At 46.3% G+C, this 70,954-nt stretch overlaps 4 protein-coding genes across 4 annotated transcripts in view; 3 read left to right on the plus strand and 1 right to left on the minus strand.

The window, feature by feature from the left end:
* The first annotated feature begins 4,844 nt into the window (after positions 1-4,844).
* Positions 4,845-12,802, plus strand: LOC130872929 (gastrokine-3-like). Its single transcript, XM_057767372.1, has 7 exons — positions 4,845-4,912; positions 7,546-7,567; positions 8,954-9,007; positions 9,185-9,319; positions 10,595-10,702; positions 11,915-12,056; positions 12,708-12,802. Exons 1-7 carry the CDS (start codon positions 4,845-4,847, stop codon positions 12,800-12,802), a joined length of 624 nt encoding a protein of 207 aa, XP_057623355.1.
* A 3,747-nt stretch (positions 12,803-16,549) lies between these two features.
* Gkn2 (gastrokine 2) lies at positions 16,550-22,031 on the minus strand. The gene is made up of 6 exons (XM_057767504.1): positions 22,020-22,031; positions 20,437-20,490; positions 19,854-19,991; positions 18,241-18,351; positions 17,492-17,651; positions 16,550-16,629 (listed from the first exon to the last, which is right to left on the minus strand). The coding sequence occupies exons 1-6, from the start codon at positions 22,029-22,031 to the stop codon at positions 16,550-16,552; spliced, it is 555 nt and encodes a 184-aa protein (XP_057623487.1).
* A 13,351-nt stretch (positions 22,032-35,382) lies between these two features.
* Gkn1 (gastrokine 1) lies at positions 35,383-39,772 on the plus strand. The gene is made up of 6 exons (XM_057767630.1): positions 35,383-35,394; positions 36,756-36,806; positions 36,893-37,030; positions 37,791-37,899; positions 38,774-38,923; positions 39,675-39,772. Exons 1-6 carry the CDS (start codon positions 35,383-35,385, stop codon positions 39,770-39,772), a joined length of 558 nt encoding a protein of 185 aa, XP_057623613.1.
* Positions 39,773-53,926: 14,154 nt separating this feature from the next.
* The window catches only part of Antxr1 (ANTXR cell adhesion molecule 1), a 197,312-nt gene continuing 180,284 nt past the window's right edge, over positions 53,927-70,954 (plus strand). Inside the window, exon 1 of the mRNA XM_057766193.1 lies at positions 53,927-54,303. Within this exon, the coding sequence (XP_057622176.1) occupies positions 54,158-54,303 (146 nt within the window). The 5' untranslated portion in view covers positions 53,927-54,157. The remainder of the gene's footprint in view (positions 54,304-70,954) is intronic.

The following is a 70,954-nucleotide window of genomic DNA, read 5'->3' on the forward strand; positions in this document are numbered from 1 at the left end:
ACAACTAGAGTGAAGGCTCCTGCTTCTGCTGCTGGCCTGTGTCTGTCCCCACTCCTAGCCTGAGAACATCCCAGGGGATGCAGGGATGGTTGTTTGAATACTGAAGCATTCTTCCGAAGCTTTCCCTGCTAAAGACTCTGTCCAGAGTACAGACCCTGGGTGGAAGAGGCGGTCATAGAGTGCGCCTTAGAATGGGCATCTGGCATCTATCTCTGCTCCATGGTTACTGTGCAGTGAACATTTCTCCTTCGTAATTCTCCTCCGTATTCTTTCATCAGTATTCTGCCTCACACAGGCCCAGAAACGATGGAGTCATCTGACCATGAAAGAGCCAAAGTAAATCTTCTCCTCCTTTGAAGTTGTTACATCATCTATGTTATCATATCTGCGATTATCTAGCAGCCGGTGGTTTGGAAACTCCATATACACTGAAATACTAGCAAGCTCTTAGAAGGTCAGGAGTAGTCAGACAACACAAGCCATGTGAGACAAGCTCATGCCTGGGCACTTGCTTCCCGAAGGGCAGGGCTATTGAGCAACTGTGGAACTTTTAGGAATAGGGTTTAGCTGACAGAAATATGCCATCCGAGCCAGGCCTTTGAAGGATATCCCCACACCTCATTCTAGTTACCTTCTGCTCTGCTTCCTGGCCTACCATGACACAGTTTCTACCATGTTCCGCTGCCATGGACCAAGCTGCTCTACCTACCTTCTCTTCCATAATGAATTGAACTCTGAAACCTTGAGTCCAAATAAACCTAGCCTCCCTCAAGCTGCTGCAGCCAGGTCTGTGGTGACAGCAATGCAAAGGTAGCTAATACAGGAAACTGGTTCCAAGTGTGGGTTATGTAGCAACTAAACCTGATCATGTGGTCTTGGTCCTCTAGAACTAACTGGTTTGTACTGGAAAAAATGTGGAAATACAGAATATAGAGGCTCTAGAGTGTTGGAACCAGAGCTTCATGTGTGCTCCTGGTAGAGTTTAGAAGATGCCGAGGCCACGAGAAATATAAACAGTGAAGGCCAGGCTCATGAGGCTTCAGATGGGAGCAAGGACTCTATTAAGAACTAAGCCAGCCGGGCGGTGGTGGTGCACGCCTTTAATCCCAGCCTCCAGAGGTAGAGACAGGTGGATCTCTGTGAGTTCAAGGCCAGCCTGGTCTACAGAGCAAGTTCCACGACAGCTAGGACTGTTAAACCGAGAAACCTTATCTCAAAAAAACAAAAACCAACCCAAAACAAAAACAAACAAACAAACAAACAAAAAGAACTAAGTCAGAATCCATGAGAGGTATTTTATGACAAAGATTTTGACAATATTTCTCCTGTGTCCTGAAGCTTTGAATGAAGTTGATTGATCTGCCTGGGGAGATTTTGAGGCAGCATAGAACACAGGTGTGGTCACTGTCAATTGCTTTAACCAGGACTCCAGTGAGAAATGAGGCAAAAACAGCAGAAAGTTGTGGAAAATGTATAATTTTGTTCAGAAAAAGAATGTAAGCATGTTTAAAGTGGCAAAGGGGCTCTTTTTGCTAAGAAACTAAGCAGTTGTGACTGGGAGTAGAAAAGGTACCCCGAGGGCATTTCAGGAAATGATGAGATCTGATATAAAACTAAAAACTCACTGAAAGCCTTCCTTTCAACAGTGAGTCCCAGGGGTTTTATCCACATGGGGCCATATAAGCTGTTCTGGGTTCAATCACCACCTGGGCTGCAGTCACAGTCTCCAGGGTCCAGACAACTGCTTGAGCTGATGGCAGAACTTAGCAGCACACAGGCCATACTGGTTTTGTAGGTGTGCAGAGTGCCAGAGCTATGAAGTCATGTAAGTTTGCATCCAGACTTTAAAAGGAAGCTTGGGAACCAGGCGATAACCAGCTTGCCAAATCCCTGCAGGTGCCCTGGTTGGGTCATTCCTGAAGTCTTGAGGGTCAAGACTAAACTGCAATGTAATCCCCAGGATGCTGGAGACACCAGGAACATGGCATCTCCATGGAGGAAAACCGCAGGCCCTAATTGACAAGTTCAATTAGAGCATCTGTTATAATCCCCAATCCCGCATCAAGGAGTAAGCAGCCTGCTCAGCACAGACAGGCAGGGGACCTTGGTGCAGGTAAGGAGGGTGCCAATGCCAATGGGGAAGTCTGGCGCAAGATCCAGCTCAAGTTTCGACCTTGAGAGGTGATGGGGAAAAGCTCCCCCAGCTCCAAACGTACACCAAGCACCAAGTGACTGCCCTCCCAGATGTGGAAGGCAGGCCTGGCCTCAGGGGAGCAGGGGCTGCGACATGAAGACAGCTAGGCAGCCCCCAGCAAGTTGAACTGAGAACTTACCCTGCACAAAATCGTGACGCTGAAAACGTCAGCTCATGAACTCTCCTGGATCCCACCCAAGTCCTCCATCTGCCTCGTGTGAGACTGTGCCCTCCACCACTTCGACACGCCTCACCCCCTGCAGCGCTGCTTATGATAGAGCAGACCTCGAATTCATGCCTAGTGAAACTTCTCATTGCCCCAAGCTGGCAAGAAGCTTTCGGTGAACAGCTTCATCTCACATCCCGTGTGGTACCCAGGGCCTACGCTGGAGAAGATGCTCAAAGAATGTTTCTTCAGTGAATGAGTGCATCCATAGCTGGACACACACCAGTGAATAAGTATTCATACACGACAATCTAACACCTCATTAATAAAATGCAAATCAAAAATACCACCTCATCACGTGTATTTGAAAGGCTATAAGCTAAACCTAATAAGTGTTGGTGAGGATGTGGAGAAGCTGAAGCCCTTATGTGTTACTGGTGGTAAGTTAAAGGTGTTCAACATCATGGAAACAGGTTGGTGGTGTCTCAGGCAGATAAACAGAAAGTTACTACATGACCCAAAAATTCCACTCCTCTGTACAAACCCAAGCTAATTAAAAGCGAGGACCCTAACACACCCACACATTCATGGCAGCTCCATTCACAAAGGCCAGGCAGGAGCAATCAAATACCCATCGTCAGATGAGCAACCTGTGATGTGTGCATACAGAGGAATATTGACTGCAGACTGAAAGGAAGTACTGGTGGATGTTATCCTGGATGAACTGAAAACATACGAGGTAGGAAATACTCTAGACACAAGTTACGGAGTACAGGTCCCGGTAGTATGCAATGTCCTGAATAAGCAAGCCCTCAGAGACAGAAAGCGGACTTGTAGTTACCGGAGGCTTCCTGGTAGAGGGAGGAGGAGCTTCATGGAAACTCTTTCTTTCTGAGGGCATAGAAATAGAAGTACAAAACAATGGCATGTGAGAAAGCCAGAAACACTGTGTGTCCCTCAGTGGGGGAAGACCTGATTCAAACGGAAGCAGCTAAGCAGGGTGATGGTGGCCATGTGACAGGGCAAGGATGGAGATTTACATTCCACCCTCGATGAGGAACAGCATGGGAAAGCCTCGCTGGCGATAACACCGTGGGTTTGCAAAGGTGAAAAGACCAGCTGGTACCACTGCAGAAGGCAACGTAGAAGTCAGCACCCAGTACCACTGCAGATCAGTGTAGAAGTCAGCACCCAGTTCCACTGCAGAGGACAGTGTAGAAGTCAGCACCCAGTACCACTGAAGAAGCCAACGTAGAAGTCAGTATCCAGGCTGAATCTGAAAAATACGAAGCACAGATGAGGAAGTTTCTGGTTTGCAGCAGGTGGTTTGTGCATCAGGGAGATCAAAGTGCACTGAACAAGCACCAAGCAGGACCAGGGATCCGGCAAAGGAGTCTGGCTCCTGCCAAGACTCCAGGATGCACGATAAAGGACAAACAGCTTTGCTTATTCCTAGCTTTCTTGACCTTCCCCTTCACCTCCTACCCACAAGGCCACAGACAAAAATCTTAGAATAGCCTTAACTGAACTTTAGCTGGAGGTTACAAAGAGGGCTGTTATATTCAGGTTTTAATTGCCTTCTTTGTTCACATTGTCATAAATAATTGATTCCATTATTTGACTTAAACAAATATTTGCTTGGTTCTATTTACCAGACACTGCTAAGAGCTCTGAGGGACTTAAAGATGGTGCCTTAGAGTTTTTATTGCTGTGATAAAGCACTGTGACCCAGAGCAATGTGAGAAAGGGTTTATTTTGCTTCCTCTTCCACATTGCAGTCCATCACTGAAGGAAGCCAGAGCAGGACCTCAAACAGGACGCGAACCTGGCCGTGCAGAGGCCATGGCAGAGCATGGAAGAGTTCTGCTTCCTGACTTGCTGTCCAGCTTTTGTTCAGTCTACTTTCTTAGCCCATTCAACCTTCCCAGAAGTGGCACTGCCCACAATGGGTTGGACCCTCCTGTAGTCTCTAATAATAAAATGCTCCATGGTTTGCCTCCAGGCCAGCCTTATGAGGTGTTTTCTCAGTTGAGATACCTCTTCTTAATATCTCTAGCTTATGCCACATTAAAAACAAAACAAATCAAAACTAACCAGGTGAGATGGTTAATACATCTTACATAAAATCCATTTATTCAACCATTTAGCATATGGTTTTCCAAAGACTTCCTCTGGGGCAGGTTCTAAATATTTGATGCTGAGTTTACACCAGAAAACAAGATTCCTAAGTTTATAGAGTTGGCAGTGACATAGGTGTACCATTTAATGGCCTGGTTACACAACTACACAAACAAATAAATCTCAATGGGAACATACCCAACAAGGGTTGCACGCAGGGAATTATGTTTACAAAGAAGATATTTGCCTGGGAATGAGGGAAGGTTGGGGGAAAGGATACAGTTCAAAATTGGCTTGAAGAAGGCAGAGAAAGAAGAAATCGGTGTTTCTAGTCACACGGGCTAGCCAGGAAAGCCAGGGGTGAACATGGGGAAGACAGAGGGCCAGAAGTATTCAGTGTATGCAATTGACTCGAGAGAGGCTAGAGACAAGCGGTAAATGTGGCAGGTTTTCTTTTGGGCCTGCAACCAGCCCCCAAATTATGACACGGAGACTTCACTATTAGCTAAGAATGTTTGGCCTTAGCTTATGTTTGTCCCACTAGCTCTTATAACTCTGTCGTCCTCTACGTTTTGCCTCAGGGCTTTTTACCTTTCTTTCATTCTGTGTGTCCTGCTTTCCTGCTTCCTCTGTGTCTGGCTGCCTGGTAACTGCCTGCCAGCAGCCCAGGGCATCTCCCTCTCTTTATCCCCCATTCTCTTTGTTCTCTCCAGCCTTAGATTCCTCCTCTCTCTGCCCACCAGCTCCACCTATCCCTCTACTGCCTAGGTATTGGCTGTTCAGCTTTTTATTAGACTGATCAGGTACCTTAGGCAGGCAAAGCCACGTGTCTTTACATTGTTGAACAAATGCGGTATAAACAAATGCAACACATCTTTACATAGTCAAACAAATCCAGCATAAGCAAATGTACCACATCATTGCCTAGTTAAACAAATATCCCACAGCAGGTAAAGGCTCACAGCAGCCAGATCATTCTGAGGACTGAGAAGAGCTTGAGAAAGTCAGGAGATCGCATGTAAATTCACAAAGAGGTACTTCCTAAACTTTATCTTGGCAAACATCATTGCTCAGTAAGAGTCTGTGGTTCAAAGGATTGGCTACTCCTACTGACATGTGGCTACTGGCCTTTGCAGGGCTGAATGCGGCTACATTATCATTTAGGGATGAGCTGAAATGCCAATATTAACTAGCAGTCAGACACTCTTAAATTAATTGCATTTGTGTCCAGTATTTTATTTTGAAGACATCCCAATCTTGTTTCATCAGTCAACATCAACTCCAACCAGTTAGGGAGTGAAATCCCAGAAACATTTGAGGAGAAAGTTGAATGACTGGCAGACATGTCTCCTCCCCCATTTCTAGAGCCCTTCTCATGATGAACGCTGGAGAAGGTCAGGAGTTGCCGCCTCCGCATGGTTTTCTGATCCCGAGGCCCTTTTTCCGTGTCTCTTTATGGACTATAGTCTCCTTTTGTCTGAAGCCCTGTCTAGGTGTCCTATCAGATCTTTCTTGAATGAAACTTCAGTTGGGGTCATCTACCTGTCCTCCCTCTAGGACAAAGCTGCCTACAGTTTGGTTTCTTTGTTCTTTGCATCTGGACTTAGCATAGTGGGGGGGGGTACCTAGCTGCCCATTGAACAACTTCTGGTCCCCATTTTCAGGAAGAGAAGCTCCAACAAATCTAGTTGTTCACGCAGTAACCCTGAAAGCAGAAGACCTGGGGTGGTGTCACGGAGGCGGGACCACTGCCCTCTCCAATCTGCAGTCTGATGGAAATGAACTCCAAAGGGCCGTACAGTTGGAAAGAAACGCATACAGGTTGAGCCTTTGAAGCCCAGAGATCTGAACTCAAGCTTTAGCTGTGCAGTCGTAGATCTGGCCAGTGCAGAGGCCGGAGTTGAACTTGGTTGGCAAAGTTAATCTGTCTTCGTTTGCAAAGTGGCTAACGGTGCCGTTGCTCCTAGCCCTGCGGTCGGCAACAGGAGACTGAAGCCATGATTGGGACGCGGACTGTCAGTTCTGTAGAGCTTATGACACTGATTGTATGGCCTTTTAATCGTCTTTAATCCATTTTACTGACTCAGTGGTGGTGACTACGCTGGCTGTGCTGTGTTCTGAAACGTCGAGAACTGGAGCTAGGATTACGACATTATCTCAGCCCTGAGCCCAACCAGGACTGTGCTGCCTGCCCCTCCTCTGATTACACCGGTGCCTAGGGTCAACTGTGCAACTCTCCTCTCAGAAGAAATGTCTGACTCGTTCTGGCCTTAGGAGGTTTTAATTGCATCCAGATGTCTGGGGCACCACTTGTCAGAGCCTGAGAGAACACGAAGCAAGAAAACACCTGACTCCATGTTACTGCCTAAGGTCAGCACTCCTCATGCCTCAGTAGTTCTGGGGCTGGACAAAGGGTTTGGGTGTTTTGTTCTCACGCAGAAAAGTACCCTGACATGAAGAGAAGTGACATAAAAGCCATGCAGAGGGATGACCATCAGAGCCTTCTTTGGGACCTGAGCTAAATCTGTCAGAGCGGGTGCTGAAGCGATGGACAGAGGTCAGCTTGGTGGAGACAGAGCGCAGAACAGGACAAGCTGCAGTCTGGGTTTGGATGAAGGGACCAGACTGCTCGTCAGCCGATCCCAGCTTGTAGTTCAGTTTTTCTTTCGGGGTTTTATGAGGTTTCTTCTAAACCTCCCTCACCGTTAGGAAAAAAATACTTTCCAGAAATCAGATGTAAAATCAGTGAGCATCTTGGTTCTGTATTGGGAGCATTTTGTGGGCTCTGCTGCTGAGAAGTCCTCGCATAGTGGCTAAGGTCACCAGTGCACCAGCCACAAAGACCTGTTCTTATCTGGTGTTTGCCTTGGAACCTGTAGGGCCATTGGGAGAAGGGAAAACACTCAGATGTAGCAAAGAGAAACAATAACTCTAGTCACATAACCTGCTTTTTCCCTAATGGTCCCTTATCATCAGAGAGCTGGGAGATTGAGAGCTATATAAACTGGACTCAGGAAGTCAATGGGTCATAGAAATCGTATCATGCATGCCGCTGCATAAAGCCCAGGAGAGACAACATGAAATACCTTGTGAGTACACTTTAATTCTGAATGTGTCGAAACAGTCAAGGAGGTCCGCTTTCTCCCTTCCCCGAGAACTCTTCCAATCCCAGCTATGATTTGGTGTGTAATCTTCCGCTGGTGATTGCCTGTTTGCAGAATTTGAGTGAACGGTATTTTCTGCCAGAATCAATAGCTAACTTCTTTAAAGCCCAGACTCTTTGGGGGTTAGAGTCCTGTCTTCAGTGGTGTTTCTTAGTTACAAATCGCCAATGGGAAAAATGACAGATATACGTAGCGTCAGCTGGAATAGTGGTTTTTGTTCCTTTGGATTTTTTTCTGAGACAAGGCCTCGTTCTGTAGTCCAGGCTACCATGCACTCCTCGCGACTAGCCTCCAACTTTCAAAATCCTTCATCTTAGCCTCCCAGGTGCTGCCATTAAAGGTGGGCATGACCATGTCAACTTTAAGTCATCTAGTAAAGCGGTCCTGCCCTCTGCAGTTCCCGGGTCTTGCGGCAGAGCTCATTGCACTGTGGCAATAGTGATGTTGTAGAACAGCTGTTTCCTTTGCCTTTGAGGTGTAGCTTGCCCTTTATTATTGAAACTGAATGCAGATTTTACAGGGGTGTGCAGAGGAAGGAAGACTTTCTTATCTTCTTATCAGTTCCACTTGATACGATGGGTGCACTTGAGCTGGGCGAGCCTCAAGTCCATGATAGACTATGGCTAGCTTATCTTAGTCCTCCAATTCCTTCATTAATGTCTGATACAGAGAAGTCCCTCCATCAGCAGGGTGCGGCACACAGAGGAGATAAGCAACCGAAATATTTTAAGGCCCCGTTACATTCTAACATAATTGCCCACCCACAATAGTATGGGAATGGTGGTGAGTAGCTTTTCTTCTTAGACAAGGTATAAGAATCTGGAGGAAAGGAAACTTGGAGAAAATTAGATTCCAGAGGGGTTGAGGATGGGCAGGGGATGGAGCAGAGCCTACTGTGAGCTTTAGGGTTTGGGTGAAGAGCCAGAGCAGAGGGTGTGCCCAGCCACAGAAGTAGAGAGGATGGTGCAAAGAGGAAGAGTGGGAACCTGAGCTATTGTGGCCCAGGCCAGCCCTGCCCTCTGAGCCAATCAAAGCCTGTAAGGTCAGCTAAATCTATTCCAGCGGTTGATGGTGGAAGCCACACAGGACATATCCTCAAGTGGCTGATGCAGCTTTGCTTCCTGAGCAGTGGGCACACCCTGTCTGAGGACAGTAGACTATGGTCTTGTGACACACTCGGGGCCCCATGGAGATGAGCGAAAGCCAGAGTTATAGACCCTCATTGGAAGGATCCGTCCTGTAAGGCAGAGTCTGGAGACTAAGCTCACCTGAGGCTAAGGACAAGGAGCATTGACCTTTGTTCCATTTCAGATTGCACCTGCCTTTCTTGTGCCCATCTTCCTGGTACCATCTCTGGCCCTGGTGGTGAGTATGGTGGAGAGGGCCCAGTCTGCCTAACCCTCTGTTAGCACAGGCATTTCAAAGCTAACGACCAAGGTGGCATTCCCATAATTTCTCATGGATTCTCTTTAACCCTGCCAGGGATAGGCAGGTAGACACTTGGAGCCAGTGACTTTTTCACTGTTCATCGGTCTTTTCTAGAACACCAGTGACAATCATTCTCTGGATGGCTCTGTGGGGACCCAGGCCATCCATGTCGATGCCCTCCGAGGTCTGGTCAGCATCCAAGACAACAATGTTCTGAGCGAATGGAATGGAATCGTGGACTACAAGAATGTAAGATGCCAAACACGCTTACTGCAGGAACTCTCAAGTGGTCCAAGCAGACCAGACTGCTTTTCCGTCTTCGTTGTCCTCCTCTGAGACTGGGGTGTGCTACCGAAGCTGCTTTGTCTTAGCTCTGTATTGTGATGCTGACTTCTAAGGGATTGGTGCTATGAACTAGCATCTCTTTCGATAGTAAGACCAATTAGAATGGCACATGATCAGGAGGAGAAACCTGTTGCTTTAGCAGACCTCTAATAAAATGTTCTGTGACCATAGAGATATTTTTATGCCTGCCATGCCTCAGTGTCCATATCAGCAGAGCAGCTCCAACAGCAGCCTCTCCCACCTAATGGTACTTGGAAGGATGGAATGAAGTCAACACCCACACTTTAACCCTGCCCTCTGCTACCCAGGCCCTCCTCAGCCAGCTGTCACCTTCTTGTCATGTTCTCTTCCTTGAATAACTTCTCTCTTTTCACCTCCCCACTTTTAAATCTTCAAGGAGATCCTCTGAATCCTCCCAGAAGGCTCCCAGGCTACAGGTAGATGTTGTTAAAACCCAAGTAAAAATTTCCTTACACAACATTCTACTGTAGGCCGCTAGGTGGCGCGAGGAAGGCGGAACTTTTGCTAGAGGCTTAGCTTCTTGCAGTTGAGCCTGGGGTAGCAAATGGCACCTCTGATCTAAGCCAGGAAAGAAAAATCGTAGGCCACAAGAAAGGGGCATTCAAGACAGACCTAGCTCTAGTATTCAAGTCGCAGTCATGATACAGGCCTTCTGCCTGCCCTGGGTTTTCAGAGAGCCCGCTCCAGTTTACACAACATTCTCCCAGGTAGTGGGGCTCTCAGCTCTCCCCTCAACTTCCTGGCAACTCCATGGAAGAAAGGCCATTCCTCCTGCTCTACAGATAGTTAAACCGAGGCCTAGGGGAGGCCATGGAGGATCCCAAGAGCCGTTGAACAGCCAGTCAGGTCCTTAAGAGCACCTGTATTGTTGTAGTACCACGCTGCACAGTCAGGTGCCCACATCCTTATGATGGCATCAGAACACCCTGGGAGAGAAAACCTTCACTATCAGGAGCAGAGGAGATGGCAGCGCTGGGCCTAGGGAGCGACAGGGCTCAGTACCACACAGCTCCTGATGCTGCCGTGGGCCCTGGCTTCCAGCAGCACTGCTGAGATATTCTGCACTGCAGTCAGACTAACAGGGTCTGGACGCCTGAGGGGAGCGGGTGCGTTAGTACTGGGACTGATTGAATGCCATGTTTCTGTTGTTGCTTTAAGGCCCTCCTGGCAGCTAAGCTGTTTAGTAAGATGGCCTGTGTCCTGGCCAAGATGGACCTAACAGTCTTCCCAAGTTTGGATAATATTACCCAGACCCTGGGCACACAGGTGAGTCCAGTTCTCTTTGATAGACATCGACTACGGGGTTTTCCAACTTACAGTCAGTCTCCTGGACAGTGCTCACTCACGGGAGCTTCCTCCGTACCATTCTTCATGCCATGAAATCATGTCATGGGCACAGAACTCGAGGACATCAGCCACCCTCTCAAGGCAAGTCACAGTTGAATCAGTGACCTCATTTAGATGCATTCCCAATGGACTCGAGCTGTGCTAGAGAAGACAAGTGGTTGGATGCAAGCATTGCAGTGATTTCATGTCCCCTGCCTCCTCTCCTCCCTGTCTTTCCTGACCCACCACACACACGCACACACACGCACACACATGTACACATATCCATGCACACACATGTACACACTCATGCACACTCATGCACACACGCGTACACATGCACACACTCACATGCACACACATACACACGTGTACACACGCATGCACACACATATGCACACACATACACATGCACATGCACAAACAAATGCACGAACATGCCCATACACACTGTTATCATTACTGTCATCGACATCCTTAATTGCAGTCAAGCCCAAGAGTGCTGAAATTCTTGCCTGCCTTCTCCAGCGGGACAGGAACTGTTGTTAATAGGAATACATTAAAACCCAGGAAGAAATCCTTGGCTACTCATGGACTCTGCTCAAACTTTGCTTAAATATCAGCACATTTGAACAGTACTCAGGACTGGGGTAGCGGTACATACTCTGGGAAAGAAATAAAAGTGTGTTAAAGCAATGCTATTTTTAAGAAGTTGGGGTGGAGAAACAGCTCAGAGGTTATGAGTTCTTGGTGCTCTTGCAGAGAAACCCGGTTTGTTTCCAGCCCCCACAAGGTGACTCACACCAGACTGTAACTTTAACTAAATACTCAAACATGTAAAATTAGAATACATAAATCTATAAAAGAGGAGTTGAAAATGCCCCCATTCATCTAAATTGACAAAATATAGATGCAACAAGCTACTCTATCATTTTGGTTCAGAAAGCATCTAAAGCTGATAGGAAATGCTACTGGGACACATACAGATTTTTACCAGAGTCACTTTCGCCCTCTTGTGGCTTGATAAAATATTGCATCTAAAGGAGAGCAAGTCCGGGTTCTCAGTGGGCCTGAATCGCCCCAGGCACCTTCACAACTTGCCTGTGAGTCCCTTCTTTCATATGCCATGCCTGAGACGCCCCCATCTTCCAGGATTCTGGTCACTACCCACCCACCCGCGGACTGACCTACACGGTTTTACCCAGCCGAGTCAAAAACTTGGCCCAGTACGGAGTGCCTGTCCAGGACCTGTGCAGAGCAGTCCCTGCCTACTTTGCCCAGCAGCAAAAAGAAGGTGTGTTCAGAAACCAAAAGAAGGCGCATGTGAATCAAAAGATGCAGGAGGAGTTTCATACCTATCAGCCAGCTGTAATGACAGCTGATCCATTGCTTCCGTGGCCTGGGATGAATTCGGGGCTTGTGGGGAAGGGAAACAGCCAATAGCCTCATCTGAAGGCCAAAGCCAGTCATCTCCTCAGGGATCCGCTGGCCGATGGTCATCCTGCCCTGATTCAAGCTTTGCCATGCCCACTGTAGGAAGGCCTGTGGCTTTGGAGTCCTTAGTCCTACTCTTTCTCAAGGTGCGTGGAGCCTAACGCTTATTATAGACCACACTGGAAATAGCACAGCGTGAGGGAGATCAGTGACCTGAAGAGCCTAGCTAGCAGAGGTAAGACTCCAAGACCTGCCAGATTCAGTCAGCACATGGCTGTTGTCCACAAGTCAGAGTTCTTCAGAACAGACGGTCCAGGAGAGAAACAGGACATGCCAGGCTAGGGGATTAATATGCACAATAAAGAAAGAGTAATAAAGAAAGATGGTTACTGCAGAGGCTGGAGAGAGGGGCCGGGGTGGGCCTGCACTGACCTGAGGGTCCATAACGCAGGTGCCTGGTGTAAGGATGACTCTGGCCTTCTCTTTAAAGTGTGTTTCCCTTCTCTTGAAGGTTCCGCCCTGGACATGGACCCAGAATCCTGTTCTGAGCTCCAGTTTCTCTCCTTCATGGGACTGTCTGTCTGTGGTGAGATCCCTGGGCTCTGAACCCTACATCAGTCATGTGAAGACTGGACTTGCCTGCTCCAGCCTCTGTCCGTGGGAGGCAGCCCTTTCTAGTCCTCTACCTTCTGGCTTTCCATATGGCACTAACCCTGTAATCTGGGGAGGAGGGAGGTGCAATTTCTACCTTCTAGAAAAAAATAATAAAATTTCCATGTCACTGGCTAGCAGACAGATTCCCTCAACTCTGCAGGCTCCTTCATCCCCTGCAGGCCCCCTCATCCCCTGCAGGCTCCCTCATCCCCTGTAGGCCCCCTCATCCCCTGCAGGCTCCCTCATCCCCTGCAGGCTTCCTCATCCCCTGCAGGCCCCCTCATCCCCTGAAATCTCCCTCATCCCCTGCAGGCCCCCTCATCCCCTGCAGCCCCCCTCATCCCCTGAAGTCTCCCTCATCCCCTGCAGGCCCCCTCATCCCCTGAAGTCTCCCTTATCCCCTGCAGGTCCCCTCATCCCCTGCAGGTTCCCTCATCCCCTGCAGGCTCCCTCATCCTCTGCAGGCCCCCTCATCCCCTGCAGGCTCCCTCTTCCTCCGCAGGCTCCCTCATCCTCTCTGCACTGTCAACCACGTGCAGTCCAGCGCATCCTACAGCATGGAGGTGGCTCCTCCAGAACCTTTCATTTCTGAGTCTCTTTAGACTATCCCTTGAGAAGTTTTGACAATAAATGAACAAACCTCCAATAGCAACCAGTCTGGATGGTTAGACCTGAGGTTGCACTTGTCTCCTGAAAACTGGGACTGAGGCTCCTGGGCTGTCTCTTTCTTGTGACAGTGGCAACCCATAGAGTGATCTGGAGCCTCCCTCTAGAACTCTAAGCCAGGAGCAGGGCCCTTAGATATCTGTCCCCATTGCAAACGCAGAAGGATCCAGGTATTCAGCCCTCAGTCTGGAACTTTTAGTCTCCATCATATCCCCTCTTCCCATGTGGTGTCGCCTAATTCTCTGTATCACTCCTGTTCCTCGGAACCTTGGGGACAAGGTTTCCAAGTTCCTTCTAGAGTAGGGTCCATATCACAAAGCAGACCTCTGTTGTCCCCAGCAAGGGACTCTGCCCCCAGATGCCTATGGACACAGTCTCCTTAGCTCTGTAGAAAGACCAGAGCCTGAGGCCTCAGGTCCTGACTCCAATACAAGCTGCTCAGGACTGTTGTGGGTGACAGCAATGGCAGCTGGTTTCCTGAGCCTGTTGCAGGCCGATGGTTTCCTTTTCATTCAGCTGAATGATAAATGTTGAAAATAAATCAAGATTTGTGTTAAGGCAGAAGGCGAGGCACAGACCTTACTTTCCTGACCTGGCATCCCTGAGATTGTGACCTCGTGACCTCAACATGGCAGAGATGGTTCTGGACAATTGGTATTACATCCCCATTAGGAAGGACAATAGGAAAAAGCACAGAACAGAATCCCAGCCACCTGAATCTATCTTTCTTTATCTGGAAAAAATATGGTTTTTAGAAACCTCACTTAGCAGACTTCTGCCTACATTTATTGGTCAGAGTCTTGGTCACCTGACCACTCTAGGCCAATCTGCTTTTTGCTTTCTTAAGAGAAAATACGATCTTGTTTTCTTAGGAGAAACAGGATTGGCTTTCTCCACATGGGCACTGTTAACATTCTGAGCTAGAAAATCCTTCACTGTGGGACCATACTGTGCAGCAGAGTGTTGAGCGCCATCTGTCCTTGATGAAGGCCAGAAGAACCCTCTCTGGCTGTGACAATAATGGTGGCTCATCTCCTGGGGACAGGAGAGAAGTCACTTAAAGTTGATAACTAACTTGACAGATGACGGTTAGTTCCCTACAATTGAAGGAATCTGCAGAAGGAATGTTTAGCCTTTACTCACATAGCCTGGCTTATGCTAACTGGAAAGAAAGGGCTGGGGAAAGCCAGGGACTGGCAGTGAGCTTGTTTTGAAGAAGAGTAGTAGACAGCTGTAACATGAAGGGCCAGGCTTGCTTGTTGTTGGGAGTTTTTGTCCCACCCGGACCCCACAACTGTTTAGCCCCCAAAAAAATCACACATAGGTCTCCATAAATTATAAGCTGATTGACCCATTAGTTCTAGCCTCTCATTGGCTAACTCCCACATCTTGATTAACCCATTTTTTTTTAAATCCATGTTAGCCATGTGGCTCAGTAACTTGTTTTAATGGGGCAGATCACATCCTGCTGCTTCGGTGGTCTGGGCAAGAGTGGGAGGAATCAACTTCCTTCTTCCCAGAATTCTCCTGTTCTCATTACATCATTTCTACTTCCTGTCTGGTTTTCTTGCCTATATTTCCTGCCTGGCTGTGATCGGCAGCTGATAAGTAACCCTTTCTCTTTCTCTTGGTTTTCTCTGCAAGGATCACCTCGTGACCTTAGAGGTCATTTTTTCATATTTTGTTAGATGCATAGCTGTAATGGTAGGAAAGCTGGACTGGTCTGAGTTATTTTTCCATTGTTGGAAATATTGACTTTTAGCTTGTTATGTTTGCCCAAATAACACTGAATTCGTTCATCAGGCCTAACAGGTAATCCTGCAATGGAATATTGGGGTCCACGTCTTCTAATGCCAGCGTCTAAAATATTAGAACGCATTTCATCCCCTTAGATGAGCAAACGAGTGTGTAGGGCGCAGTGCTAGGAGGAGGAGCTCGTAGGAAGTGACAGTCCCATCCGCACTCCACCTGACCTGGGGCCTCTTCCAGCTTTCGAGACCATTAGTGTGGAGTTTAAAATATCTACTTTCCTTAACTCTTAGAAGGGGCTAACCATGAGGAACTGTAGCGGGACCCAGACTCCTTAGAAGGGAGGGGGGATTTAGAAACAGCAAAGTGAGGAAGAAGACCCATGGCTCTGCTTTCAAAGTGAGAGGAATACAATCAAAGCAAGAGGAACTGTATGAGCCAACAATCCCCCAAGGAGGTTGGGAATGTTACCAACTAGATACTTTAGAGCTAAAACCAACTCATAGCCAGAATGAAGAGAAGCTCTGTCTTGCTGGCGATGAAACAGAGAAGGGATCCTGTGGTGGGCCATGGTGTTGGTTCTCTCTTCTTACGCAGAACAGCCATGAAGATGCCGAAGCTGCCGCAGGAAGAACGCAGCTGAGAGGCAGGAAAATAATCTAGTCCCTATCAGGCACCCAACTCCAGGACACTCCTCCTCTTCAGTCACCCTGTCTCGAATTTCCCCACCAAGAAAGCAGCATCCTTGAGCTTCAGATCAAGGGATACGTAGCTTGTGCTTTTTATCCCATCATCCCTGATGCCCAGTAAGCAGAAGGTACTTCTGATTTATCTGTCCATGGGCCAGTGGGAGACAAGGAAGACACAGTGATAGAGAGAGATTCCTGTCGAAGTCTCTCCTCGTTCTGAGCTTGCATCCAGCTGCCCAGACTCCATGAGTTCACCTTGAGATTACAGGTGGGCAGCTGGGCTGCAGGCAGCTGCAGAGGGAGATGGAGGCTCATACCCTACTGGTAGACCGCACATGGCTCAAACCCAGCATCTGGACATTTTCACACATTGTATACCTTATTTAAAGGCCTTCTGTATATTAAGGTCAACATTGCTTGGTTCCCCACTGTGCCCTTGAAAGGAACAAACACACAGATGTCTGTAAATATATCATTTATATGTCGTTATTGAATCTCATAAGCAGATGGAATGCTGGGAAGAATCTAGTTTGACTTCTGAGTGGAAATCAAAGGTGTATTTCTTTGGAAAGATGAAGTCAACTGAGGGACCATCTTAGATGTGAGTTCCCGCGCAGATGGAGAAGCCCAGGAGCCCCAGAAGGCCGACCTTTGCACAGGCTCCAGTGGCTACCTCTTCTGAAAATGGGAAAATGTAAATAAATGGCATTAAAAATGTGCTTCAATACAGCAAATCAATATTTTCAAGGGGTCCTGATGGGTAGGGCCTTGATATTTCATAGCGTCAAGATTTTAGCAATATATATCTATATTACTACTACTACTAATGATAATAAGAATAATAAATTAACTTACATAAGGCCAACAAGTCTACGGGATCTCAGTGGGCGCCGTGTGGCTCCGCACTGGCAGCATGCCCTCCTGCCTCTCTTAACACCTATGAACGCTGTCGGTCTGAGCACAACACATGCAAATGCTAACATGCCTTCTTCACCTCCCACTACTCTGACAAATGTCTTTTGTTGAGTTCATTGTCCATTGCTCTGGCCACTTTGCCACAGTCAGTGCAAAGTTCTGGTATGCTCACAGTGCCCTGTGACACCCAGCTGATGTCCCCTGCCTGCCCGTTCACTCTGTCTTCGCTTCTCTGAGCCCCTTAGGCCAGATCCTGGCGCTGCTCCTAAACATTTCTAGAGAATCCTACTTGAAAGGTGCTCCGGAAGTGCTTATCTCCCTGGAGCACTTACATGTGAACCGCGACAACCTGGGGTTTTCCTTGAGGAACCCTCCCTACCCCATTTGTCATTTTCAATCATTCCCTTTCCCATGGCACTGAGCCCCCAGGAGGCAGAGTTTTACCTCTGCATTCTTGACCTCTCTAACAGTTAGTTCACGTAGTAGGACTTCAATTCCTAAAGCAAACTGAACTAAGTCACGTTTTCACTTAGGCGTATTTCACACAGCTGTGCCACCCCCACCTCCCAACAGCGTGATACACAGCAGCTGCCAGAGCTTGGTTAGCCTCCTTGGTACTCACCAGGCGACTTTGTAACCACCTCCCCCTTATACAGGGGGACATGCTTGCACAGATGTTCAATAGGCGACCCAAACAGGAACCAATCCGCCTTCATGAGCAGAGACTTCAAAGGGTTGTACTTGACCCAGGTGTACTCTGTGGAGTCCATGATTCTCATTGTCTAGGTGACGTAACAGAGAACAGAGCTGACAGAACTGGAAGCCCGCTGGACCTGCCTTTAGCTGTGAATGGCTTTCTCTGGTCAATGGTTAGATAAAGGGCATTCAGAGATTTCAAGTCATGGTTTCCTGTGACTACTCTGCCTGGAGACGCTCTTTTTTACCCACAGTATTTCACTGCAATAAACCCACAGAAGGTAAACCCCTGAAAGGGGAGAGGCAGGTGAGACAGTGCAGTCAGAGCCCAAACTAGGTACCCAGCTTCGCTGGACTGGTGGAGAGTCTCACACTGTGGTATTGTTTGTCTGTATCTTTGTATTCTTCAATATCATTTTCAAGCAAACGACATATCTTAGATCTCACCTCCAAGAAGAAATGTTCACCAGCCCCCTCTGCAAAGACAGTTCTTATCAGTTTATGTTTTCAGGGCTCTATGATGGAAATCGAGCTCCCCCCCATGTGAGAACACGTTAGTAAGCTGAGCATCGTATACATGGAAATGGAGGCTAGAGTCTGCCGTCCCTTTCACATCTCTGTGGGCAGCAGCCTGCACTGGCTCAGGAGCAGACTTTTCAAGAACTCCCCACCTACCTGCATCTCGTAGATGTACCGCTGGAGTTTGTCTAGAGCCGGGATGGCTTTGTGGTCCATCTTGAGGATGTAGCAGGCTCTTCGGGAGAGCACTCTGGATGCTATGTAACCCTGAAGGAGCAACAGCACAGTCATTGACCCTAAAGGTTCTGGGATCCTGATTGGGTGAGATTAACATCGAGTCTTAGAAGAAAGGATTGACTTCGTCGTGAGTTAATGTCATTTCGAAATTATGTCCACTCATCTTTGATAGGGAGTTTTACTTCCCTGCTCACCTCTGTATGCCTGCAAAGCTGGCATGTGCTCTGTGTTCTGGAAGCTGGGTCTACAGCTAAGGGCTTAAAGACTGAGGAAGAATGGCTCTCTATCTCTTCCTTTGTGTTTTAGCTAGCCTGTTCTTCCGTTCTGACTACGACAATATCCTTCAGAACTGTATCCTTCAATACCATCATGGCTCCACATGTGGCTACTTAAATTCAAATCCAGTGAAATTTACCACTTATTTCACAGTGGATTTTGAATACAATGACTAGAGGCTTCCCTTCTGGAAAATTCAAACATAGAACATCTCGACCTGGCTTGACATTCTAGAAGTCTCCTAGGCATGCTGACGCCTACCCTAACCCCACACAACTTTACCTGTTCTCCCTCCTTTTCCCTCTTCTCCATCTTTTCTCTGACTCAGACTCTATCCACCACACAGAGAGGGTGGCCTGAGGAGGCTGAGGAGCACAGGGATGTTGAAGATTTGACATGAGAAAGAATCAAAGGTCATCACATTTTGACCTTGAATGGAAATTTTCTGTGATGTTTCAAATACTTAAAAATTATTCTGCTTCTGATTTTTCAGCTCTCAAAAGTTCTTAGTACCTAAAGTTTGACAATAGATTGAGGCACCGAGGCTGATGAAGAAGGAAGGAGCTTAAACAAAGTCTCTATAATTTCAGTTTTTTAAGTCACTTTTGGGACTTCCATGATTCTATTTAAAGATAGTTTTAGCTGCACTTCCTGTTGAGGTCTTCAAAACTCTCCATTCAGAAAGCGATACGAACTCCCAGCAGTGCCAGGAGGAATCATCTGGGGAGCTCTGAGAAGAAAAGGGAAAAAACCAACTTCAGACACACATTGTTGGTATCCATGCTGGGTACCTCTGGGTAAGGCGGCCCATAATAAGTATTGGAAGAAAAAAACAGTAAATGGATGAAGGAAGTTTCTAAGACTTGTTACCCTGGTAACCAACACTGGGGAGGCCTCATAGCAAGTGTCATGTTGTAAGGTCTACAGAAATAATTTAAGTTTGTGCATTGTTCTGGGTTTCTGCTCATTTTCTGTGTTTTGTATCAGAAGTTCTCATTTGTTTATCCAACAGGCATTTTCCTGTTTATGTTCTAAGCATTGCTTCGGCCGTTCTTCCAGCCTGTGTCTGCACCGGAAGAGGGACAATGCCATCACTGTTGAGGAAATGTAAATTTTTTTCTTAGAGATGTTTTATTTTCTTGCTTGATCATTTAAAAGGAAAGAAAGATGTGAGGAAAAATTTAAGGACATGTAAAGACAGACAGTATAATTAAATATGTCCCTCTACAAAACCAATCCTATAGCTTGCTGCTTACATGCTTATAGTCAAAAATGGTGGTGGAAGAGCAGGACCCTGCGTGGATGTTGACGGTAGCGGTGTTCTTCTCGTTGTCGATGCTCACTGTCTCCTGGACATTGCTGCCATTGGTGCCTGGGGCTATGATGTTAAAAACCTAGAATTGACAACCAAGACAAAATCAGATGTACGTAAATAGTGTGCATTGGAAAGCAGCTCTTTCACTGGGATAAACCTGCACTGTATGTCCACCAGGATAAACCTGCACTGGGCAGTCCACTGGGATAAACCCTGCACTGGACAGTTCACTGGAAGCCCATGCCGTGTTCGGGCTGCAACTGAATGTGAAGCTTTGCCCACAGTTTTGTTACATTATGTACCAGAGGTTGAAGTGAGCTCCGAAGTGATGTCATCGCAAGGGAAATGGGACTCGCCACATTTTAGTATGTTGGGTTACATTGTGGAGGCATTGGAAGCAGAAAGAAATAACCCCTCATCTTTCCCATTCTTGGGATTCCGTCTCAGTGAAGACATGTGGACTACCTGGCCCTTGCACAGCCTGGCCTCTCATCTTATCCCACAGCTCTAAGAAGCCAACTCACCTCTTCTGCCTGAGACTGAATTCCAAAGATGGACAGCACCACCAGAAATGCCACCTGAAAAACACATCAATTCTCTGTGGGATTGTCACTCAGTGAGGGGGCTCAGTAGGAGATGGTAGGTGCCTAGGAACAACAGTCATTCCTTAGAGGTGGCCAGCAGTCTGCTTTTCGACTTTAAAAAGTAGAAAATACATTTACCCACTCGGCAGGCCCTTGTTGAGTTCATGTTATTTGTTAGACGCATGGTGGGCAGGTGAGCAGAGAAGGACACTCTTACAAAGGGAAAAACTGGCACGATTCACACCCACTTTGGGATTAGTGAATAAATTATGTCCTCTAAGGGGAAAATGTCAATTTCTTGAGACTGAGGTAATGAACCATTAAAATGAACCCATGAGTGACATGGTCACAATATGATTTTAAGGACAGCTATGGAAGAGAAGGATTCTGGTTAACCTTGGCAACCCTCTTCTCAGATCTCTCTCCTGGTGCCTGGGGAGGAGACTCTAGCAATAACCTATGTGCAGACACCCTGCAGTCTGCTTTCATGGGGCTCCTCCCCACCCCGGGCTGGATACCTCCGACAGCTCTGGAGCCTCAGACACTCCTGCATGTTCTATTCAATGTGTCTGGACTAGAAGTTGGGATAAGTGAATCAACTGACCATCTCGGTGGAGGCCTGCGAGAGCACAGGACGTGTCCTTGGCCCCCAGATCCCTCCTACCCACCAAGGTTGGCACAACTTGACTCTAAGTGTGCACTTCAGGCTTGGATCTCCTTCTAGGAAGGGACACCGTCTGTCTGACAGTCTTTGTTCCTTTAGGGCTGATACAATGTGCAACTTTTTCTGTTAGCAGCCGAGTGAAAACAAGAGGCAAAAGCTGGGTTAGGGCTTCTATCCTGAATCCCAGAACACAGGCGGAGCCATGGAGTCCCGTATCAGACGGGGTGGGGGAAGTCACTGAAGGGCTCATTTTACCTTAATAAAGAGTTTAGACACAAGATCAGTCTGGTTTCTTTAAGTTCACCTAGTTACTACCGTGCACAGGGCCCAAGACAGAGAAACCCCATCCTGAACTCCATGTTTACAGATCTGGAGAATTCAGTCCCCTCTGTCTCAGTCTCCTCAACTTCACAACGAGGGCAGCAATGTGTGCTGTGCACTGTGGGCACAACAAGCAGAGGTGATTGTCCACGAGAAAAACTGGGGCTCAGCACAGTTTGGGGGTGGCCGCTCTCACTCTTATTGCAGACATTGTTTTTAAAGCACTTCTTCTCTTTCGAATGACAAATGTAATTACTCTCAGATGCCTGTACCCCTCACAAAGCGATGAGAAGAGATTGCTAATAAATAGCCTCCAAATTTCCATTTTTTCTTCGTACATTTTGAGTAAACCCAAGAAATACAGGCAGTGGACATACAATATTCAACATTATTCCTGGTCCCCTAACATCATAAATTCAACCCCGGAGGCATAGAAGGGCACAGTGTTTGTCTAAGACCCTTGAATTCCACAGCACATTGGATACAAGCAGCAGTAGCAGCAGAAGCAGAAGCGCAGAGAACGTGAATGCATACTCACGGGGATTTTCATTTTGCCCGAAGAGAAGGAGCTGGAGTGAGTGCAGACGCCTGCGCAGTGTCCAGTCTTTATATTGGCATGAAGAGGTGAAAACCTTTCTCCTGAGTGGTCATGTCAGAAAAGATCGAGCCCATTATCTGGGTCACACCTTGGCAAACTCCCTAATCAGGATGGAGACCTAACCACATCCCAGGTATCAGTGAAGTTTGTTAATCAGTACTGAAAACTCCCCATTGGTCACTCTGCAAACACGCCTAGCTTATCTGTCCCAGCTGGGCTCCCACCCTGTAACAATACTACAGACACTTGCTCTTCCCACATAGACTCGGAAGGGGCATACTGACTCCTTCTCCCGAATGTAAAGCCCTTAAGACTTCGGGGCCCCACTCAGGGTCCCTTCACCACTGCCCTGCTTGTTGAATTTGTCCGCCTCAGCATCAGACATGCAAACAGGTGAGGATAGTGTTTGGGAGCTTGTCTTGGAATATGAACAGCCTGGTGGCTGTCTTTCCTTCCTTCCAGTCGGCAGCAGTCTGCAGAGATTCATGAGGAACAAGATTTGGGAGTCTACTGGCACTGACCCAATGTTTTAGGTGGACCCTGTCCAGGGCACCATGAACAATGGGGACACATCTCTTCTTACCTTAAGAAACTCTCAGATTTTGCAAAGATTGGGAGAGGAAAGCAGAGCTTAGTTTGAGTAATTTTTACTGCTTAGTTTGAGTAAATTTTACAGTTAGAAATTGCTAGTTAGATTGTGAGGAGGAGGTCATGAACTTATCAGGCAACAGAGATTTTGTTTTTAACCCGACTGTAAATTGTGAAATACTGAGCAAGAAGCTAAAATGAACAACCAATGTTTTAAAGAAGAGAGCTTTTAGCCGGGTGGTGGTGGCGCACGCCTTTAATCCCAGCACTTGGGAGGCAGAGGCAGGAGGATCTCTGTGAGTTCGAGACCAGCCTGGTCTACGATCTACAAGAGCTAGTTCCAGGACAGGCTCCAAAACCACAGAGAAACCCTGTCTTGAAAAATCAAAAAAAAAAAAAAAAAAAAAAAAAAAAAAGAAGGAAGAAGAAGAGAGTTTTTAGAAGTGGACATTGAGGGGCCCCTGGCTCTCCAGAGCTCCGCTGCCTTGGCTGCTCAGCAGGAATGAGGCAATGGGTGTGTCTTTTTTCTGAGGTCACTGTGGCAGGAACGACTACAGTTCTACAGGACATCTGCCAACGCTTTCCCATCCCTGACTCCAGCGACATAAAGATGCAAGAAGGCCAGGGTTCCCGACAGGATCACTTTCAAACATGTGGGTACCCGCTGCCTCGTTTACCCATCCCCAGGAGCTCCAAGTCCGTAGTAGGCCTAATGATGACACTGTGATCATCCATGGAACATGTCCTGGTGCTTTCTAAACACTTGGAGCATACTAATTCAGCAGTCCTTACGGTCCTGTTCCCATTTCCCAGCAAAAGCACCAAGATGCAGGGAAGTTAAAGTAACTAACTGCTTGGAACCACACAACTTCCAAAGGCGAAAGCTGGGGCTCGAATGTGGCCTGGCGCCAGAGTCCACCATCTTAGACCCAAGTCCTCCCAGACTGTGTGAGGCAACACAAGTTCTCAGCTTGCTGAAGTGGGCCACGAGCAGGCTTCTGTGCCTATATTGCTCCCAGCTCAAAGACAGCCTTGGAAATTGTGAGGCTTGGCCACAGCTCCACTGAAAATTTCACTAGGGGAATGTGAAGCTAGCTGCATGGACAAACATCACTAAGGACGACCCTCCTGCATATACCTGCCAGTGTCACAGACACAAGGGGCCTGTGACGAGCTCAGCCACGCCTGGGATTTGCTGCAGCCCAGCAGGAGCATGAGGCACTGCGGGCGTGGGGACTTCCAAAGCATTCACTTACAGGGCTGTTTCAACTCCCGCAGGCCTTGGTCTTTATAACTTGTGCTTTTAGTCTTGCTTAAAAAATGTTACCAATGTCCTTAATGCATTTTCCCACATGTTCTTAAAGTCCTGCTTTTCACATTCAATTTTACTATTACTTCTGAGTGTAGTGTGAGGCTCCAATACAGTTTTTTTCCACTTAGACATCCAGTAGTTCCAACATCCGTTAGTAAATAGTGTAGCTCTTTGCCACTAACTTTTAAAGCCAGGCGGTTTCCATGGAAATAGCCTCCTGCTTGCTGCCTCCATATTTCATTGGTTCATTTAGTATCCAACAGTGATGGTTCCTAGGTCCACAGATGAATTCTGAAACCCAGTAGACCAAATCCCCCAATGCTACTACTTCTAAATGTTCCTGTCATTCTGTGAAGTTCCTTTCTGCTTTCTCTGTCTTGATTCTCACAGAATTACTGTATTCTTTGTCTGACGTCTTGAGCTGAACATTGCTCTGTACATTGAGTCTCTCTTGTTATTTTAAGTGGAAACATTGAGAAGTAATAGATTTACCACTAAGTACATCTTATTTTCTTCATGTAACTATTTTACCTTTTAAAAAATTTCTTAATTCCTGTTGTGATGTTTTTTCTCTTTAACCCAGTTATTAAGGTATTTTTTTCAATTTCTAATATTTGGATGTGGAGCAATGGTATGAAGAAAACACACCTGCTCTTAACTTCTTCGAGCTGGCTGTAAGCACCATGCTCGTGGCTCTTGGGGAAGAGCAGCCACACGGCCCTGTCTAGATGGGAGGGAGTGGGTTGCCCATCACCCCAGCGTCAGCATCACTGTGGGTCTAGGCTCTGGAAACATTGCCTTGCCTACATTTTTCTCTTTGTTCAGACTTTTAAAAACTCCATCAAGTATATAATCAAGTCAAGAACTCGGAGCTTGGCGTTTAATTCGCTCTATAGTCTTCCTCCAAAGGAACTTGGAAAGTGAAATGAGCCAAGTTGCTACAGATCTTGATTGTACCTCAAAAGCCAGGTGTTGGGGGCTGGGTCCCCAGCACGTTGTGCTATGGAGGCCAAGGCAGGAAGTGGAACAGTTATGAGGTGGGACCTAGTGTAGGAAGTTAAATCAGTAGGGGTGTGTCCTTGAAGACAGGCTGTTGGGAACCTGGTGTTCTCTCCCTCCCTCTCTGTGTGTGTGCATATGTGCGCACACACACGCACACACTCTGTTGTCTCTGTGTGTGTGCATGTGTGTGCTCTCTTTCTCTGTTGTCTCTCTCTCTCTCTCTGGGTGCTCTATCTCTCTGTTGTCTCTGTGTGTGTGTGTGCATGTGTGTGCTCTCTCTCCGTGTTGTCTCTCTGTGTGTGCTCTCTCTCTCTCCATCCATCTCTCCATTTTCCAGCTTTCAAAAAATGAAGAGAGCTCCTCTGCCATGTGGTCTCATCACGATGCATGAGGTCACAACAATCCCAAAGCAAAGAGCCAAGGAGCCACCATCTGAAAGCCATGAACCTTTCTCTTTCGAAGCTATCATCTCAGGCATTTTGTCACAGTGACAGAGAACTGGATAGCAAGGAAGGAAATCGTCTAAGTGAAGGAAAGGAAAGGAAAGGAAAGGAAAGGAAAGGAAAGGAAAGGAAAGGAAAGGAAAGGAAAGGAAAGGAAAGGAAAGGAAAGGAGCCTGTGGGAGCAGAAAGAAGCTTATGTACCTAGCTGAGCGGCCACAAAAGCCACTGGTCCTGCCACTCCCATGCCCCCTCCCAGCACACCACACACTCCTAACCTTCTGCCACTGCTCTCCTCCTTCCACGCTCCGCTTCCCATTGCCTGTCCTCTCCTCTCCACCCCACTGTCACTTCTTTCTCCTTTCCCCATACTATGTCAGTGGTAACCACTGGAGAAGTGGTCTCATGCCCCAAACCAAGGATCTCTGAGAATTTTCTGTCACCAGAAAATGTAAGTCACTGTTAAAAACAGTAAATGTGAATGTATGGGATTGGGATTGCACAAGGATCCAAAACCTAAACTGTACTGGCCTGATGTATCAACTATAAACAAGAAAAATCACGATCATAGTGTTCATTGTTTTCTATGAAAATGATAACTCATTTCCTTTGATGACCCTAAAGTCTCTCTCATGACCTTCAGCTGGAGAGAAAGAGCTGAGAACTCCTCACATCACCTTCAGACATCGACAGGATGATCAGCAAAATGCACCAGGAGCAGTAAGCCCAGAATGCAGCCTCCCTAAAATTATTGATATTACTATAGACAAAGTAACCATAGAAATCATCAGAGAATTCAGGACTCAGGCAGAACTATTAATGTAAAATAAAAGTAAGATGTCTGGGAAAATTTGCAAGTATATTAACTTTAGAAATCAAATTTACATAAGCCATAGGTTAAAGAGGAACCCGTATGGAAATTAAAGACATTTTTAATTAAATGGACATAAAATGTGATGTCAATGCTTATGTTAGGATATCTGCCTTAAGAAATTTAAAAACTGGGGCCAGAAAGATGGCTCAGTGGTTAAGAGCACTGTCTGCTTTTCCAGAGGACCCAAGTTTGATTCCTAGCACTTACATGATGGCTCACAGCTGCCTAAAACTCCAGTTCCAGGGGATCCAGCCCCTGGTTCTGAGTGAGTGTGTGGATGCAAAGCCAGGCTCAGGCACAGGCGGCAGTTGCTTTCTCTGGGAGCTTTTGCCAGTTTCCTATGAGGCTCACAACTGTGAGACCTGGTGTCTTCTCCCAGCTTTCAAACTCTTGGAAAACAGTACTAAACAGGATTCCTGTTCTCTGATATCTAGCTCTCTTTACTTCTGGGGATAGGAATAGCATTTTTCTCAGTACACATAAAGTTGGGTATAACCATGTAACTTGTTGGGTTAACAAATACCAGGAATGTAAAGTAAAAAAAAAAAAAAAGAGAGAGAGAGATTTTAAAGTTAATATCACAGTTATTCCAAACTACCCTCAAGCAGAAAGGCAAGGGAGACATAATAAGGACAAGAGCGGAGGCCTGTGTGGCTGAGAACGGAAGGGAGTGGGTGAAGCGTGGCCAGTGACTTGCCTAAACTGCCAGTGAGGCTGAGACCCTGCAGCTGAACAGTCCAAGAGAATAAAGGGGAGGTATTGACTCTTCCCACCAGAAGTAAAAGGAAAATCATTTACAAAAACAAAAAGCTGCACAGAAGTGAGGTACAAACTTAAGGAAGATGGCTTGGGGAGCTGCTAGCAGGGAGTGGAACCAGCCCACGAGAGAGAAGTGTGCTGCAGCCAGCAAAGCTGAAAGGAGCTGGAGATCTGAAGAGCATTTTGACATCAGCCATGGAGATGCAGAGTTTGGGGTTTGCCTTGCTAGTTTGGGGTCTTGCTTTGGTCCAGTACTTTCTCATTATGCTCCCTTTCCTATGTTTTAGAATGGTAATGTATACCCTGTGCCGTTATATGTTGGAAGTATGTGATCTTATTTTTGATTTTGATTTTACAGGACATTACAGTTAAGAGACTACATGAATTTCAGAAGAGACTTTGAACTTTAGACTTTTAAATAAGTTTGAGACGGTTATAGACTATGGGACTTTTGAAGTTAAACTGAATGCATTTTTGCATTATGATATGGCTACAAGCCTATGGGGGCCAGGGAATGAAGTGTGGTGGGTTTGAAAGAAAATGTCCCCCATAGAAAGTGGTACTATTGGGAGGTGTGGCTTTGTTGGAGTGGGTGTGTCCTTATTGTGGGAAGTGTGTTACTGTGGGAGGGTGGGTGGGCTTTGAGGTCTCCTTCGTTCAACCTGGACCCGGTGACACAGTTCACTTCCTGTTGCCTTTGAATTAAGATGCAGAACTCTCAGCTCCTTCTCAGCACCATGTCTGCTGCATGCTGCATTGTCCCGCCATGATAATGAACTAAACCTCTGAAACCGTAAGTCACCCAATTAAATGCTTTCACTTATAAGAGTTGCTATGGTCGTGGTATCTCTTCACAACATAGAAACCCTAACAAGCACTTGGGGAACCTCACGCTATACTCCTACATAACACATAGATTAAAGAATCCTTAAGAGAAATTATAAAGAAATAAACTCAGGAGTTACTGTAAATATCACTCTCTACTGGCATATTACATACCAAATTTTATCATGTTTTCTACAACTTTCTATGAGTTCATTTTTTGGTCAGAGATTAAGTGTTGTGTTGCTCTTTCCAAGTGATATTTAAAAGGTGGAATTGAAGGCTCTGGCAATAGCACTCAGCTGTGCTATAGTAGGGTGTGAAGACTTAACAGTTTGGGGTTGGCTGAAGAATCTTTTGTGGTTGATTCATATTTTAAAGTCCATTAAAATGAATAGAAACTGCAGAAAACTCAGCATGTTTGAGAGCTAATGAGGGTGTTTGGTGTGAAGCCTGAAGCGTGGTGGTGGCGTCTCTTTCTTCAATGTGTTGGGCTGGCTTGAGAGTGTTGGGACAACTTAAACGTTCAGAACAGAGTGGCTCCCACAGAGAGAAGGCAACAAGACAAAAGACAGAAACCAACAGCAACACTGAAGAGATCAACAGAAGAAGAGAAGCAGGAGGTTGACGGGAGAGAAGAAGCAACAGCTGAGGGAGGAGTCTCAGTGTAAGAAGAGTGAGGAGGGGGACAGAGACGACACCACCTTATCGGGGATTCCAAGGTTGAGTGTCCCCCGCTGCAGCTGTAGCTGCAGCTTCTTGATGCCAAACTGCAGTGGGCAGAGCTATGAGGAGGGGACATCAAAAAGAATGATTCTTTTGAAAGTTGTCGAGTGACTGTGTGTGTGTGTGTGTGTGTGTGTGTGTGTGTGTTGCTGGTGGGGAGGTTATTCATTGATGAGGAAGGTAAAGATAAGGGATGCTTTCTCTGTTCTTTTGTTTCCTTAGAGTTAGCGCACTTTGTCACACACCAGCAAGAAGAGGTAGCAGTTTGAAAGAAGGGAAAAGGAAGTCTCTGGATGGAGAAAATCAAGTCAAAGATGGAGATGCTCGTCTGGCAGTATTATAAGAATACATCCCCTGCGGGAGTTGTCATGGAGACTAGCTGAATGGGGAAGCTAGCAAGGTGGCAGCTCAAGCCTGGCCTACTGTAGATATGGGTATAGAGCCTAAAGCTATGGGCCCATTTCATGTCAGCACGTGTGATGAGGTAATCCTTCACTGAGCTCCAATCATGCAGGAGCAGGTATAGGCGACAAGTCAACAGCAGGGCCCCTCAGCCCAGGGATGCTCCAGACAGCATCCACACACGCGTTCCTCACTAAGGTAGACATTCTTCCTCATAGACCTCCCTTTATTCGGTCCTGATAGCCCCTTATGACATTTAAGGGCGAGTCACTTATGAAAAGATTAATAAGAAAGATTGCTTCTATTAGAGGTAACACCCATGACCATAAGCTAAATAAAATATTAATTTAGTGGGAGGATCTGCAGCCTGTCAGAACATGGGTGTGGAAGAGGGGAAGGAGGGAGTGACAGGAGGTGGTGCTGGCCTGAAGGAAAGGGCTGGATGCTGGCAAAATCTAAATCCCATAACGCCTCTGGCTCACTGTGTAGGGAACTGTAGGCTCTTGGTAAGTTGAATAGCTCTGACTCCATTTCTCTCTCTCTCTCTCTCTCTCTCTCTCTCTCTCTCTCTCTCTCTCTCTCTCTCGTGATTGAGTGAAATAACTAAAGGTTGTGAAGCTGAGTCTGAGAATGTCACGAATGTGATGTTATGAGTTCTCCTTGGGGCCACTGAGCCGAGCTCACACCACTGACTCTGTTGGACTCCATGGAGCTGTCCCACAGGCCTCAACCACGGGTTTGCCTCCATAGTAGAGCTCTCTAACCACATCAGCGCAGGGAGGCCACATCACTGTGAGCATTTGTCTTACAGAGCCAAGTCTCGCTGGTCACGAAGGGCCACTGTCCTGGCTTACAGATCCAAGCCTTGCTGGTCACAAAGGGTCACTGTCCTGGCTTACAGAGCCAAGCCTCGCTGGTCACGAAGGGCCACTGTCCTGACTTACAGAGCCAAGCCTTGCTGGTCACAAAGGGTCACTGTCCTTGGCTTACAGAACCATGCCTGCCTGCTGTTCTTGTTGTGCTGTGGGTCCTTTACTTCCCACTCTTCTTGCTCTTCTCTACTTCCGCCACGGAGACTGTGGACGGCAGACTGCTGGGGGCACCTGGCTCCGGCTGTGGCTCTGCTCTCTCTCTCTCTCTCTCTCTCTCTCTCTCTCTCTCTCTCTAGATATAAAGGATGCTTGCTCATGCTTCAATGAGAGGCTCATCTAGGCCTGATGGCTAGGACTAAATGAACATGAACACACTTTATTCATGAATTCTTTTACACATCAACTTTAAACTGTTTCAGTATGTATGATTGGGGAACATGATATTGCTTCTAAATGGATAAGAAGTAGTTACAAACAACACCCTTGTCACCACGGTGTCTGTTCTTCACATGGGCGTCTCATGTTTTCTAAAAACTTCTTTTCCGAGTCATTAAGTGCATGGCCAGCTTTGACCGGTTTTCACAATGCTGAAAAACAAAGTTATTGACCAACATTCTCTTTATCTTTATATGATGATGAAATTACTAAGAACACCTTTCTTCAGCAATTTTGTCCCAAATCTCATGTGCAGCATTGAAACACTCCAAGTAACAATGAATTTGAGGCATGCATCGAGGCTTTGGGGATGCAGACGGTTTGGCAAATGCAGCTGGATGGACTCAGACAAGCAGCAGCGGAGAGGCAGGGAGAGCTGTGTGTATTTGGAAGGTGACCGTCCCAAGAGAAACAGCTCGAGATGCCTCAGGAAAGACCGCCCCAGCAGTGCTGTAATTTGGAAAGAATTTCCCTCTTGTGCAAAAACAGCTATGTAATAAACTTGGATCTTCTGGAATCAGAAACTTTCTAGCAACAATTATTCAAATGTTACTTTATCCTTCCCTGTTGCTGTTTTCTGGGTGTCTTCTTCTTGGTTAGAAGTACAAACAGAAAGAGCGATGAGAGCAGACCATGCCACAACACAAAGGCTGTTGACCCTGGAGCTTGTGCACAGTCTTAGTGACAAGCAAGCAAACAAAGACACAGTATGGCTTCTTCGCAGGAAAGAAACGTGTTCAGATTTCACATAACAGCTAACTTGGGGCAGCCACGCGATCCATCAGACTGATAGCCACGTTCACAGAAAAACAATAAGAAGACAGAGACAGAATGTCTACCTGAGAGGCCATTCCTCACCCAACTAATACATAACAGGATTGGCATTTGGTCCTAAAGTACCAGAAAATAAGAACAGGACAGCTACAGACGTCATGGATACTACTAACACTCACTGGTTCACACAGCGGTGGGATCCTTAAGTCCCATTTAGGAATGGGATTGTGCCCTCGTGGCAAACATTGCACCAAAGGAGGAAAACTACATTCAATAAGCCCAGCTCTGTGCGAAACTCTAACTCTCCCTTCATGTGTGAGTGTGCTGTACATGGAATGCATCTAGATTGTTCCAGACAAAGAGAGTTTTCACTCAGCCTCACGTGGCAGGGTGTGGGCTGAAATGAAGCCATGGGTGTGTGCACTGACTGATAAGGGATACTAGGGCCTTGCTTGGGGGAAAACGCAGCGTTAACCTCTGTAGGAGGGCAGACTCTATCCATGACCTGACTTGCTCCACACTAACCCCAGGGTCCTGGGGTCACACAGTCACCCAAGACTCCCCCATTGTGTCACCATGGCCGGCATATGGCAGCAATTCCCGGAAATGGATGAGTATGATGTACACTCTCTAGCTTGGTCATCTCCATCTTCTCAAAGAATTTAAAGGCGTCTAACGAGTATCATGTATGTTAGTCTAAGTCCTGTGAGGTGACACAAAAAAACATTGTTATGTCTTCCTTCCTTGAGGAAATCCAAGTCACAGATAGCATAGCTCTCAGGCAGAGAAGAAACAAGAGCCTCGGTCCTGCTGGGGAATCTAGGTCTTAAAGGAGACCAGAATGGAAGGGACAGGGCACACACACACACACACACACGCACACACATGAAAAGAAAAAAAATGGTGAGGCCAGTCCTCCAAATTCTAGCCGACAGGCCGCCATCATGCAGTAAGCTACCAGCTATATGTCCCACATGCTGGACTGCAACAGGATTACCTACGTTTACCACAGAGGGACAGTGTTTTCTGAGACCACAGGAGTCCCCAATAAGGGCAATGATAGGATACCCTTAAAATACAACTTTCCCAGAGAATGGCTTTGTCCATGGCTTCTGTTGCCTGAGCCTGCTGTCACCTCTGGTGTCCCAACACAGGGTAGCACTCCAAGCCCAGGCTTAACACTGGTTCAGGAGCAGACATAAAATAGGAACATGGTTGGAGAGGAGCTTTCTGGAAATTGTGGCTGTGCATTTCCATCCATTGCTCCTGATAAATTCATTTTGTTCATTGGGATGAACTTGTAAGAGTTGCTAAGTTGCTGGTGCCGTCCCTGCTGGGAAACAGATACCAATTTTGGATCTCTCTGGGTAGCCACACACTCACATCACACAGAGGCCACAGGAAGAAGCAAGTTGATTTACCGTACTGTGTGAGAGAGGAATCCTTCTCTTCTACCCATGGGAAGGTGAAAACCTAAGGCAGGGAGGAAGGAGCAGACCTGAGCCTCCAGGCTCTCAGCTCCAACCAGGTGCTCCCCACACAGATTCTCATACCCGAGGTATAACGTAAGGGCAGTATTTCCCCCAAGAAATGAATCCTTACAGATGCTAAAGTGTGTCTGGAAAATAATGAATAAGACATGCAGCATCGAGGGTCTATTCCCATTTATATTTAGGACATCATGGTGCAGTACAAAATGGATGCCTAGAGGCCTTTTAGCTCATTTGCCACGTGACTATAAATGGTTCTTATCCAAAAGAGAGACCCTGAACATCTTGGTCTGTCTGTCTGTCTGTCTGTCTGTCATCTAACAGTATATCTTCTATTATGAGCATCTACCACACCAGAAGTTCACTGATCCACATGTCACCTTGAGTCCTTACTAAGGCGTGACACACAACACTGTGCTGGGGATTGGACAGGGACCTCCAAATCAACATCCAGAGGTGTGACACACAAAACTGTGCTGAGAACTGGACAGGGACCCCCAAATCACCATTGGAGGCCAAATCTAAAAGCAGAGCCAACACTACCACTCTGACCCCCACAGAGCTGTGGCAGTCTCTGAAGCAGAGGACATCTCCACTGCTCCCCACACCCAGCCCCAGGCTCTTGACCTTGTAGTGTTAAAGAATGAACCTGAAATCTTCTGAGGATGAATTAAAACAACTGTTCTCATCCAGCCCTTCAGCACTGTGGAAGACATTGACAGTGAGCCGAGCTTCAGAACCATGTAGCCCTGGCCCATGTAGGAGAGGAAGGCTCTGGAGAGGAAGGTTCTGGACACAAGGTTTTCAGAGTAGAAATCTGTGGATCAGAACTAATGAAACACACATTTCCCCCCTTGTCAAATTCGAACCACTAGCTTCAGTTGTAGAAGAGAACAGGGAGAAAAATTAAATATTAATCCACCTTCAAAACCACTTTGAGCATTTTCTCATTTTCCCAGGTGACATCTCTGCTCCCTCCCCTCAGAGAAAACTTCCCTTATTTTAATATAATGTTCAAAAATGTCATTGTCTAGAGGCAAATAAGAAGAGTTCATTATTATTATTATTACCTTATTAATACTAAGAATCAAAATTTCCACTTCCTCCCCTCCTTCCACTTCCTTCCCGTTCCCCCACTCACCCTCCCCTCTCCCCCTCCAGTCCTAAGAGAGGACAGGATACCCTGCCCTTTGGGAAATCCAAGGCCCTCCCCTCTCCATCCAGGCCTAGGAAGATGTGCTTCCAAATAGACTAGAATCCCAAAAGCCAGTACATGCCATAGAGACAAATCCCAGTGCCATTATCATTGTCTTCTCAGCCTGCCCCAATTGTCAGCCATATTCAGAGGGTTCAGTTTGATCCCATGCTCATTCAGTCCCATTTCAGCTGGCTTTGGTGAGCTCCTATTAGTTCAGGCACACTGTCTCAGTGGGTGGATCAACCCCTCGTGGTCCTGACTTCCTTGGTCATATTCTCCCTCCTTCTGCTCTTCAACTGAACCTTGGGAGCTCAGTCCAGTACTCGCATGTGGGACTCGAAGACAGAGTTCTTTGAGAGCAACCAGAGACGATGAAAGAAATTCCCATTCAGAAAATGAGAAAGGTGTGGTAGAGGCAGCAATGTGGAGCTCGAAACAACAAAAGTGTTTAACACTCCAGGAGGAGAGGCAGAGGGAGAAAGGCTAAGTGTGCAAGGGGTGCCTGAATGGTTGACAGTGTGGGACCCTTGGTATGTGCCAGGCACTCAGAACAGAGGCAGCTGGGGGAGCTGAAAACCCCTTTAGGAAGTCCCATGAATGCCATTCCAACAAACTTAAAGTTTTTCTGAAGGACCACTGGTCAAAGTTTCTAAGGTCTGGAGAGTAATGTCTCTGTACTTTCCATGTTCTGGGGAAAGAACCCTGGGAAAATGAAGGGCACACATTGAAATATCAGAGACCTGGGATGAGGCCGCCGGTCCTACAGTTCTGGTAAAAATCCATTAAGGAGTGCTATGGCCAAGACCAGAGTGGAGAGGCATTGTAGAGATGTAATGGCAAGGATCTGTTGCTAGATATGTAGATGGAGAAAAGTTCTGCCACAGCCCAGAGCTCTAACCCGATGTCTGGTGTTACCACTGGGAATCCCAGAGATGAACGATGTGAGAGGCTTTGATGCAAGCCACTCATGACGTGGGTGGAAATGCCTGGGCAGGGCACAAGGGCCAGCTTTCTTACTTGGAGATTCATTTCACAGCCAAGAACATCATCTCTCACACACTGGTTTTGATAATAAGCTTTTGATGCAACTTGAGCATGCTCCGGGGTCTTAGGAAAGGGGAGGTACAGATGGAAAGATCTTGGAAAGCTCACAACAGGTCAGGTCAAGGGAAGGAAGAGAAGCTGTTCAGGCGTTCCCACGGGAGTCAGCATCTAGGAGGGCAGGTATGCACACAGATCTCATCTGGGGAGGTGTTTGGTTTTAGGGATTACTCTTTTCTTGAACCTGAGCAGTGGCAATGCATACAATACCCACACCCATGGCTTCGATTTGGCCAGAACTTATCACAGATCATGTTGAGTTTACTGAGGTACCTACAGCGGTGATGAGTCAGATTGCCTCCAGTCCAAGCCCTGTGCTGACTACGCAGCTAACGGCATCCGGGGACTCGGCTGCCGTGCAGATACAGAAAGGGGTCAGAGATAAGCGGTGGGCTCCACCTGAGCACACCTAGCTTGAGCAAAGCTGCTCAGGTACAAATACCAGAAGGCCGCATGTCTGCAAGCGTGCCAGCCTGTTCTCCACTCCACTGTGATCACCGCTGACAACATGAAGTTCACAGTAAGTCAGATCTTCTTCTGAAACTCAATACAACTGGAAACCATTAATAGGGAGGAAAGAAGGGTTGATCTTATGGTGCTGTTGCCATAATTGAAATAATTCTTTCCCTTTCATGGAATCATGGCATTTATAAGAAGAATAATTGTCCAAGGAGGGTCGGGCACAAGCTAATTGAATAGACTTGTCTTTCACAGCACCTGCTCCAGGGTTCTACCCAACACAAGCAGTCTCTGGGCTCCAGAAAGTGTCTGATCTTTCTTCTCCTTGATTCTGCTTTTGCCAAGAGTCCTGGGAATGTTCTGGTCAAACTGGAATGTCACTGTCGTCAAAACCAGTCTTCAACGCTCTTGGCTGTTAACTGGCCCTCTAAGAAATAAGCATCCTCCGGCCCTGTCCAGGCATTTCTGTCTGGGATGAAGCAAGCTCAGATTTTCCTCTGATGTCCTAGGATGCAGAGGGACTGACATCAAATGGACATTATCTATTATGGCACGCTCTGTGGGCTCTACCTTAGCATGGGATCATAAATGTAACGGTGGCCTAGAAATATCCTCCCCAGAACAGGTTGGATAAAAACAGGGGAAGTGCCAAGCACAGGTCAGGGTTTGGATATCTCTTCTAGCTCTGCCCTGAGCAGGGTGGCCTTTGTCTAGGGCAGTGGTTCTCTACCTTCCTAATACTCGACCCTTAACACAGTTCCTCATGTTGTGGTGATTCCTAGCCATAAAATGATTTCGTTGCTACTTCATAACTGTAATTTTACTACTTTTTTGAATCATAATGTACATATCTGTGTTTTCTGATTGTCTTAGGTGGCCCCTATGGAAGGGTTGTTTGACCCCCAAAGGGGTCACGACCCACAGGAAGAGAACCACTGGTCTAGGGCCCTTTACTCCTCAGTAGCTGTCTTGTGAACAGGAGACAACATTGTGCTCAGAAAAGTCTTCCACACCTGGTTTTTTGAGAGACAAATTTTGACTCTTTCTTAAGCTGAAAATAAAAATAATGGAACCACTTAACCTACTAAGAAAATGATAAGAGGTTTCCTGTTAGGAAGAAAGCTTCCCAGATCAAAGAAAAAAAAACAGTTTTCAGAAGTGATTTCCAGAGTTTTCATTACATTAATTTATGTGTTTTCAGCGTCTAATTCAAAATTTTTAACTACATATTAATATAATTACAATAAATCAACAATTCTCTATTATTATCAAATTTTTCTGTAGTTAAAAATTCAAGATGGAAGAAGAAAACATGGATGGTTTGGCATGTTGGTAAAATTAGTAATTCTTCCTGATGAGCTTTGAGGGGGTAGTGGATGCTATAAACAGCGTGACCACCGGCCCTGTTGTCTGTACTTTCAGATGCTCTTCGTTGGCCTGCTTGGGCTCCTCGTAGCTCCTGGTCTTCCCTACGTAAGTCTCATTTTCTAAGGGCTGTTACCAAGATGCATTAGCAAAGAAATATGATCTTAAATCAGCTTCCGTTTTTTACATTTTAGAATATCAATGTCAACGACGACAACAACGTAAGCGGAAGTGGTCAGCAGTCCGTGAGCATCAACAACGAGCACAACGTGGCCAATGTTGACAATAATAATGGCTGGGACTCCTGGAATTCCCTCTGGGACTATGAAAATGTAGGTACTGGACACACAGGGCAAAGATACGGTGTGCTCACTGGCCATTAAACCTCCAGTGTAAATTCTGGCTGCCCATAAGCCTTATAGCTACCAGTAACAACACCCATGTTGCTCAGCTGATTTTACGTCTTACATATAACTGTTGGTGACCAACACTACCCAGTAGGTTAGCACTCAAACCAATGAGGGTAAGGAAACTATGTTCAAAGACAAATACAAGGATCCGTTGGTCTCCCCTGCAGGGAGCCTCCATGATGTGAAGACCCACTATTTCATCTTTAGCTCAAAGAGATCAAGTGAAATAGGAACGGCGCTATCAGTTGAAAGAGAAGGGAAAGAAAGCTAAGTGCCACTTGACTCCACCCTGAAATTACTACTTTAGTCTTTAAATTTGTACCTTTGGAAAACAAACTCTATCTTCCCTGCCTTCTAAAAACATCAAAGATGGAAGTAGACTAAGATGGGACAGCCTTGAAAAGTTTACTTGAGACACACACACACACACACACACACACACACACACTGCCCCTACCATGTTAGAACTGAAGCCAAGGTAATAGGCTAGAGCCCTATCTCCGCCCTCAAAGAGCTTGCAGGCTGTCTCCACATGTTAACCACAGGCACACCTGCAGGACAGCCGGATCCAGGGACTCATCCCAGCTCCTTTGTGATCTTGGAACTCTGGTTCTCTCAGCTGTGACTTGTGAGAAAGCTCCTGGGGAACCCGTGCTTCACTGTCTTCTCTCTTCTTTCACAGAGTTTTGCTGCAACCAGACTCTTTGCCAAGAAATCATGCATTGTGCACAAAATGAACAAGAATGTCATGCCCTCCCTTCAAGACCTTGACACGCTGGCCAAGGAGCAAAAGGTAAAGATGAGCCTTTTCTTTTGGAGTGAGAGGTCTCATGGTCTCCAGTAAATAAGAAATCGCAGCCATTCCTTCTCTATACAGCATGGCAGCATGTTTGCGATGGTAAATGGCACGGTGTAAAGAACGCTGGGTGACTGCTGGAGTGGGGGCAGCTTCCGATGTTTCAGATGCCAGGACTCACAGCTGTCTCTGTAGGGCTGAGCCAAACACTGCCCACCTTGCGTGTCAGAGGTCCAAAGATCTGCACAGCTCAGTGCAAGCCCTCAGTATTTCAAGGACACACTCCTGCGATAGCTAGGGTTATCAGAACTAGCAAATAGAGAGACTACCTAGGTGAGCTGGATTTCCAGATAAAAAGAAATCATTTTGAAAGTCTAAGTTTGTCCTATACAATATTTGAGATAGTCTCAACACTAACAGGGTTCGTTGCTTGCTTGAAAATCAGATTTAACCAAGTGTTCTGTATCCTCTGTCAGCCGGAACTGCAGTAGATAGAAAGAGGAAAGCCACGGTTTTCAGTCTGATGTCTGAGCTGGTCTTCAAAGTGATAAATTGGTCCGTATGGCTAGCATGGTAGAGAATGTAAATAAGCCCCACCCTCAGAAGAAATCACAGAGCCCTACCCTAGAATCTCAAAGAGCAGTTGTGCTTCAGACTTCTGTTTTCATGAGCAACTGAGATTTCAAACTATCTAAGTCCATCAGGACACATAGAAACACCAAGATGTTCAAAGCTAGGATTGTCTCTTCACCTTGCTTTAAAAAAAAAAAATGTCAGCCAGGAAATGCCCCTGCTGCCCTTGCGCCCCTACAATGAGCAAATCCCCAGACTCAGCGCTCATTCATTTTCTTCCTTTCCTCTTCACTCTCAACTTCAGGGTAAAGGGCCTGAAGGAGCGTCCCCCAAGGAACTGATGTATTCTATCAGCCCTACCAGAGTGGCAGACCTGAGTCCATTCGGGACAAAGATTGCTGGCATGTGCCAGGGCATCCCAACCTATGTAGCCGAGGAGATTCCAGGTGAGTACCCCCAGACGTTGTTCACCCCAAGTCAGTGCTGGTGGAGTCGTCAGGCTCTCTAAAGTGTGACCACAGATGGCACCAATCATGAGGGGTTGACCATCAGAGTAGACTTCAGAAGTCTTAGTTCATAAGCTCCCTGAAGTAATCTTAGAATCCACAGGTTCTACTGTGAGTCTTACTTTATGAAAACTAGGGCACAGAAAAAGGTCACAAAGCTTTTGTCAGAGTTAATCGACACATTTGGCTCTAGCTGTGTTTAAGTGTTATAGAATATTGTCTTTCTTGGGTGGGTGGGATGTAGAATAAACTCCAAATGTGTTCAAAAGAAAACATAAAAGGCATGATGGCCAAATGAAAGGAGACTGCCAGTAAAATATATTGACTTCCTATAGCTCCAATACTTATTTCCTGACATTCAAAGAATACTATCCACAAGTTAAGAACCTAATCTAAGTGGAACTTTCCACATCTTTGAAAGAGACAGAGACAGAGAGACAGAGAGAGACAGAGACAGAGAGGAAAAGAAAAACAGGAGACAGAGAGAGAGGAAAAGAGAGAAACAGGGAGACAGAGAGATAGAGACAAAGAGAGAAAAAAGACAGAGACACAGACAAAGTGACAGAGGGAGTAGAGAAGAGAAAGAAGAGAGATTTTGAAGTGAGCATGTACCTTAGAAATTGTGTGAAACTCCCCACAGTCCCCAAAGAGTTCCAGGAGAGCCATTGATCCAGTCTTCTGTTTTTGCCAGGACCAAACCAGCCTTTCTACTCAAAGAAGTGCTATACTGCTAACATACTCTATATTCTGCGGATGTCCTTCTGTGGAACATCAGAGGAAATGTATTAGAAGTCACTATGGATTTGCTCATCAGAGAAACAAAATGTGGGCTCTGACCACTGATACACACAACTATGAGAATGTTCTCTGAGGGTTGATTTATTCTTTACGGCTCAATAAACCACCTGGGACCACATACGGTTTGTACTAACAAACTCATGATTCCTATGGGAGTGCCACATGGCCTATGTTAGACCTGCCTGTCAGTCTGTATTCAAGACCTCTCCCCTAGAAAAAACACCTTCAGAGGTTCCAGACACACAGCCTGAGGATGGGCTCAGACTTTGCCACTGCTCTCTTGCTGGTGTATGAAATGGCATTTCGGACCAGCAAGGACAAAAATATACTCAAAGTGGCTATAAATCAGAAAGGGGAGCCCCCTATAAGGACCCAGGGGTATCTATAATAACCCAAGGAGATGCTGGGAATGGGATACTAGAAGCACACTCCTGCCAATGCTATGAACCTCAGTTTGCCTCTCTTCCCAGAAGGGCATTTTCCATTTCTGTAAACTCTGTCCCCTTCCTTCATCTGAAGATGGCCTTGGTTTTCTCATAGGACAGCATAGCGGGTCAGAAAGTCAGTCTCATTCTTCATGTCCATATGCCTTCCCAGGTCAGGAAACACTACCTAAGGTTGAATCCCACCTCCATATTCTCTTGACCATATTTGGTTCAGTAGTCTATAACCTCCATTCCTTGACAAACCAAGAGTAAGATCACATGGTGCCCAAGCACAAGGGTCTCCACCAAAGGAGAAAGATCTGGGAGAAACCCGTCTCCAAACATTGGAGAACCTGCGCTTCATTTCAAAAGTTGCTTCCATATATTTTTGTTCAGTTCCTGGAAGTCATCAGCGAATTTTTACTCTGACGATGTCTATCTCTGGCAGCAGATCCATGGCAGTATGCAGGCAAAAATGTGATACGCACATTGTAGAAATGGGTTAAATTAAGATGTAAGACTTAGCCAATAAGAAGCTAGAGATAATGGGCCAAGCAGTGACTTAATTAATACAGTTTGTGTGTAGTTATTTCAGGGCTAAGCTAGCAGGGCAGCCGAGATGAACAAGCAACCCTCCTTGCAACAATTGGTGCTCCAAGGTGTGCTAGCTAAATCCACATAAAACCTGAGAAAGCTTGAAAAGGAATTCTAGAAAAAAAAGTACAGAGTTTGGCACAGCTTTTTGCTGTTTCCTGGCGGCATGCCACAGCTCTTTTAAGAGAGATTTTCCTAACTCAGCAGCAGTAGAAAAAAAAGCCATGCCATTTTGAAATGCAGACTTTCTGAGTTATGCTGCCAGCGTGACCTCTGGCTCTTTAGAGAGATGAAGCATTTGAGCGGGGTTTGTGAGCAGACTGCTACAGCTTGCTGGATGGCGGCATCATACTCCTCTCCTTTATCCTTGCATGAGCTATTCATAGGTAAACCTAACAAAACTAAACAAGATATTGATTCTTACCACTTAGAAATGATCTATATTAGCTAGTGCTCACGGGGAAGAAGTTAGAGTAACTATCTTCATTATGTGGTAATTTCGCCACTTTTTGTAAATTACTGTTACTTCTGAAATATTTTGAAGTCCATAAAGCAAAACAACCTATCAAAGATCCATCAGAGATCACAGTGGTAGCAGGTTGCAAAGATGGCTCAGTGGTCAGGAGCACTTGCTGCTCTTCTGGATAACCCAGGCCCAAGTCTCAACACCCACATGGCAGCTCACAATCATCTGTAACTCAGGTTTCAGGGGATCCAGTGCACTATTCTGTGTTCACCAGGCATGCATGCAGTGTGCAGACATACACATGCAGGCAAAAATGCACACACATAAAATAAATAAAATAGATCTGATTTTTTAAAAAAAATAAAAACACAGTTGTAAATGTTGCCAAGGCAACAAAGAAAGAAACTAAGTCCCAGGAAGTGTGCCCAGTGTCGTGGTCCTGACCTTGGGAAGTGGTGAAGTCAGTGTTCTACAGAAGAATTATCTAATATCTATTCTAGGAATAAAAAACTACTGGGAAGATAAAAATTCTAGATTATATACATTTATCAAAATATATAAAGGAAACTTATAAGAACTGCAAAGAAAAACAATTTTACTATCCTAGTTGAATATTTTATACACTTATCTTTTAATTGCTTAGTATGAAGAATTAAGGACATCAACATTTATATAAATTACCTTATTTTAATGAGCACATATAGGATACCACAAAATACATACTTTCTATAAATACATATAGAAGTCACATAAATACTCTTTGCTCAGGCATAAATCAAATTAGACTTATTCAAATCATTAGTGTTATACATGACACATTCTTCTAGTTTTGATTTAGTTGAGACAACAAATACCTCCCCAAAAGAAACAAAATACATTTCATTTGCTCTGAAATTATGTGGTATGTTTCTGGATAAGACAAGAGCTGAAGAAAAGTTAACGGTTACAAGTAGAGCACACATTATAACATTAAATAATGGAAGCCCTACACAGAAAACCATGGGAGTGGTTCCATAGCCATGTTAAGAGGAAATCTGAAGCCTTAAATCCTCATTTTGTTTAAGAGAGAAGGCTGATCATTGAGCTAGGCCTTCACATTAAAAATGAGAGAAAAGTGGGGCTTAAGATGGCTCAGCAGTTAAGAGAACTTGCTGCTCTTCCAAAGTACCCAGGTCCAATTCAATTCCCCTCACCTACATGGCATCTTACAGCATCCATAACTCATGTTCCAGGAGATCCGATAGCAGCAACAGAAAAAAAGCTGTGCTGTTTTGAAATGCAGGCTTTCTGGGTTTTGCGGCCAGTGCGACCTCTGGCTCTCTCGGGAGATGGAGCATTTGAATGGGGTTTGTGAACTGACTGCTACAGCTTGCTTGATGGTGGCATGGACCAGCTGTGTGCCTAGAAGTGGGATGGTGCATAGCGCTCAGAGGTGCAAGCAGCTCCTCCATGCTGGACTGGGCAGGGCAAGCAGGCACTGCCATATAATCCCTAGCAATGATAGCAATGATGCAGCTTAAGTTTTAAGAAACTCTTAGCATTATAAGAAGTGTTCCTGGACAGTAAAGAATTACAGATTCACAATAGGACAGATTCTTGGTTAATGAATAAAGAAACTGCCTTGGCCTGTTGATAGGGAAGAACTTAAGTAGGCAGGGAAGACAGAACTGAATGCTGGGAGAAGGAAAGAGAGTCACCATGGATCCACTGCCAGAGATAGACATGTTTTGCCGGTAAACCACTGCCATGAGGCGATACACAGATTAATAGAAATGGGTTAAATCAAGATGTGAGAGCTAGCCAATAAGAGGCTAGAGCTAATGGGCCAAATAGTGATTTAATTAATACAGTTTCTGCTTGGTTATTTTGGGGCTAAGCTTGCCGGGCAGCCGGGACAAACAAGCGGGCCCTTCTCCTACAAATAAGTAAATAGATAAAAAATAAATAGTAATTTTAAAGAGGGAAATATACTATATCTAAAGTAAAAATAAAGATATTCACTAACATCACAAGCCACTAAAATAGGAAACAAATATACAAGGCTGAAGGGTCAGACAGCCGTGTTTAGTCCCACTTTAGTAGTTAGCCTAGTTAGTATGAGCACAGGGCTTCTTCTCACACAAATTTATCCAGTACTGTTCATTGACACAGCATGTATGGATTTTGGAAGACAATGCTGTGATCTGCATCAGTATCACAAACTAAGCCTTAGATGAGGGCTATGCCCTTTCTGCTTATTGTGAGGAGCATCAAACACCAGATTCTTAGCACACACACACACACTCACACGCACGCACAGGATCTATGCCTACCTAGAGCGTCTGAATCCTTTCGCTAACCACATAGGGAGGTCAAATCGACAATACTGCCTTTCATGCTGCAGGAAAGCAAATGGCTCCTCCCCCCTCCATCAATTCATTCCGTGGAAATTGCTCAAGAAACAGCGAAATTCAGCACAGACATCTCGCCAGCAGTTTGCTGAGAATCCCCTAGAGAAGAAATCCAGAGAAGGGGTCTTCCCTCAGAGAAACACGTCCCTTGCTTCTCCCTCATCTGAGCAGTAACAGAGCGTGGGCATTGCTGGCATAGCCGTCTCCTGTCGCACCCCATGCAGAGAGTATGAACTGGTGCATTAGGCAAAGCCGGAGCCACAAACTGGTTCCTCTGTAAATGAACTAATTGCTCCGGAGCAGGATCAACCACACCGTCAGCTACTAAAGCCATCCTGGAATCTCAGCAACATTCACGAGTAAACATCTTCTACCCGGCTGGGATCAGCTAGGCGGGAGCAGGCAGACTGAAGCCACGTGATTCTCTGTGCCCTTCTCAGGTGAGAGGCACTAAACGGTAGGGTCAGAGTTGATCACTGGAACAGATGGCGAGAAGAACTCATGTAACTTTGTTCTCAGATTCTCGCTAAAATCAAAGTGGGTGCAGTGAAAGCAATAAGACTCTCCAAAACAACCTGAGAGGAGTGGGGTTGTTTGACTCACACAGCTAGGACACTGGTTAACATCGAGAGAATTTGTGGCAGGAACTCAAGCAGAAACCATGAAGGAGAGCTGCTTGCTGGATTGCTCAGGCTCATGATTAGCTGGCTTTCTATGCAACTCAGGACCACCTTCCCAAAGAATAGCCCTCTGCCTGCAGTGGGCTGGACCTTCCTGCATCAATTAACAATCAAGACAATTCCCTACAGCCCTACCTGACACAGACATCCTTCAGATGAGGATCCCTGCACAAGTTATTCAGAGTTGTGGCAAGGTGATGCTTAAAACCAACCATCACACCGACTTTACCTGATGCTGCCTGTTGGTTTATAGCTGCTGCACTATGGGTTTTTCTCCCAAACCTCGCTACATTTTAGTCATAAAAATCTCCCAAGAACTTCTAGTTGCTAAGTCTAATAAAGACCTTATGGTGTTGTCCCTGTGCTCCAACTGACACACATGACTGTTTTCTCCTGGATCTCCCTTCTCTTCCTATGCCAAGGTCTTTGCAGACATTGCTGTTCTCCTGGGCTCCTTCCCCAGTCCCTCGTTTCTTCCTCCTCTTCATCACCTAGGGTAGCATTTAAGCACACACATAGCTCCAGTCCCCATAAGTCACAAATTCCAAAACTCTTCCAGCCATGAATTACTCATGAGAGCAAAATGCACAGAGCTATTTTCTGGACTATAATTTTGTAATTAAATATAAAGCTGTGGGATTAATTAAGAGGGATGGAGAATACGCTGGAAACTTCATAAAGAAGATATATGAAGGCACACCTCAGAGCAGGGACAAGTCAATCCAGCTGGAGAGGCATGGCTATACTGCAGTTCACATCACTGGGTTCAGGAGCAATGAAGACTAGAAAATTCAATGGTAACAGTTCTCCCTTAGGAAACCCTGATTTATGGGGAACTATCAACATGTGGGGAAAGCATTCCAAATACATCTACTGCGGATGCCTGAAGCGCCGCTGCTTCGCTGGGCTTCGTGTTATTCTTTCCCTCCTTTTTCCCACAGTTCCTGGATTGAGGGCACGATCAAGACTTGTGTTTTCAGCTGACCCCATTACTTAGGAAGTATGTAATGAATTCCCATGATGTTTCTGCTTGTAAGTTGCTGTTCCAACATTAAATCATAACTCTTCCTTATCTACCACCCAAGGTTTTCCTTCTGCCTATGGGCAGATCTGACTGCGAAGGGACAAATTTCTGACTATGGGTCTTTATTTCTTTCTTGTTGGCTCTCAGATTTGTAATAATTCCATTGAATGTGCCTTCTATTTAAACCCAAAGATAATAAGTTCGCTTGGCTTTCTTTATATGTTTATTCGTTGCCTCCACTGTTTTCTTTGGGTTTGAGGCACAAGTTTACGTGCTTAAGTTCATAACACCATTAAGATTGTACAACGATCACCCATGATGAGCAATAAAGCGGAGAAGAAAACAGAGGCTGGAATCACAGCACTTTCCGTGCCTTGAGTTCTGCATTGTGACAAGCATGCTCTGGCCTCGGAACTGGTCCCTACTCAGGAAACTTGCTGACCCTCATGCATGATAGGTGACATAGGTTATCTCGGATTTTACTTTGGCCACAGGAAAAGGCAGATGCTGTCAAATACGAGGATCCAGGACGAACCAGCATCTCAGAGACACAGCTTGGTTGCACACACATTTTCTTAGCTCTGAAAATCTGCCCAGTCCTTACTGCTCTCAATCAGTTCGTGAAGAGTGCAGTGCTCGGAGAAAACACATCAGATAGCGCACATCGCAGTAGCTACAGCTCTGTTTGCACACCCCTGTGCTCTGGTGAGTTCTGATGGGTTGGGAGTGAGCATGAACATCCTGAATCTCTCACACAAGCCGGAGGCAGTTTGTATATCCCAGAGCTAAATCTTAATGTCATGGGCTCCTTCATGCTCACTCCTAGGTCTCTCAGCAAAAGGGGGCGCATTAGAATAGAAAGAGACATTTGCGTTCTCACAGTTCATCCACCTCTGGAACAAGTCATTCTCGTGGGTGTATCATCGGGATGCTCTTATTCTCTTGGAATTGTTATGCTGGGGTGGAAGAGACATGTCGAGTTTCCTCTCAAAGAGAGGATAAAAATCGTCTGTGCCAATATTGGGCATACATCTCTGCCTGCCCGATAATCCCTGTGAAGTCCAAGCTGTTATGTATCTGCTCATTCAAAGCACAGGGTCTTACACATAATAAGAGGATTATTTACTTTTCCTTAGTTCTCATAACAAAGAGACAGTGAGAGAGCAACCTGAGAAAAGGAAAGGCTCTCTGTGCCTCGCAGTTGGAGGCTGCATGCCATCGTGTCATCGTGGTGGAGAAAGGATGAAGGCACAAACGCCAGGCAGCTGGTCAGTTGCATCCAGCCAGGAGGCGGAGAGATGGACGCTGGTGCTCATCAGGCGTTCCAGCTCCCTTCTCTGCTTGTTACTCAGTCTTGGTGGTCACCCCACGTTTAGGGTGGATCTTCTCTACTCAGTGAACTGTCTAGAAGCCCTCATAGTCACCCCCAAATATACCTCCCAAGGGGGTCATATCTAGTTGAGCTGACCATGAAGATGAGCCTCACATTAGATATCTGCAAAGTATTTGAATCACTGAACACGGTAATAAGAGTGAAGAGTAAGTATACTTATTACTAGTATAATGTTTTATTGAGTATTTGTGATTTCTTGTACACATACAATATATTTTGATCATATTCACCCTCCACCCCACCCCCTAACTCCTTCGAGATTCACCCCCAATCTGGGTTTTTGAAATGGATCTATACATTTCAAAATCCAGAATAAGAGCCAGTGAGATGGCTCAGAGGATAAAAGCACTTGTCAAACAAGCCTGAAGACCTGGATTGGATCCTAGAATTCTCAAAGAGGTGGAAGGAGAGAATAGACTCTACACGGTTGTCCTCTGACCTTCAATGTACATGTTATAGCACACATGTCCTCCACCCCTTGTATATACACACACACCATACACATACCACACATACACACACCATACATATACATGCATACCACAACACACCATACATACACACACGTCCACACACCACACATGTATACTATATACACACCACAACCTTACACACACCGTACACACTACACATAACACACACCACCACACATATACTGCATACACCACACACAAACACACTACATATGACACACACACACACACTACATGCAGTAATAATAAAAAAGTTTTAAGTAACAGAAAGGACCATCACTGGTTGTTGATCGCGCTGGAGCTGAGCTATTGAACATTCTTGGCTGGTGGAAACAGGACGTTAGCCAGTGGGTTGTTATTGATAGCCTAAGTCTGTTTTTCTATTTGTTTCTTACATGCATCCTAGGAAACCACCAATTCCCAGTTGTTTCTAGATGAGCTAAAGTCTTCATCTTTGCATTTTCACACGTTGATAATATGAATCGCCTACATACAAAGTGAGCTTTGATTCATTGTTAGAAAAATCACATGATCTGCAAGTGGTTCCAGGAGAAGCTCAAGGGTGAGTTTTCAGTCTCCCATCGGCAGTAAAAACCAGATCTATTCAGTTCTTCATGAGGCTTTGGATGATATATTATCTTGTTGAGCTGCTGAACATGAGGCAGGCAGTATTATTCCCTATTACGCAGTTGGGGATTGAGCTAAGGGTAGGCCAAGAAGCTTGCACTGCCAGCAGCAGAATTGCTTTGCCTGAACAGCTTGGCTGGAGGCTTTGTTACTCGCTTGCAGGTCACCCTGACTAGTCCTGGAGAATGAGCATTAGTTCTGCATGGTTTGATAGTTTTCATCATGGAAGAAAGAAGGAAACAAAATAGGCCACTGCTATTTCTATTCCTCAAACCCTAAACGCATTTCTGGTATTCTACAGATATTTGTATCTTTTTTTTTTTTTTTTTTGGATTTTCGAGACAGGGTTTCTCCGTAGCTTTTTTTGGTTCCTGTCCTGGAACTAGTTCTTCTAGACCAGGCTGGCCTTGAACTCACAGAGATCTGCCTTCCTGTGCCTCCCGAGTGCTAGGATTAAAGGCGTGTGCCACCACCGCCCGGCTCAGATATTTGTATCTTGAAGGGCTCTATGGGATTGTTCCACATGAACAAGCCTCCTTTTCAGCATTCATCCACACGTGGACCACATGCCCACTTGCATGCAATTTAGAAGGTAGTGTAACAGGTCCCCCAGAACTGATACCATAATGGAAGAACCATTCAGGCCTTGAAACCCAGCACATAGTCAGCAACACCTGCCAAAGCAAGGACAAAGACCTACTTTATCAATGTTTATAGTCCTGGGAAATTCTCTAAGGTACTTCCCTTGTTCTTTGGCTTCTATAGCTCTACTTCAGGCTAACTGTTCTTGCTAAATGAGGTGTGTCAACTCAGGTTGTGGCTTCTGTGCTTAAAAGCTCACCTTGAGAAGGGCTCTGGGCTCCAGTGGGGTCCTGAGTGCCCAGTGTAGTCACCAGCTGACTAATCAAGACTTTCTATTGGTTTGAACCTATGTCCAGGTAGTGTTCTCTGATGGGGACCTCACAACAGCAGCCATTAGAAGGATCAGAACGATTATGGGCTTGACAGGCCTGGAGAGATTTTTCCCTGCTCTCTCATCAGTGTGACTTTGTCTGGAATCTGTGAATAAGACCCTTAAATATGCCAGACTTGAGCAGAATTGGCACTGAACTGGCCTGGTTTGTGATTAGCTTTGGCTTCAGCTTATCTAAGATAGCTTTCCATCGTTTGTAAGTTCCAGGCCTGTCAGGACCCTGTGTTGTACTGAGCGGCCCATGTCAACATTTGAATTTTGAATTTAGTTGGTCTAGTCTCTGCTCTACAGGAAATGAACTATTCTTATTTTCAGCAAGGGCCAGAGAATGAGTTCTTCAAAAGGCTGGGTTTATAATGACCATCAGCGTGAGAGAATTACCTGGTAGCTAAACCTTCCAGCCTATCTGTGAGGGAGTTTTTATATTAGGTCATTTGAAGTAGGAGGTCCCACCCTGACTGGGGTAAGACCACCCCACAAGCTGGGGCCCCAGCTGAACCCCTGCTTCCAGACCATAGATGCAATGTGACCAGCTGCTTCAAGTTTTTGACACTGTCGGAGACTGTATTACTTCCTATTTAAAACCTCCCACCCCCGCTTCTGACATTTTGTCCTAATAGTGAGAGAAGTGTCTAATATAGATGGTGTGTGGCCCTAGCAGAGCCAGCTCGTGGATCAGATTCAGTAAGATCTGTCTTGGGCTGATAACTGGTCCAGCTACAAAATGAGCTTAGTTTTTGGAGGGATCTGGGCCAGTCCGCGTTGGGTCACATTCCATCTTGAGTGGGTTTCGTCCCTTCACGGCAAGGGTTGTTAGCGGGGCTTTGGACTGGGGCTTTGGACTGGGGCTTTGGACTGAATCAAGAGCTGTTTTCTACTGAACCTGCTTGAAGCTAGACTCAGCTTGGCTTTGGCTGGGGTATTAATGTTCCTGAGTTGAACAGCTCTGGCCATTTGTGGGCTGAAGTTGCATGTTGCCTGGCCTCTGGATCCCCCTAGGACCTCTTCCTGCAGGTTGCTTCCGTGCCTGGGCTTCGCTTTGATGGCTGGCACTTTTGTTTATTCAATCACCAAAGCCAATGTGGCTCAGGTTCTTCAGAAAATCTGTTGTTCAAGAGAAACTGCTTCTGATAAACAGTCTCCTGACCTTTTTACACATGATGTGTGGTCCTGGCGACCAGTGAGACATCCAAGCCCCTACAAATAGTGGGTTTACCCAAACTGACATGAAATGTACTGGACTATATCAGATTTGTCCATATTGTCATCCACTATTTATTAGGGAAACAGCTTAAGTTTTATTCGGACTGCACTGTCTGGAGCCTTTGCCAATAGCCCAAGGAGCACTTTGGTGCCCAGTGGCATCCTGGGAAGACTAGATGGCAGTGCGATCGTGTGATACAGCACCTAGCAGGTGTCTCAGGCTTTACTGAAGGACCTAGACCATGGGAGGGAGATGTCAACTAGAGAGTGAGTCTGACGAAGCTGACAGGTAGGTATGTCATATTTAATAACTACTGTCTCTGTGGAGGAAACTCAGCCCCTTCTGGTGTGGCTATTGCTGTGCCACACTGAAGCTGTGGCATGTTAGTCTGATGGCGGCAAATTCTCTAATCTCTGGAAAGACAAAAAGTTTGATATTTATGGAATCCTTAAATATCTTGGTACTTTTCCTATTGAAGATAAAAATCTGAATAGCCACTACCTCTTTCTCTTGCCTCTTGGGAAGGAAGGTGCTCCCTTCCTAAGGACAGAGCACAGGCTCCATCCCTCCGCTGTTCTCCCCTGGGACACTCTTTAGTGAAACTGACACTTGTCAGGAAATGGGGGCTTCCCAGGGCTTATTCTCCTGACTTCCACAGCATGTGGTACTGTCTAGATTCCTTCACACACTGACTCTACCTGCATAACAGGAAGGAGGGAGAGGAGGAGAGGGAAGGGAAGGAAGGGAGCTGCAGTGGATGAGCTGGTTTCAAGATGGAGATGATCATCTTTGCAAATCCTGGAAGAAAGGCAGGAGTAACTGGTACACTCCAATGCCCGGATGACGCCAGCCACATCACTGCCTTCTTGAGGGCCGGATTTATCCTGGAACTGGGGAGCACACACTTCTATCCTCCCTGCTCCTCTGGAAACATTTTGCATGGGCCCTCCTCCTGCTCTGGAGTCTATGCCTCTGTCTGTCCTCTGTAATGGTGTCTTTGACTTTAGAGAGGCTCTATCAGTGACCCAATGTGCTCTCCCGGGCTGACTTCCTAAGCCATTCTCCCTGTAATATTCTCAAGGCCTTCCTCTGCCATCTCAGGCTTAAATAGCTCATTTGATCCAGAGGGCAGGCAGATGAGAGAAGGTGTTTCTAAAACTTTCATGGGTCCTCCTATCCCTCCGTTCCCTGCAGGGACATTCAAGTTTTTCCCTTGCCAATCTCACAAACACGTTCTTTATTACATTGCCCTCAAGTTCCTTCTCTTCCTGGACCAGAGCCCCCTGGTTTTCTAGTCTTTAGTGGCACAGCTGGTTTCTGCAGATTTTCCCTCCTTATTTCTTTATCACAGAACTTTGTGGGACCAGGATGGGTTTTCCTCTTTTGAGGCGGGAGAAAATACCAAAAACGCACACTTAGACCAGTTAAGAGTATTTTTGCTTCCCCTAATTATTATTTTTTAAAAGATTTACTTATTTATTACATACACAGTGTTCTGTTTGCACACCAGAAGAAAGCACCAGATCTCATTACAGATGGTTTTGAACCACCATGTGGTTGCTGGGAATTGAACTCAGGACCTCTGGAAGAACAGCCAGTGCTCTTAACCTCTGAGCCATCTCTTCAGCCCCCTAATTATTTTTTTTTATTGCCAACAGTAATTCCCCAAATGTGGGTGCCAGCAGGTGTTACCTGCACACAGTCTTGCAGACAAGCAAGCCTGGGAAGCTGTCAAATCACTTTTGTCCTAGACAAGTTCTCCAAGGGTTAAAGTAACAGCAGGCTTTGTTAGTTTCCTGTTATTGCCTAGCAAACTGTCCCCAAAGTTAGCAGCAGAGAACACAGGCAAACACTGCCTTCTGCTTCCATGGATCAGGAGTCAGGGGAGGGCCAGGTTAGGAGCTAGCTTGGGTCTCAGAGGCTGCAGTCACCCAAAGGCTTGACAGGCCTTGGAGAATCGGCTCCCAGGTCACCAGACTGGTGACCAATGTTGGCTGTCAGCGTGGATGGCAGCATCAGCCACATGGGGTGGAGATGCTGGGGGCTGGGGTTTCTCATAATAAACCACTGTATTAGTCAGGGTTCTTTAGAGTCACAGAGGCCTTGAGAAATGAATGAATGACTCTCACGCTCTCTCTGCCCATATATAGATATGGAACTTATTGGAATGACTTATGGGCTGCAGTCCAAATAATCCAACAATGGCTAGCTGCAAACGTAAAGTCCAAGAATCTAGTAGCTGCTGAACCCCACGAGGCTGGGGGCCCCAACTGGTCTTCTGTATATGCCGAAGTCCCGAAGAAGTAGGTTCAAATGCCAGTGAAGGAGTGGGTGTGTGGACACAGCGAGGGTAAGAGCAAACTCTTCTTTCTTCCATTGTCCATAGACTTCTAGCAGAAAGTGCAGGCCAGATTTGGATGTCTTGCAGCCTAACGATCTGGAGTAAAGGTTTGTTGTCTTCCTACCTCAAGATCTGGATCACAGGTGCGCCCTTCATTTCTGGATTGTAATTCAGTCCAGATATAGTCAAGTTGACAACTAGGAATAGCCATCACGGTCACTGAGTCTCCGCAGAGTAAGTGACCCAAGAATGGGGAAGCCACAAATCTTACATTTATGGCTTGAAAAGCAGACACCAACACATCTGCACTATCAAATAAGTCCCTTAGACATTCCTCTATGTGGGAGGTGTGTGGACAGAGGCTGGGCCGCTCTGGAGATCCCTTCAGAGAGGAACTAGTGTGATCCGCTAAAAGTGTGCTTCTCTGAAAACGCAATCAACAATTAATAAAGCATTCTGAGATACTGGAATATGCTTTGGAGGAAAAGTACCCGGATGGTCATGGTGGGGAGTAGAGGTCTCAGAGGCCCTTGAGTGGAGGACAAAAAGTGTGATTCTCTGGAAGAGCCCTGAAGCCGGGACAAGAGAGTCCATTGACTGGCGACTTCCAGAGTGGTGGAGAAGCTAGACCTTGTGTCCTGTGGGAACTGGGACTCCAACTAAGAAAGACCCTGCAGTCTAGAAAGGCAAGCACAAGGCTCGAGGACAGTGTCTAATGGCTTGAACTGTTGACAGCCTTGACAGCTATTTCCTCAGCGTGTCATCAAAGATGGAGAGGGATAACAAAGTTCACAGGCAGCAAGGAAGACCTGTTATCATGTACTCCCTGAACCATGGAGGCCCAGACAATCTAGAGGCCCCAGCTGGTTGTTTCAAGTCCACCCGCGGCAGCCTCAAGCCTCTCATTTGGTGGCATTGTGTGTGCAGAGTTCAACCAGAGCTCTTCATGATCTGAAATAACACTATGTAAGGTCGCTTGATGGACCAGATCACAAAGGCCTTGTTCTTCCCTGCTTCATTTGCACAAAGGGTCGTGTTTGAAAAATCCTGGCCTGAGGTTGGAGCCACCCTGCTTGAAGGAAATGAGTCTCCATCCAATGTTTACGGTGCGTGTATCCGCAGATGGAGAAGAAGAATAAAAGAAAGCAGGCTAGAAAGAGTGGAGAGGTGGCTGTGGGGAAGGCAACCAGCAAGACACAAAGAAAGGGTTAATTTAAGGCTTACAGCTTACCTGAAAACTCTGAGATTTATCCTCTGCCATCCAAACTACCCACCCACTCCTGCCCAGCCAAGGTCTATCGGACTCCAGTAACACATTCGCCGATCTTGACCACAAGGTGGCACTCTTTGGACTTTCTTACTTTCTTCCCCCCACACCCTCAAAAAAAAAAAAAAAAAAACCTAAGAAAGGAGGGGAGAGGGGAGGGAGCAAGACACCGCACTGCCCCAACCAAGAGCAATTTGAAAACCCACCCCATCATACTTAAAATCTAGGACAAAGAGCCGTCAGGACGGAACTGCTTCGACTGCAAAGCTTGAAGCTTAGCTTGGGAACGGCCTGCCGGTCCGAGCCCAGCAGCTCCACTCTGCAGAGCGCCCTGGGGTCCCTGAAATCCGAAACCCCGGCTCAGAACCGGCGGAAACCAGAGCAAAACCCTTGAACTTTTCTGGACAATTGCTTCCGGGCGTTTCAAGGGAGCCAGGGGACCGGACGGGAGCCCCGGCCGCGAATGGCGAGCCCTTGAGGTCCTGTGGACATAAGAGAGGCCAGCGCTCCGGCTGCAGCATGGACCGCGCGGGGAGCCTGGGCGCGGGCCTGCGGGGACTCTGCGTGGCTGCGCTCGTGCTCGTGTGCGCCGGACACGGGGGACGTCGCGAGGACGGGGGACCAGCTTGCTATGGGGGATTCGACCTCTACTTCATCCTGGACAAGTAAGTGTCTGGAGGATGCTGCTCTCCGGCGGGTGGTCCCCAAGGACGCCACTGCTGGACTTGGTCCCCAGCTGTGCGCGGTCCCGGCTGCTTTGCCTGTTTTTCTTACTGTCTCTGGCCCCAAGCTTGTGGGTCCCGGGAGGATGCATTTGACTGATTGCTTCCCATCTTAGTGATAACAATTGCAACCAAAAGTAGAACTTGCAGATACTTCCAAAGAGGCAAGAGTACTCTTCAAAGCCAGCCATCTCCTTTTGCAAATGTCCGGCTCCAAAATGCAGTCTTTGTTCTCATGGCTTGATGCCTGATGACCCTGGGCACTTAGTGTGAATCTAAGTCGGGAATTCCTTACCTCTGGAATTTCAGTTTGTCCTTTGTAGGGACGGTCTTGTAGGGGGCTGAGTACCATCCTGCCCCCTACCCTATAGATAGCTTCCAGTCACATTGCCACCCTTCCGCCTAAGTGGTGTCAACCAAAAATGCTTTCAGATGCTGGCAGATGTCCTCAGCGCCCTTTGCCTCCAGAGCTGAGATGTAGGTAAATCTGGGCTGTTGGCTTTTTTGACTGATGGGCTGCCAGGGAAGCCAGCATGATTGGCCTCTTGACTAAAATGGGCTTTGCTTGGGGAAGAACTGAGTTAAGACCAGTTCAACACTTTCCAGATCCCCACAGGATTGCCAAGCCGCAGTCACTCAAGTGCTCCTTCATGGGCTCTGCTGAAAAGCAACAATAAAAGGTCCCTCAAGATCCGGGCTCCTTAGATTTGTGCCAGTGCCAGGAGAGGCGCTTGCAGTGGCGGGGAGATGAATTTCACAGACTGGAAAGTATTTGGGAGTTGGAACAGGAGTCCTGAAAAATAAGCTGGCCGCTGGACACCAAATGCGCTTCGCAGTTGCTGCTGGGGCTTGGTTTTTCCGTAGAGGCTGTTTTGAACTCCAGATTCTTTGGATAAAAAGTGAGATCTCTTTCTTACAGATTTACGAGAAGGTGGATACTTAAAATTTCAGGCTCAGGCTAAGAAATGGAAAATCTTTTGTGCCTTTTAGCACGTGGGAGCTGGAGGTCCTGGGTGCGGGGAACTCTGGTACTCTGTCTGAAACCAAAGGTGCTGGGCATTGTGCTCTTTGAAGAGAACTCGAGGGTTGGGGCTCCTCTCAGTAGCATGCTTGCCTAAAATGCCCAACCCTGGGTTTGTACCTCAGCACCACAGAAACCAATAAACTCATGGTGGTGGTGGTAGCAGTGGCTCTGGCCCTCAATCCTTGCCATAGGGAGGTGGAGGCAAGGGGACCAGGAGTTCAAGATGATTCCTGTGCTCCTGGGCTACATAGTGAGTCTGAGGCCAACCCAGGCTACCCGAGACTCAAAAGAAACAAAAACTACGGGGTTCCAAGGAACCCAAAAGGAAATTTGAACCATGAACAACAGCAACAACAAATCCCCCTTTTCCCAGAGGACTGTGGGGTGCTGTGAACACAACCAGGTGTCCTAATCCTATAATTTGAGCTGAACATTTGGTCCAGTTTATAAACGAATTTATTGTGGTGATGGAAGAAATCCAGTAGAATCATCTTAGGATTATTTCAGGGGGTGGGGGAACCAAGTCAAAAGGTATAAAACATTTTTGGAAAAGATTAATGAAGACATAATTTCTCAGAAAATATTGGAATGTATTAGAAGGCAAATTAATGAAAACAGTTTGGAAAAGTTCAAAGCTTATGTGGACAAAATAGAAAAATATATAAGTCCCTGTGAATGCTTAGTAGAATTTCAAATAAATAGGCAATGAATTCATTAGTTTTTAGAAATGTTCTTTGGCAAGTGGTGAAGAAGGTCTGTGTAAGCTCAGGTTTGCATCTTATAGAGAATGACAAGGACACAGAAACCATGGGAAAGAACAGAGGGAGATTTGACTATGTAAGCACTGTGCTCTTCAGCAGGCGACAAAATAGCGTAAGTGGAATATAGGAAGCTGGGGAAGGTTCTGCAGCCTCATTTACTCTCTGAAGCCTGATCTTAGTATGGAAAAGCTAGTTAGAAATGAAATTAGCCTTATGTCATAATTTCCCAAGGAAAATTTATGTGAAAGTTAATGCACAAGCAAAACCACTCTGTTTCACTTGCAATTAAATAAATGAAAAAGATCAAACAAGATACTGTGCTTATTGGGTTGGCAGAGTCCAGTGTCGGCCACCTGTGTCCTGTCTTGCTAGGGACTGTGTAAATCGATGGTCTTCGTGGACTTGAACTGCATGGTAGAACTTTCTAGAAGGACAGAAGTGCTCTGTGCCCCTGTTGTCCAGAACAGTAGCTACGTCGTATGTGGTCCCCATGCAAATGAGTTTGTGAACTTTTAATTTTGTTTAAATTAAATCGTCACATGTGGCTGCCATGTGAGTGGTGTGGATGAGACAATGCTTTGGCAGGAAGTATCGTATGCTTTTAACACAGCTAAGGGTCTTCTTTTCCATCCAGCAGGTCCTTATCTTAAAAGAAAGAAAGAAAGAAAGAAAGAAAGAAAGAAAGAAAGAAAGAAAGAAAGGTAGTCAAAGAGGAGCCCTTACTGTGTGTCTATGGTAGTGCGGTTTATAGTAAAAAGCCGAGAATTACCTAAATGTCTAACAATGGGATTTAAGTAAGACATGAAATATGCAGAGTATATATACTGTATAGCCTTTGCGGATTGTGCATGCTTGCAGGATATTTTAGGGGAAATACATAATACTTATACTATTATGTTTCCAAACATCGTGTGCATTCCACCTTTGTAAGAAGTGAGGCCAGGCTTGATGCCAGCACTTGGGAGACCACGGCCAAACTAGGCTGAGTAACTAGATCCCATCTCAGAACAGAGCAAAGCCAAGCTACCACCTGCATGTGCATGTCTGGACTTACTGTTAGGATTAGAATTCCTCTCTAGAAGATAAGAGTTTTAACTTCTGAAATTTCCATTTTTTCTATAATAAACATACCATTTTTATATTCAGAAAAATGTGATTTTAAATGCTTTGTTTGTTTTTGGTTTTGCTTTTTAAGATAGGGTGTCTCTGTGTAGCCCTAGCTGTCCTGGAACTAGCTCTGTAGACCAGGTTGGCCTCGAACTCACAGAGATCCACCTGCCTCTGTCTCCTGAGTACTGGGATTAAAGCTGTGTGCCACCACCACCCAGCAATTTTGAATTCTTAAGGAAAAGTGTGGAGGGGGCTCTGGCCACTGAACTGAATTCCCAACCCCTCACTACTTAATTCTAGCCTCTAACTTCCCATCATTGTCTTTCTCGGGTATTTTTGTGCTAAATGCAAAGCTTGCTGGAACTTCTCCGCTGTGTGTATGCCTCTAGCTACACTCACAATCAGGCAAACTGGTGGATGGGCCAGCAGGCAGGCACGGCAAACAGGCCGCAGGGTAGTCCCTGCAGAGTCCTCCGTCCTGGAGAGGAGCTCCCCAGATACTGCTATGCATCAGCAGACCGCAGCACAGTGGGAAGGGAAAGAATGCTGACTTGGTTTGTGCTTGGGCATCTGAGCCCCTTGATCGCTGGGGTGCTAGCTACAGGCAGAGCCGTGGGTCACAGGGACCGAGTCTGCGGCTGCTCTCCCCACCCCTGCTATTCCTTCCCTCCGATAGTCAGTTTGCTTTCCTGTGGCATTAAAGCTCGGCTGTCTTCAGCTTTGAGCAGGATGCATCTCTGGCCTGGAGGGAGCCCAGATTGTAGAGTTAATGGAACGTCATGTTTTCTCAACCAGGAGCAAAGACTGTATAATGATAACCCAGAACACCACAGTAACACAATAGGGCGTTATTAGGGGCTCTGGCAACCGGGATGCACAGCGTTTTACACTGATGGAATTTCACGTTTATATAAACATGCTTTTCTGGTTATAGTTGGGAAGAGTAATTTGCTGGGAATTCAATCAGGGACTTGAAAATCCGATTTGGAAGGCTCCTGCCCAGAGAGGAACAACAGAACCTCTCTAAAGTCTCCCCGGGGGTCTTCAGGACCCACCATGGACATGGATGGACTTTTCCTTCCTGGCAGGGTCCTTTGTCACGGCAATGTGCATTTACACGGCACGTATTAATCTTCTTTATGTAGAATGAGAAGGCGGGTTTTTCCATCTCCAGTCTCGGGGCAGTGCTGGCCATGATACTTGTGCCGTAAAGACTTCAAAAATAGAACTCAGAAGAGAGCAGGGATGAGGCGGGGTGGGGCTGCAGGGTGAGACTTACTTTTTGCTCAACCAATTGTGTCTATCTCCTTTTCCCAAACAAAGGAAGCTCAGCTTGTCACTTTCTCAGACTTCCACTGGATATTGTGAGGTGTGCTAATCTGCAGGCTGTGAGGGAGCGTGGCACCCCAGAGACATGGGCACACAAGCCATGAATACACACAGATATTTGTCATCTTATATATGTCTGGAACCTTGCTGGGTAGAGTATTGTTTTTCTCTAAAAGACCTGGGTTTCCAATGATTAATCTACAAAGGAAATGTTCAAAGTCCAGATTTAGATGAGTTTCCAGTCTCTCACGCCCTTACACAAGGCCCGAGGCACTCCTGGTTGGTAGATGGGGTGGTCCCTATTTTGTAGGTGGTAGAAACTTTTGTTCACACCCCACACCCCCCCCCCCCCGGTTAGAATTGTCTACAACCAGGACTAGATCCTGACAGAGCAGCAGAGCAGGACCTTGTCTGCTCCGGCCCCCCAGCCTGGCCTTCTCTGCTGATCTCTACCCTGTGCCGTTGGGCTGTAATGAGAAGCACATGGCAATACAGCCAGTGAGACCAGAAGGTTCCAGAAATTAAAAATCCCTGCACCATGATTCAGTAAATCATGGCTCCCAAGCAGTTAAGACTGCTTAATTATGGAGCAGCTACTGGACCAGTGTCCATCAGCTACTGCCAGTAGGAAATTTGCATGCTCCTGCATCCACCCCTCCCACCTCCCCGAGACCTGGAGCTAGTGATTCACACTCCCTGGTGTGACCAGTGCCTCCGAGTATTCTGTGCTTAAAGGTCCAATAAGTTAGTGGTTTGTTCAGATTGAGTTTGATGGGACGGGGAAATTCAAGCTTGCAGATATGTCCAGGCACACAGATGGGGCTTGTTTTCTGAATGTCTTGGGAAGTCGTTTAGAGTAACGAGGCTGCAAAGCTGGCACCAAGCGAGGGGGGCAGCAGGGATTAGGATACCTCAAACAAGCTGCAATAGTAACCTTAAAAGACACCAGGACAAGCATTTCTCTGGGGCCAGGATTTTATTTTATTTCAACATTCCAGCAGTTTGTTTCCAGGTTTGAAGAGGGCCTAGTGGGCAGGCGATCGTTGGTAGAACTGCCTACAAATAGGAAAGCTTGGGGTAGACAAGACCCAAGTAAGACGAAAGCGTTTGTTTTGTGTTTCTGTCTGGGTGATTAACCTACCTCTGCGACTGCCAAGTAAATTACGTCTACTTTTCTTACCTCTGGAGACCTGGGAAAAGTCGGTGTCACACTGAGAATAGAGTCTAGGAGGGGCTGGGAGAAGCCATCTCTCCTATAACTATAGCCTGTAATTATCTCCCAGTGTCTAGGGACAGACTCTGGCAGCCCTTGGACAGACAGACTGACACAGAAATGCAAATTACACTCACTTCATGCTAATATAAATGGGTGTCCGTTTCCGGTGGCAGAACAAGAGGCCAGATTTAGCCCCTTGTAGTAATTTAATTATTCCCTAACACAAGACAAAGAGGATATTTGGACACATTTTGATGTGTTTTTCAGACACGCCAAGTTCTCACTGAAAAAGACATTTGATTTCCTCCATTATACTTGGCTTATTCTTTTCATGTCCTTGGCATAGACATGTCCTCAATGGTGATCAAAGTGATTGAAAGCACTTGGCTCCCCAATGAAAACCCGGATAGACAGTGCCTACAGCAAGCCATGTCCTGTCCTGGGAGGTGCAAAGACGGCTGAAACCGGAAGCAGTCTGGACTGGTGGCTTTTTAGGCAGAGGACATGAGAGGGCCTCTGGGAAGCCAAAGCTGAAGGCTCCAGTGAGGATTTGGGGCAGGGCAATCAAAGTCAAGTTTAGATCAGCAGGAAAAATAACAAGTGACTGTCACGGCCCTGGCTCCCTGCCAGGCACTATGGTATAAATGGTGTCTGGACAAGCCTGGTTAGCCTTTGCAGTCCTGTAACATCTGTACGGTCACCGTCACCACTTCACTGGTGGGGGAAGCTGAAGTGTAGAGAGACTGGTGAGACCACTTTAATCAGTAAAACCAACCTCAAAGCCACAATTTACTTGAAAGATGCAAGACTGAACAGTCAAAAGAACATTAAATAAGTCAGGGCGTCAGGCTGAGCTACGTTATGATGTGGGGATAAGCAGCCTTCAAGCCTCATGACAGGCTGCACTCATGGCTGTCCTGGGAGCTACGGCTGCCATGGATGGTCACGGCTACAGAGGAAGCAACTCAAATCCTGCCACTCACAGCCCACTGGACCATACTGGTCATGGGCCCTCACCTTGTGGAAAGGGACTGAAGAAATATATGCCAGAGGACAGAAATACCAGATATGTGTGGGCACTTGCGGCCTCTACTGCAAACATAATTATACACTCCACCAGCCTGCATAAGCAAGAATAGCAGCTAAGCCGGATAAGGAGCCAACATGACTGGAAGGGGTCAGTTTGGAGCTGAGAGGCTAGGGCATGCTAACCAATCAGGAATGACTATGAGGCTAGCATTTCAGATCTACCTGGGAGGTGGCACTACACCTCCTTTCTTCCCTTCCCCATTCTCGCCATACTTAAGAGGAACCCTTTCGTGCCATGGGTAAGAATCAGCTTGATAGGGTGGAAAGGGGAAGTCGCCAAAGTGTGACACGAATGTATTTGAGAGACGAGAATTTTTCTTTGTGTAGTTAGTGGGATCTGAGGGAATTTGACAGCTGAGCAGCAAATCCAGCCCTGGTGCAGAGAGGCAGCTGAGTTAAGAGTTCCCACACAGAGGTGGATTCAGAGTGTGACTTTGGAGTTTTGACCACCACCAGTGTTTCTAGATGGAGAGGAGGCTGTCACACCCAGTGAGACAGTTTTTTATTATGTAGGAGTGAAGGGTAAGTTAGCATTCCTAATTCTTGTCATCTAAATATCATGATTCTTCCTGATCATTGTGATAACCAACAATGAATAGACGCCAATACATCTATTTATTTATTTTTGGTTTCCCAGGACAGGGTTTCTCTGTAGCTTTGGAGCATGTCCTGGAACCAGCTCTTGTAGACCAGGCTGGCCTCGAACTCACAGAGATCCGCCAGCCTCTGCCTCCCAAGTGCTGGGATTGAAAACGTGCACCACCACCACCTGGCTCTACATTTATTTTAAGAGCCGCCTAGGGTTGGTCCCACTTTGTTGAGAATCCCTGATAAAGGACGGAGAGTAGAGCAGCACGTGCTGAGCTTGTTGCTTCCGGGCTGGAGAGATGGCCCAGTGGTTAAGAACACTGCTGCTCTTCTAGAGTCTCTGGATTTCACTCCCAGCACCCACACATTGGCTCATGGTCATCTGCAGCTCCAATCCCAGGGGTTGTGATGCCCTCTTCTGGCTTCTGCAGGCACTACATCCGGGGCACAGACTTCCATGCAGAAGCACAATCCCAACAAAACACATTGTTTTAAAAAAACCACCACAAACACAAATACACTAAAAAAAGATTTGTTTATAACTAGTACCCAAGGATCCATCCCAGCAGAAATGGTAATGGGGCGGGAAATATAGAAAACCAGTGAGAAGTGTTGACCTTGGAAGTGAGTGTACTAAAGCCGTGGTTCTCTGCCCAGGCTGGGTCCCAGCTTCACTGGGACAGGAACTTGGACTTTACAAACTCTCCTCAGATGATTCTCAGATGGCTGTGGTGTAGGTCACTCATTCTCACAGAAGCTTTAAGGCCAAGGAGAAAGACAAGAACAGCTAGCCTTCCTCCTCCCTGAAGAACAAGCGGTAGCTGAGGCAGCATGCTCCTGCAAACGGAATGCCAGAGAGAGTCCTTGTTTGGGTGGTGATGAGGACGCCAACATGATGTGGAGGATGGAGAGCGGTGTACCAGGTGGAGGATGGAAAACAGTGTAGCAGGTGGAGGAGGGAGAACAGTGTAGCAGGTGGAGGATAGAGAACGGGTGTAGCAGGTGGAGGGAGAACAGTGTAGCAGGTGGAGGAGGGAGAGTTGTGTAGCAAGTGGAGGATGGAGAATGGGGGTATCAGGTGGAGAATGAAGAACATGTGTATCAGGTGGAGGATGGAGAACAGGTGTAGCAGGTGGAGGAGGGAGAACGGGTGTATCAGGTGGAGGAGGGAGAACGGTGTAGCAGGTGGAGGAGGGAGAACGGTGTAGCAGGTGGAGGAGGGAGAACGGGTGTAGCAGGTGGAAGAGGGAGAACAGTGTAGCAGGTGGAGGAGGGAGAACAGTGTAGCAGGTGGAGGAGGGAGAACGGTGTAGCAGATGGAGGATGGAGAACGGTTTAGCAGGTGGAGGATGGAGAACAGGTGTAGCAGGTGGAAGAGGGAGAACGGTGTAGCAGATGGAGGATGGAGAACAGTGTAGCAGGTGGAGGATGGAGAACAGTGTAGTAGGTGGAGGATGGAGAACAGTGTAGCAGGTGGAGGATGGAGAACAGGTATAGCAGGTGGAGGAGGGAGAACGGTGTAGCAGGTAGGCCATTACTTGTCCACCAGTGTTGACAAATCCTATTTTGTACACGCACACACACACACGCCATGATGCTCACTCACTAGGACCGACTTTGGCTCTATTTCCATCAAGACTCCAGAATGAACTGTGCTTCAGTGCTGCACAGGGATAAACGAAGGCTCAGTCACAGGGCTATGGATGCCAACTTTGGGCTTAGACGGCTCCAGTTATAAACCTTAGCTCAAGCTTTAACCAGGCACTGTGAACTTGGGGAAATTATTTTAAATCTGTTAACCTCTCTGACGATTGGCTCCTTCTTGTTAATAAAATGGGCATTAAAACTTATGCTCAGGGAAATGTTCTAAAGATTAAAATCTTTAACCTGTGTTTGGCAAATGCATACATGAGTGAAATTGAGACATACATGACATACATGAAATCCAGACGATGAGTGGTAGCAGTATTAAAGATGGTGGTGCTGATACTGATGGTGATATAAGGGTGATGGTGACAGACATGAAGGTGATGGGGATGATGGAAGTGATGATAATGGCAGGGATGATAGTGATGGTAACTGATTGTGTCAAAGATGGTAGTGACAGGAATGATGGTGATAGGGATGAGGATAATGGTGACAGGGATGATGGTGATGGTGGCAGAGATGATGATGATTGTCATGACAATGACAAGGACGATAACGATGGGTAGTTCATGACAGAGGGATGGTTATAGAGATGGTGATGATGATAACAGGGGTAACTGTCATGGTACCGATGGTGACAGGGATGATCATAGTGGTGATGGTGAAAGAGAAGATGATGCTCATGGTGCTGACAGTGATGGTTGATGATAACAGTGAGGATAGCAACAAGGCTAATGGTCATGGTGGACATAGCAGCATTGAAGACATCAGTGGTCCATGCTGCTGGTGGTGATAACTACCCCTAGAGAAATGTGGTCCTCTAACAAATGATGCTCCCCATCTTCAGTGCAATGGAGACTATCTGACCAGGGTAAGGTACATATCAAATCTGTTTATTTCTTCTCCTCTTCCCCCCACCCCCGTGTGTGTGTGTGTGTGTGTGTGTGTGTGTGTGTGTTGTGACAGGATTTCATGTAACCCAAACTGGCTTTCAACTCTTCTTGGCGTGCCTATTTCTGTCACTCAAGTATTGGGTTTCAGGCATGTGCCATCATGCCTGGCTCAGTTCAGTTTTTATGAAACTGCTAAGCCTTAGCAATTATAAAGAGCACGTCCTATTCTCAGGGAACTCAAGGTGCAGTGGAAGAGACAAAGCAAGAGAAATGCTAGTGACGTAGTTTGGATTGATAGGAGAAGGAGTTTTGCAGGCTTTGGAGAGGAGGTAACTTTGGAGCAGGAACCTGGAAATTGAGTGAGATTTTGCCGAATGGTAAAGAAGCAATGTACAGAAAAGCCGAGTGACATTAACTGCCATGTAAGTGTGACAGGGAAGACCTTGGAAGAATCTGGACTTTATCCTTCCAGCAATAACTTTGTAGATTAGTAATTTCTTTTTTTAAGTTGAGGAGTTTCCGAGAGCAGTGGCAGTGCACTCATGTCAATTGGCTATATATCGATCACCTCATGTCTATTGGCTATATATCGATCACCTCATGTCTATTGGCTGTATATCGATCACCTCATGTCTCTTGGCTATATATCGATCACCTCATGTCTCTTGGCTATATATCGATCATCTCATGTCTATTGGCTATATATCGATCACCTCATGCCTATTGACTATATATCAATCACCTCTGCTTGCGGTGGGGATGGAGCTGGAAGCTTTTTGTTGTGAGAGCAAGACTTGAGCAGTAGGCTGAGTGTGTGGGGGAGGGGAAGCTGCCTTGGGAAGAAGCAGGTTTCAGAACGCTAGAAAACCTTGTCGTGGATGGGGCTAGTCTGAGCATGGAGGGCGCTTGGGTGGAGACCTGAGTAGGCAGCTTCATTGGAGCCTTGGGACTGAAAATAAAGCCTTGAATATTGTTAGCCCAAAGGCAACAGTTGAACATGTAGGCACGGCTAATGACTAATATAAAGATAATGACATAAGGACTTTAAAATGTCAAGAAGAGGTGGGGTTTGAAGAGGGAGATGGCCAAGGTCCAGCCCAGAGGACTTACCAGTAGGAGTTGTCTAGGCAGAAGAAGAAGTACGCCCAGCAGAGCAGAGCAGGGTGGTGGGGAGAGAGGCAGGGCAGGAGTGTAGCACCAGGGAAGGAGGGGAGCAAGCCGGGGGAAGGAAGATTATCTGGACATTTGCCACTAAAGCCATCTCCTCCCGCAGTACTGGTCTCAAAGGATGATGCTGCTGTAAGCTGGGCACTTGAGCTGAAGATCTGGGAGCAGTTCTCCCTCACACTGTAACGCCTTGGGTACACACACCCACATCTGCCCTGAGTCTCCCCATTCTCCCGGCCATCTCTTTAGCTCAGGGTTCCACCATTTTTTTTTAACCAGTTCAGTGAACTTTTCCCCAGATTGATCTCTTTTTATACGTCATCCATCATGTCTTCTGGAACTCTAGTACCAGATCAATCCAAACAACAACAACAACAAACGAAAACAAAACCCATAAATCTAACCTTGACACCAACTTCCACCTCTTATGCAATACTCTCAACAGGGTTAAAGCTCTGGCAAAACACACAGGACTTCATTGCTGTGCTCACCGTGGAGTGCCCAAGCTTCATCTCTTACCACATCCCACACCTTTTAAACTTACAATGAAGCTACTGTGTGAGTCCTGTAACTAAACCATACCTTTAGCTGCAGTGAAGCCATCCCCACGCCAACTCCACTTAAGTGATGCCCACTTCCCTTTAAGACACATGAACTGGGGCTTCTTGTGGTCCCCAGGTAATTAGGAGCAATCACCCCCTCTGCATTGCATCTTTACTTAAAACCCTTCTCTTGTTCAGAATCTCCCAACCCCAAACAACTCCTACCCTGTGGCAGCAGTGAGGTGGCCCTGTGCTGAGAAGGAGAGGAAAAACGCTCAATGCTCATCATGAAGCATCTCATCCAGACTGTAGCATTTCTGTAGACCTCTGTTCATTGACGTAGAACACATTAGTGGACAAAGGACGTCTGGCAATGGCAAAAAATTAAAAGCAGCATCCCGACCAGTTTGCTGTCACCCGCCCAGAAAAGGCAAGTCCAGGTTTCCAAAGCTGTGAAGCAGCGAGATAAGAGCGGGGCATCCCTGTTAGAGCTGTAGCATTCAACAGCCACCCACCAACGGGGACATCTGCAATGGTAGGAATCCTTGTTACCTAGGTGACCAAGCATCCAGGCTTGCCCATGAGAGGCCTGGTGTATTTTTGTTGTCCCAGTGAAATTAAAGCTTCCTTTGTCTCTCAAAACTGGATTTTCATTTATAAGTGATTGGGATTATTAGCTGTCATCAAACAGGGAGCAGACTGAAGACAAACCTGTGACTGGTCTTCCACCCTTTGTTCTGTTATTGTGGGCAACAGTCCACCATTTAAATGCCACAGTTTTAAGCCTTTCCTAGAGCCCCACTCCCCAGTTCCCATAGCTCCATCTTCACCATCAACTGCAACTGTACATTTCCTAACCCCGCCATGGGGAGGCAGTATTGCATAGTGGTCATTTGCACAGGGTTAAATGCTGATGACTTGAGGTTTGAAGCAAAATGATGGATTGTAAGGCTAGACTAACTGGATCAAATCCCAAGTCTACCACTTAATAGCTGTGCATCCTTGAAGAAGTTGCTAGGCTTCTCTGTGAACTCACCTGTAAGTGGGGAAATGTATGGATCACGGAGTATGGCAGAGGGAACAGAGCTGGCCACATCCAAAGTGCCAACTGCCATTGCTAAATAACAGCAAATACCAAGCGCTCAGCACAGGGGCCTGCTGTTTGTGAGTACTCAGAACGTGAGGAGTCTTCATAACTTACCCCTGTCGATTTCGAAGAACGCGGCTGGCTGAATGAATGAATTAATTAATTCTGTAAAGAGGCTCCAGAAGATGAAGACAGAGAAGATATTTTAGCAGAGAGGAAGGCATCAGGGCCGGGAGAGGGCTCAGTGGTGCTCACTGTGGGGCCTGACAACCTGAGTCTGAGTTCATTCCTTGGGACTCACAGCAGGACAGAACCGACTGCAGCGAGGTGTCCACGGACCTCCACTCGTGCACCGTGGCATGCCTGTCCTCCACAAATAAATAAACGCAATCATTTTTTTTAAATGAAGGCATTAATGGTTCTTAGAAGTGTTGTTGGGGACATCATAAGTGCGAAAGCTAAAATGTAATGATCCGAGGAGTGAGAAAGGGGAGAAAGTTTGTGACTTCAGGACAGGATGCTAGACATAGACAGCCTCACCCCTCTCTTGCCGTCACCTAGAGATGCCCATTCTTGCGACAGAGGCCTTGGGAAGGTGACTAGGGGAGCCTGCACCACATCCAGGCATGGTGACAGGCAAAGCTTGTAGGATTAATATGAGAAACAAAGCAGATGATGGGCTGGCTTTGGAAGAGGTCAGCCGGGGTCTACTCTTAACCCTGTGGCCAAGTTTAAAAAAAGAAACAGAGAAACACTTTCAAGGAGTTTCTGGAACAGTATCAAAGCTGGAAATAAATTTGAAGTAAGGAATAGTAAAGAATGGGACCTGGTAGAATGGATGTTTATATGATAAGCTTTGTCCTAAAATATAAACATTATAAATAGTAACAATGTATGTTTAATAAATAGAATATATTTGGTAAATATGGTTTATAAATTCCTAATTTATTCTCGGGTTAACAATAACTGACGTAAATACACCTCCAGCCTCTCTGTCTTTGCTAACTGTGTTAGCTTTAGCTATTTGGATAAACAGAGCCATACAGAACCTGCAATATGCTACAGTGGTGCAGTATAAAAGAATTGAGAAAATAATGTTCCCAGTCCTTCTTTGACTATATTTATTGTTTTGCAAGGTTTCTAGTCAATCTATGGACTATATTTATGGTTAAAAGTTCTATTTTGCTCCCAAAGAACTTTCAATCAAATCTTCAATTCAAATTAAAAATAAGTGGAACCTGAGTGATACAAACCATTCCTTGGAGCCCAGACACCACTGTGTGCTGTCACTGCACAGAGCGCCCGGGTGCCACCATGTGCTGTCACTGCACAGAGCGCCCAGACACCACTGTGTGCAGTCACCGCACAGAGCGCCCGGGTGCCACCGTGTGCCGCCACCGCACAGAGCGCCCAGGAGCCACTGTGTGCTGTCACCGCACAGAGCGCCCAGGTGTTACTGTGTGCTGTCACTGCACAGAGCGCCGGGGGGGGGGCACTGTGTGCTGTCACCGCACAGAGAGCCCAGACGCCACTGTGTGCTCTCACCGCACAGAGAGCCCAGATGCCACTGTGTACTGTCACCGCACAGAGAGCCCAGACACCACTGTGTGCTCTCACCACACAGAGAGCCCAGGTGCCACTCTGTGCTGTCACCTCACAGAGAGCTCAGATGCCACTGTGTGCTCTTACTGCACAGAGGAGCTATGTGGGGGAGCTGAGGGACCCTTATGCCAGGAGGAAATGTCCTGGACATCTTTGGGACAGTGATTATCTGGTGTGGGTTCCAGGGAAGTGGGAACTTCTGTCTTTGATTACGTGGCTGCAATAGGATCCAGAATGAGACCAGGTACAGCATGAGAGAACCTCTGGTAGAGACCAAGAAAACAAGGGGAAAGTGGGAGTGGGGTAAATGTCCAGAGCCAACCAACAACCCTTGCAAGGATGATGTGTCCTTGTGTGAATGGCCACGGTCAGGGGTCAAGTCCATCCCCAACTCTGCCTAGCTTGATGACGACTGTTCACTTGAGCCTAGGCCAATTGCATTTCTCAGATTAAGTCCTCAGAGGAGCTTAAAACTATAGGACACAAACCGTAGAACTCAGGTCCAGTTGTTTGTTGTATTTTGAAGTTCGGTTACAGTTACACTTCACATTCACGGATGAGGATGGAGCCTAAAGATCTTAACACCTTAAAATAAGCAGTTAAATGGAATTGTTGAGGCAAAGGTGTTAAAGACAGCAGTTAGCACCACATGGCTTTAGTGAAGTAAATAAAACAGGAACTTGTGAAACAGAAGATAAACTATGAAGTGGGAAGCAAGGGACCTAAGACAATTGATGAAGTATAAAACAATAAAGAAATAGTTAAAGGCACCCAAGAAGTAATGAGGAGCTGAGCCGGTCACGCAGAAAGTGCAGCTGGAGAGGCGGGCTTGAGGGGGCGGGATCTGAAGAGGAAATAGATGAAAGCCGCAAAGGGGGGACATCCAGAGGCCAGAGTGCTCATTGCTGAAGGACATTCAAGGGAAAATCGTTTAAAGACTTAGTGGAAGACGGTGTGTCTGACTGAAGGAAAGCCTGAAATACAGACTGGATAACTCCCTCGACCAAGAATCAAAATTAATCATTTATTAGAAGATACTGATATGTAGACATTTTCTAGTTAGGAATTACTTTTCAAGACTAAAGAAGAAAGAAAACACAGGCCGCCCACAAGGGCTCTTGAACATTCAATGCCAAGAATCGTGATTTCCAAAAAGCATCTTTTTAATGAGTAAAATTATTTTTTTGGTGTCATTTGCTAGTGAAAAAAACATGAAAGTATTTTCAGATAGATACAGATTGTTCTAGAAAGGGTGCTATTTTTGTTTTGTTTCAGTGAAAATCATAAAAGTGAATCAAGATGCACAGAAACATTTAAACTGTATTATTGTTGCATAGAAGACGTGATGCTGTATGCGGGTGTGCACCTGTGGGTGTAGCTCTCAGAAGGCTGTGCCAGGAAGAGTGAGAATTCAAGAGTGGTCTGGGCTATACAGCTAGACCCAACTATCAAACTAAATAAAAATAAATAAATAAATCAAGCCAGCCGTGAGCATTGAAGCCCTTTAAGGAAACAAGAAGCTCCCTGATAATGTCAATGCGGAGTTGGAACCGTGTCAACAAACAAGAGCAGTCTATCATGAGAAAGAAAATGTGAAGTCTTGGGGGGGGGGGGGAGCCTACACCATATCTAAATATTAAAATACTTGGAAATAATGACCACCTCACTGAAAAGTGCCCAAAGTAGGGTTAACCCGTTGAAAGACCCTTTGTGAAACTTTTGCAAGAACGTAAGCAGAAAGTATTCCCAGACTTAAATTGTGAGAGAGGACTTTAGAATACTAATAGTGGATGAAGGGCATTGTGAGTGTGTGTGCTTGTGTGCACGTGTGTGTGTGAGTGTGCGCATGTGCATCTGACATTAATTTCTAGGAAGAGAACATATTTATAAGTAATACAGCAAATAAGTAAATAAATTTGGTAGAAGACAATTTCCCTGAGAGAGATAGAGAGAGACAGAGACAGAAAGAAGAGACTGACTTCTGTGATTCACCAAGCACTGGGCCAAATGAACTTTTAAGTGGTTTCTAGATTACCTGATCCTAGACAAATTCTTAAAGCATATGAGTAAGCAGAAAAAAGGAAGACAATAGGTTCCCCCACACCCCCCAAAAGTAAGACTTGGGTTGTCATTTAGTGTTCTTTAGTTTACAACACCAACTGCTCTACAACCCCAGTAATTACAGCTCTTGAGTGAGTGTGGCTTTTAAACTGCTCAGCCCGCCTTCTATAGGCTTCAAAGTATGTGCCAGGCATTGTTCCCTACTGAAAAGACTATTTGAAGAGATTAGTATCAAAATGAAAAATATATTTAAAATAAGTTGTAAAAAAGACGCAATGTGGAGAAGCAGAAGTATGTAATGGCCCTAACAATGTTCCAATGAGATTAGGGAGCAAGTGTAAGACTTGGTTAGATCTCAAAGAAAATATCTACTTTATATCTAAAATAGCCAACACTTCCTCTTATTACATTTACATAAGGTAGGAAATGCTGTTGATTTTTCGCTCCCATCCTCGTCCCAGTCCCACCTGCTTGGGTC

This window comes from Chionomys nivalis, chromosome 1, assembly GCF_950005125.1.
Source record: "Chionomys nivalis chromosome 1, mChiNiv1.1, whole genome shotgun sequence".
NCBI classification, from domain to species: domain Eukaryota; kingdom Metazoa; phylum Chordata; class Mammalia; order Rodentia; family Cricetidae; genus Chionomys; species Chionomys nivalis.

Excerpts from the sequence above, each read along its gene's own strand:
- Gkn1 (XM_057767630.1), top strand. Across the intron at positions 37,900-38,773 it reads CACGCTGGCCAAGGAGCAAA|AACTTCAGGGTAAAGGGCCT; the intron begins AGGTAAAGATGA and ends CTCTTCACTCTC. Across the intron at positions 38,924-39,674 it reads TGTAGCCGAGGAGATTCCAG|GACCAAACCAGCCTTTCTAC; the intron begins GTGAGTACCCCC and ends TGTTTTTGCCAG.
- LOC130872929 (XM_057767372.1), top strand. The coding sequence starts at position 4,845 with ATGGGGAAGACAGAGGGCCAGAAGTATTCAGTGTATGCAATTGACTCG. Across the intron at positions 9,008-9,184 it reads TACCATCTCTGGCCCTGGTG|AACACCAGTGACAATCATTC; the intron begins GTGAGTATGGTG and ends GGTCTTTTCTAG. Across the intron at positions 9,320-10,594 it reads GAATCGTGGACTACAAGAAT|GCCCTCCTGGCAGCTAAGCT; the intron begins GTAAGATGCCAA and ends TGTTGCTTTAAG.
- Gkn2 (XM_057767504.1), bottom strand. Across the intron at positions 17,652-18,240 it reads GGTACATCTACGAGATGCAG|ACAATGAGAATCATGGACTC; the intron begins GTAGGTGGGGAG and ends TACGTCACCTAG. Across the intron at positions 16,630-17,491 it reads GGTGGTTACAAAGTCGCCTG|AGGTAGCCACTGGAGCCTGT; the intron begins GTGAGTACCAAG and ends CATTTTCAGAAG.